Source organism: Mustela nivalis (assembly GCF_964662115.1).
Source record: "Mustela nivalis genome assembly, chromosome: 5".
NCBI lineage: Eukaryota > Metazoa > Chordata > Mammalia > Carnivora > Mustelidae > Mustela > Mustela nivalis.
Window position 1 is genome coordinate 48,660,521 of NC_139024.1, and position 72,089 is coordinate 48,732,609.

The 72,089-nt window shown below is 38.4% G+C and overlaps 1 protein-coding gene and 1 pseudogene across 3 annotated transcripts; one reads left to right on the top strand and one right to left on the bottom strand.

The window, feature by feature from the left end:
- Positions 1-2,573: 2,573 nt before the first annotated feature.
- On the top strand, positions 2,574-33,326 carry ELOVL4 (ELOVL fatty acid elongase 4). 2 transcript variants are annotated; one of them, XM_082730270.1, is made up of 7 exons: positions 2,999-3,088; positions 18,609-18,708; positions 24,618-24,805; positions 25,946-26,026; positions 26,992-27,163; positions 29,513-29,640; positions 32,098-33,326. In XM_082730270.1, the coding sequence occupies exons 2-7, from the start codon at positions 18,648-18,650 to the stop codon at positions 32,371-32,373; spliced, it is 906 nt and encodes a 301-aa protein (XP_082586396.1). In that variant the 5' UTR covers positions 2,999-3,088; positions 18,609-18,647; the 3' UTR covers positions 32,374-33,326. The 2 variants fall into 2 exon arrangements, with proteins under 2 accessions (XP_082586395.1, XP_082586396.1); XM_082730269.1 differs by lacking the exon at positions 18,609-18,708 and having other exon boundaries at positions 2,574-3,088.
- Positions 33,327-70,179: 36,853 nt separating this feature from the next.
- Positions 70,180-70,732, bottom strand: LOC309864077 (large ribosomal subunit protein eL6 pseudogene; annotated as a pseudogene). The gene has a single exon. The product of its transcript is annotated as a large ribosomal subunit protein eL6 pseudogene (transcript).
- Positions 70,733-72,089: the final 1,357 nt, after the last annotated feature.

Sequence of the window (72,089 nt, forward strand, 5' to 3'; positions counted from 1 at the left end):
AGCACAGGTTGCTGATATTATTGACAACATGGAAAGGCAGAAATACTAGAGAAACAATGGTTAGCTTGATTTATGTTAATTCTGTATGGGCTGTAAGAAATGTTAAAATACTTTGCTATTTTAGATAAAATCAATTTTTACTATAATCATATCCTCTCTCAGTTTTTGTAGATAACTTTATCTTACTTGTATTTAACCCATAACAAAAACTCTAGTCCTAAAAATTTTGCAGATACTATGAATGCTTATATTTGGTTTTGTTCTGTCATGATGCCACCAAGATCTTGGTTAAATGGCTGCCACTCTAGGTGAGTAAATGTGCAGGTCTCTTTCCCTCTGCACAGATTGGGTAGACTTTGGTTTGGTCAGCCTTTAGTATTTGTAAACCACTTGTGAATTGAGTATGTACTGGACTGTTAGTCTCTATGCTGGGTAATAGAGCTCCTGAGTGAGTAAGTTCTAGGGTTCTTGTTCTTGGTGTATATTTAATAGCTCATAAATGCAAATAAACCTACTACTCTTCCAGGTAGTGCAGAGGAAATGTTAAGTGCCACCCCTAACTTAGATTTGTCATTACTTGCCTAGGAGTTTCTTATATGTGACAGGCGCCCCCTAGTGAATAAAGGGACTTAAGTTGGCCTCTACTACAAAGAGGCTAGAAAAATGTCTGAAGATGTTTTAACAAGTTTACACTGTATTAAACAAGTAAAAGAGACAGTGAAGCAACCCATAATAGACTCTTAACTACAGAGAATAGAGGGGGTACTTGTGATGAGCACTGGATGTTATATGTAAGCGATGAATCACTAAATTCTACACCTGAAACCAATTCTACCATACATGCTAACTAATCAGAATTTAAATAAAAAATCTTGGGAAAAAAAGATGCTAATGTTTTGTGCGTGTGAATGCAGGTGAGGGTGGGGATCTGTTCTCCATAAAAAGCATCCAGGATTTCACAATATAAAAGTAGTAATCAATTTTCTAGAAGCAGGCCAAACTAAACTGAACTATGCTAGGTCATCAAAGTACATGAGTAGAGCCCTGATCTTTATCTACTCTCCAGGTATTATGACTTGACTGGATTTTTAAAAAATGTATGTATATATAGAGAGATATTTACATATCTATATATCTATACCTATATATATCTATTAGAATCAGTATGATACACAAAACTTGGGGCTGAGACTTGAGAAACCATAATTCAATCCAAAAACTTTAATCTGGTAAATATATTTGATAAATTACATTTTATTTGGTTAATTTTAGCAACAGAGCATTAAAGAAGATTGTGGTTGCTTGAGACAATAAATCAATTACATTTAATTACCTTTTCTCTTCCTAAAGCTCTTCTCACTTATAACAGTTTTCAAGTTCTGAAATAAGCATGTTATAAATTTGACATCATCATAAATATCATTATTTATAGCACTGGGTCAAGTCCTCAACGAAGAACCGAAAATAATTCTTATTCTCTAGGATGTTCCCAATATAAAATAAAGTCAAAGGATATACAACCAAATCAACTGGAAAACAACTAAATGTGATAAAAAACTGTATTCACATTATTTTAACAGTGTCAAAGAGCAGACGCAATCACACACCTGACTCCGTGGCCTCTAAATGGAGCATCCTAAACCAACAATTGGACAAAAGGTTAAACAGAGAGTAGGTCAAGTATTTAAGCAAGAAGTAGGTGAGAAGTTTACCAAACTATTTTCCTAGGTCTTGTTTGATGTCAAAAACTATCAAATTAAGAACTGTATGTAGTGTATATTTGCTCTTTTTCAGGAGGTTCACTTTTCAGGGGTAGGTTATTGTGTTGACTCCCACCTTACCATCTAAACATTTTTTTAAATAAAAAAATATTTTTTCCACTTTCACCTAGATTGTCCTTTGTCTCCTAAGCAATGATCCTTTTACATTCATCTCAGATCCTTCAGGTCCAAGAGGACTTCTGTAATCCTAAATCCCCTCTCGGTGCTACTACCTCTCTGAAACTGTAGCGACATTATTTAATACAACTATATTGCTTTGATTATTCCATGTATATTAAAAGAGTTGACAAAACACAAGCAATCATTCAGTCCAACTATTTGTAAACTGGTTAATGAGTAGACCCCACAGTCCATCATTCTACACCACGGCTGCTTGGAAGACAAATATCATTTGGCTAACTTAGAGGGATAACTTGTGCATTTCTCTTGTTATGACAGGCATGTGCTGGTGGGGGTGAAAAAAAAAAAAAGGAACTCAAAGAAGATAGAAGTGAATGACAGGTAAGGACCAAAGCACCTCGCCTACCTCATCCTTGCCCACAAAACGCCCATTCTTCCCCGTCCTGTTTCCTAAGATGTATCAGGGGCAGATGCGAGGTCACCCGTGGGAAGGCGGCATACCCCTCCGCAGGGGCGGCGTGCCCTCCTCTTGCGGGCGGAGAAGGAGAGGGCTGGGGAGACGCGGTCGTAGGTAACCAAGAGGGGCCCAAGTGCCTTGCTCCGGCGCGACCCGGGAAAGGGTGAGAGACGCGAGGTGTGGGACGGCGCGCGCCTGCGCGGACCTGCCTCTCGCGGTCCCACGACAGCCGCATCCCTGCGCAAGAGACCTAGCGCGCGGGCGGGAGGAGGGGCACTAGCCCCTCCGCCTCGCGCGCGGCCACGTGACTCGGGCCGAGGAGATTGGAGCGGCGGCCGCGCGAGGCGACAGACTGGTGCAGCGCCTGGCGCTCACGGCGGGATCTCCTCCTCCTCCGCTTTCTCCTAGGAGCCTGGACGGTGCCTTCTACTCCGCCCGGCTAGTCGACGCGGCCGCCGCATCCCTGTCGCCGCGGCGCCCCGAGGAGGAGGAGGAGACGCAACCGGGCCGCCGCCGTTAGAGGGGTCCCCGGCTGCCGCTCACTCGGCCGGCCGTCGCCTCCGAGGTCAGCCCTCCCACGGTGTCTCCGCTTTCTCCTCCCGCTGCCGCCGGCGCCCGCTTACCGCCGACATGGGGCTCCTGGACTCGGAGCCGGGCAGTGTCCTCAACGTGGTGTCCACGGCGCTAAACGACACCGTGGAGTTCTACCGCTGGACCTGGTCCATCGCAGGTAAAGCGGCTGCCTTCCCTGTCTTCGTCCGGCCCTGCGGGGAGACCCCCGTCCCGGGCCCTGCAGTCCCCCGCTCCCTGCGGCTGTTGGGATGCTGCGGATCAGAGGAGATGCCGGGGCGCGGGGCCCGGGATCGGGCACTGGTTAATCTGATCCGAACGTTAAGGCCTCCCCCTCCCCCCGCGACGTTTGCACGGTTTTCCTCTGAGCTTGCATCTCTTCAGCTTCTCGGATGCTGGAGCTGACATATCAGATGGAGTCTGTGCTGCTGAGAGCTCGTCGCAGGAACCACTCCGCCCTATTCCCACATCTCCCAGTCTCTTCTGACAGTTTTAACTTAGGCCCAGGATTGATTTTTAACATTTAGTAATAGTCCATTTAGCGAGATGGCCGGGGGGCGGGGGAGGGGGGCGTTGGGGGAAGGAGGAGGGCTTTAGTGGTAGCTGTGTTTTTGCTTCTTGGGCCTCCTGGTTGCTTTGACACAACCTGCTAACCGGCTGGTATTTTGTCTAGCTCATCCATCTATAGTGTAATTTGGAGTAAAAAGTAAAAAGCCATGGCTTCTTGAACCTTGAAGAATGTCAGTTTCTGAGGCTTTTTCAACAGCTAATATGTTTGAAGTGATTGTAATGGCTTTGCGCAGTGCAGTGCAGTTAGGGGGAGGGGGAGGCTAAAATAGAGGGTAAGAAATAAGTCTTTAGGAAGGGGGTCTCTATAGCAGCACCTAGAGGTTGTCCAGCAGCTTACATATATATAGTTTTCTTATATTAGCAAACTTTTCCCTTTAGCGGCTGGAGTTTGATAGGGATCCTCAGTTGGTTGATTCTTCTAGTGGAAGTAGTTGTGCTATTATGTTATTTTTACACTTTACCATTTATTTTCTTAATTTGCTTCAATTGCTTTTAGTTTTAAAGCATCTAAAGGCTTTTGAAATAAAAAATTAGCCCAACAGGATTTTAGAAATGATCCTTATGATTTAAAATTACCTAGTCCTTTTGCAGTATTGCACTACCTCCCAGTAGCCGAAGAGACTAATGTTACATGTTGTGACTCTGCCTCCCTTCCCTAGAAATGAAAATATATTCTTGTAGTTTTTGTTAGTGTAAATGGAGCAGTGGTTACAGCATGATTACAATACGTGGGATTTGTATTGTGGAGAAAATGTGTGCTGGAATTATTTCTGTATGTGACAAAATTTGTTCTTTGACATTGATGTGGCTTTAACTTCTTTAGTAGGAATCTCAAGTTTGGCACTGAGAAATAAGATATGCCATAATTAGATATGGCAATTGAAAGTGGTTAAAAGGCAGTTTTTAATGGAATCTTTCCTCAGTCTTTCTTCTGTGTGCTGTTACACTGAAGTTACGCTGCACCTACAAAAACTGGGTAGGATATACCCTTCCCTTCATCTCTGTGATTTTGGTTATTTAGGCATTGCATCAGGGTTTCCCATTACACAACTGTGCGGAGCTGAACATCAGCTTTGGCAGATAATTGCACTTCGCATACTTCAGAGTTCAGACATTGTCAAAGTTCTCCAATCTCCATACAGTCAGAGCCACACCCAAAAGTTCCTGTCTATCATTCCCTTCCTATCTCAGAGCTTTTCTACCTCTTGTGTCTCAGAAAGACAAACTTAGCACAAAGGTAGAACACACCTGTGTTGGTTAATTCCTTCCTAATGGTGCTGATGTAAAAAATATCACAAATGAAATAGGAAATTTTATGTAGTTGCTTCATGTGAAAACTTGCCATTACCCTGGGAAGGGCATATAAAATAACTATAGGCTAAGCCTGAGAAATGAGAGTAGCCGCTGGAACACAAGAGACCTCTCACTAGTTAGACACAGGGAAGGAGGTATTCACCCATACTCTGGCTATCCACTTACGAAACCTGAGACTGCTTCCATGCTTTCTGTAATGAGCTACCTAGTGTAGGCAGATGGTATTTCTTTAACCAACTTAGAGGCTTAATGGGATATAGTTTGTTCTGCCTTGCTACTGTGAAAAAGTGAAAAGAGGAATATTTTTTAGATTCAGGCAGAAGGGACCTGTACCCTGTGGTTTCCCATTTCCTTTCATCCCTATTCCATGCTTTCCATGTTCCCTTTCTTTGACTTATTCACAATGCTCTGATTCCACAAGCATCTCCTCTTGCTGTAATTTCACAAAAATCTGAGTGAATGAATTTCGAAGCCTTATTACATGAGGCTGAATAAAAAGTTGATGAGTCAGATGTTTGGAAAGAGGGGGAAATAAAGATGGGTGGAGAGAAAGATGGTCTTGAGAAATCTTAGTGTGGCGAAAGGATACAAATTATTCAGAGAACAAGATATGAACTAGGCTCTGTGCCCTTGAGTGCTTTCATGCCTAGACTGTAGTTCCATGCTTCTGCCTTTGTTTTATTTGTTCCTTAACTATGTCTCTTCACTGAAGTTTCTACCTAAGTGTAAAGGAGTATATATCTACTTTGGACTGTCATGATAAGAATAGTTATACATTTTGTAGAATATATATTTTATATATATATATATATATGTATTTTGTAGAATATATACATAGATTTTGTAGAGTATATATAGAGTATATTCCAGAGATTTATGCCCTAGGGCAAACAGTTTCTGGGAAAATACCATTTTGTGCTACCATAATCAAATGGTGCTAATAAAACACAAAACAATGTTCAAAGCAAAGTATAAAAAAGTGGGCTTTTCAAAGGTGCATATCTAGCAAATATACAATATGACCCATAGAGTATTAACACAGAAAATGTTACTTTTACTGTAATTGTTAATACTTTATACAGTGATACTAAAACTCTGAAAAAGCTGTACTTTTAGAAGAACAAGAAAAATAATTTTCTACTTCCGTATATTATATTTTTAGATATTTTGAACAAGTAAGTTAATCTCAGTTTATATTAATAGGAAAGTATAGACTGATGTAGAACTTTATACCTGCTAGTGGCATGGGAGTAGGAACTCTGATCTCAATTGTATTATATTCTTCTATTCCTTTACTTTATGAGTACATTAAAATTATTAGGACTGGGATTGTAATCTCTCTTTCTATATATATGTATATATTCAAAATTATATGTAAATTTTTAAAACTGGTGAATCTTAATATTCTCCAATTTATAAATACCCGTTATCTACATTATCCATTGTATTTATTTTAATAAATGCTTATTAGTAGCCTTTTGTGTAACTGAAATTAGGAAAGAAGCATCCTGCAAAGTTAATAGCCAGCCTGCCTACAATAAGGCCAGATATCTCCTGAGCTGCCATATTTCTTTTTGACCACATGTTTTTAAACAGCCATTGTTTAATTGACAATGTATTGACCACAAAGACATGGTCATCCTTTTAAAATTGAACTTGTTAGATTTTTTTCTCAAGTCACACGATAATGTCATTAGTGAGTGATTTAATATTGTTAACCTAATGAAGTATTTACACACATATGTGTGTGTGTATGTATGTGTGTATGTGTGTATGGGGTGGTGCTTGGCATTACTCTCTGTTCACAGATATAGTAGCTCATATTTTGATGCAAAATTTGTGTCTACTTGGGATTTGAACTTAGAGCATAGAAGGCCAACTAAGCTGGCCTTAAATTCACTTTGGAGGGGCAGAAGGGGTTGAGTAGTATAGGAAGGAGGAGGACTGCTGTAGGATGATGATGAAATTTGGAAGCAAGGCTTATGTAATAATTTATTCTTTCCTCATCACTTACTATGTGTGGAATAGCTGTGGGCTCTGGGGAGAGAATGAGCACACTTGGTCACTGCCACCCATGCACTTATGAAGTCATGGCTGTTCCACCTTGCTTGGTATCATGGTCTGAAGGCATGATCTGTGATCTGTCAGAATCAGGCCTCGCTGGCACATAGAGAAGACATAAGAGTCCTTCTTTACTATTCTTATCCTCACTTTTACCTGCACCACAGTCTTGAGTTGTAAGATTCTATTAGAATATTTTAACTGTCACCATGTGGAGTTGATGTGTATATTGTCAGAGGGTATTTGGATAGATGGACTAAGGAGAAGGGCATCAAAGAAAAAAAATTCATGGAAACTGGGAATGTTTTTAACAGTCAGTGAGTCACCCTGGCTTGGTGAAACTGGGGGCTTGTGGGAAGGGACATTTAACTCAGCTCAAATAAGCTGGGGTAAAAGGTCTGTCCCAGGGAGTTCTAGGTTCCCGAGGAACATGTGTCTTACAGTATATTTATATTAGTATTATTATTTGTCACAGTCAATGTATAGTCTTTAATCTGTTATTGTGTAAATTATGTTTTGTTTGTTTGTTTAGCCTAGCCTGGAAACCTAGTTACCATTTTTAATGTTTCTTTGAGAAAAGAAATTGTAAATTCTAGGCAGCTAATTTAAGAGAAATATGTGGAACATCAGCTCCTAACCTGGGATCTCCCTTTACCCATGTTTTCAATGAGGTCCTAGAGTTATCCTTCTCTCTCATTACCTCCCTGAAACCTCTAGGAGGTCCATACCATTTTAGGACTTTTTGTTTGTTTGTTTGGTTCTTATTTTTGATGGCAGACTCTTAGACTTTAATATCTGATACTCTTGTCTGTTCCTCAGCGGCCTCATCATAGAACTTCCAATCACAGATGAAATTACAGAAGGGTAAAACAATGCAAAATCTAAAACTGGTGCCAGGACACAGTTTTATACAGTTAGATTTTTTGGCTTAGGAAGACAGGGTTTTAAGAATTACATATGTGATTATATCGGACCATGCCTTTCTGAGCCACAAAGACATGGTCATCCTTTTAAAATTGAACTTGTTAGATTTTTTTCTCAAGTCACACGATAATGTCATTAGTAAGTGATTTAATATTATTAACCTAAGTATTATTTTAGGATTAACTGAGTCATTTTTTATTTCAAATTAGACATATAAGAACATAGAGAAGTGTTGTGTGTTAGAACCTGTCTTTTCTCACTGTAGATGGTTCTTTCTTTTTTTTTTTTTTTCTTTTTTGTGATCAGGACATTTCTCCTTTTAAAAATCAAGATGCTATTGTTTTATTTTCCCTTGGAATGAGAATGAATGCAAATACATTTTAAAACTCATTAGGGTTTTGAATTTTAAAAAAGACAAGGGAGGAAACACATGGCCTTTCAAACCAAGTTTACAAATTCCTTCTTAACGGGGTCAGCCAGCGTATCCTTGCCCATTGACCTGCAGCTCTAGGTAACTTGGATCCCTCCCCACTGAGTAAAACATGCACATGTCTATCTTTGTTTTTCTTGTCACACTGTTCCCTTTGCCTTCACTGCCCTTTCTCCTCTCCATCTTTCCAGGAACCCTCCTTCACAAATCCTTTCTTGGCCATGGTGCTCTAGAGCAGTTCATTTCTTCATTGGATCTTTTTCCCTTCAGCAACTACAAGTGCACTTCCTTGTGCAATTTTTTCTGTAACTCTATCGTCTTGAACTATTTTAACTTTTTTTTATTATTTGCCCTTTAGCTTTGTATTTTTTTCCCCAATACTAGGGAGTTCTCTTGTATTTGTTGATTTAATATGTATCAAGAGATAACACCCATAATCTAGCAAAATTTCAAATAGTGATATATTCTGGTTGCTAAACACTAACAAGGTTTGGTGTCACACTAAGTTGTGAGGAGGTTTTTTTTTTTTTTTCTTTTAAAGATCTTTGCCATAAGTTAGCAATAAATTCAGCTGATGTTGACATATTTAATGAAGGAATCAAACTATTAAATCATTTATTAGCACAAAATAGTTACTTTCAAGAGATATAAAATTAGATGTAATTCTGTCTTCCTTGTCTATGCAGAAATATTGTGATGGGTGTGGAAGTGAGGAGGGCGGCATGAAATAAAGAATGGGAAGAAAACTGGACTGGAATTTAGATGTCCTAGGCTTTAGTCTTAGGCTTTAGTCTCACTAATTAGCTCTGAGAGTTTGGACAGGTCCTTTTGTTTTTCCAAACTCAATTTTTTTCATCTATAAATTGAGAGAGTTGAATTAGGTAATCTCTAAGGTCTCAGCTGGCTCTTAAATTCTGGGTATATGTGAAATTTAAAAAAATTTACGTAGGTCAAGCATTTTCAAATAAATATATTGATTAGTGATTTTAAAACCTCACTCTGGGGGCGCCTGGGTGGCTCAGTGGGTTAAGCCTCTGCCTTCGGCTCAGGGCTCAGGTCATGATCTCAGGATCCTGGGATCAAGCCCCGCATCAGGCTCTCTGCTCAGAGAGCCTGCTTCCTCCTCTCTCCTCCTGCTTTCTCCTCTCTCTCTGCTTGCCTCTCTGCCTACTTGTGATCTCTCTTTCTCTGTCAATAAATAAAATATTTAAAAAAAAAAACCTCACTCTGTGCAATAATTCCAATCTTTTCCAACAAACCTGTTATTAATTTGCTAAGATAGAACAAATAACAGATTCATACTTACTCCTTTTTACTTTCTTATCTGCTCTATAAAAAATAGGTAAAGGAATAGAAAAACAAGGGATACAGATATTTAAGTATCTACTTTGACATAGCACTGTTTGTTGCCATAATACTGTATCTATTTAATTATCTAGATATTTCTTGAAAAACCAAGCATTATCTATTTTGTAAAAAATAATAGCAATAACTTTAAATAATTAGGTTAATATATATTATTTATGTAACATATATAATTATACATTATATTGATTATGTAACATACCACTTCTAAGGATGGCTTGTTATGTGGTTTGGGGCAAGTTGTTCTTGATCCTTTGGGTTTCATATCGCTACCTGTCCCCTGAGGTAGTTGAAACTATATCATCTCTTATGGCCACTTTATTGAGTCCTCATAACGTCTCCTATAGTGTCTCCTTAATCTTACTTTATATTTTTTTCTACAAGAAATGCAAAATTTTGTCATATGTTATTACAAAAGATTTTCAGTTATAGGCACTTGAGCATTTCTTATATTTGGAAGTGTGGCTTAAAATTCTTGTAAAATTGCTGCAAATATATAGGTTGTAGCATATGGGGAGACAAAAGAAATTAAATAATTTTGGTATAAGTATGTTCCTTAACCAAATGTTAATTTTAAAAATCCTGTTTTTGTCATATGTTTTTCTTTATGGAATATTGTTATTCTTAAATAGCTCTCAATATATTTTGTGACTGCATTTTACTTATAAGTCTTGGAATTTGAAAGGCAAATGCATTAGTGCACTGAAGGAATCATCTACTCCCTGTTAGATGTACTCAGAAAGGCATATGTGATTTTTGAACTGGAGTATTCAAAGGAGTAAACTTTGTTTTCATTTTTATTTATCAAGTGAAAATGTAAGCACAGATAGATATTGTTAAAGAGTTTCATGTAGTTTTGCACACCAGTGTTCATAGAAGCATTCACAGTAGCCAAGAGGTGGAAAATATCCATTGGTGAATGACTGGATAAGCAAAATGTAGCATATACAGATGATGGAATGTTATTTAGCCTTAATATGGAAGGAAATTCTGACACATGTCACAATATGGGTGAACCTTGATGATACCACTTATATAAGGTCTCTAAAGTAGTGTAATTCACAGAAACAGAAAGCAGAGTATTGATTGCCAGGGTTTGTAGGAAGGAGGAGATGGGGAGTTGTTCAGTGGGTATAGAGTTTCAGTTTTACCAGATGAGAAAGTTCTGGAAATTGGTTGTACAACAATGTGATAAACTTAATGTCATTGAACTGTACACTTAAAAATGGTTAAGTACATTTTACATTATGTCTTTTTTACCATAATTTTTAAAAACACTTCATATAAAATTAATATAGTACCTCTAGACATGATCTTTCTTCAGTGTTCAGTTGTAAAATCGTTGATTCTATGAAAATGAGTAAAGGAAAAGCCATTCAGAGTAGAATTGGGAGACACCTGGCTGGCTCAGTCAGAAAAGCATGCAACTCTTGATCTTGGGATTGTGGGTTTGAGCTCCATGTTGGGTGCAGAGATTACTAAAAATAAAGCAACAAATAACACTTTTAAAAATGGAGTTGGGAAGTTCTGAAGGGGGAACTCTCAGGCATGTACCACTTGTCACGGCCTACTTTACATACTCTAACCCACAGGAAGAGGCTTACTTTAACTCCGCAGCAAGAGGAAGATTTTCCTCTTGCCCAGTAACAACCCAGCCCATGAGAGGTTGCCACAATCCTGAACTCTCACCTTCTTCCAATGGATCATTCTAACCAACCCCTCCCAACTTGTTTTTCCCTCTATTAAAAGGATGCTCTCCTCCTTTGTTCTCAGGGCTTGCCGATGTTTCACCGTGGTTGGCATGTCCAAAATTGTAATTTCTCTGCTGTCCTCACATAAACTCATTTTGCTGATAAACTGGCTAGTTTATTTTTGTTGACAATCTTTTATTGTTTTTTCAGCTTACAGTAAAATGGCTTTATAAAGAGAATGTATAACTGTTGCCTAAAAAAAAAGTACCCAATGGCTAAAAAGTAGCAAATAACATTTGTTATTTTTTTGCTGGACAATTTTACCAAGAACTTCACAACCCTGGAAGATAGGCCTGGAAGGCATTGTTATTTTCATATTTTTAGAAGTCTGAGAACCACAGAGATTAAGTCACTTGTGGATGAACACTGTAGTGGAAATGGGCTTAACAAGTTGTTTTGTCTCTTAGCCCGGTGCTCTTGTCTTCCCATCACACTAGCCAAGCAGGAAAGCAATAGTCAATCCTCTGACCTATATATTTTCTCTTGCTTTACCTTGTCTTGTGGTGCTATCTTATCTATATAGTATCACTACTTAGAATACTAAATCTGAACAATTACCACCAGAGGTAAACTAAAGAAAAACATCTGAAATACTCAAAGGTACTGTAAGGGCTGTTGTATTCAATTAAACTAAAAAGTGAAACTTATTTATTTATTTGAATCATATATATGGATATACATATATAAAGTATAAAAAATGGTATTTAGCCTGAGATGAAGTTGACTTCTATATTATGGATTGGTTAGGACAAGGAAAGCATATCCAAAGAGAGTTATGGAGATATTTGCTAAATTTCACAGGGTAAGAACCTGAAACTATTGGTAATTAGTGAAAAGGAATAAATTCAGGTAAAATAATATTTTACCTGTTGAATATTCAGCCTATAGAACTGTAAGCAAGAGAAGACTATGGCTACAGTTCCCATATATATATACATATACACACACTCCAATGGTAGCTTCAGTCTTTTTCATTATTTATTTATTTATTGCTAAAAGGAAACACCATTTCAGTTTTCTTTTCTTTCTTTCTTTTCTTTTTTTTTTTTTTTTTAAGATTTTATTTATTTATTTGACAGACAGACAAGTAGGCAGAGAGAGGCAGGCAGAGAGAGAAGAGGAAGCAGTCTCCCAGCTGAGCAGAGAGCCCGATGTGGGCTGGATCCCAAGACTCTGGGACCATGACCATAGCCGAAGGCAGAGGCTTTAACCCACTGAGCCACCCAGGCATCTCCCATTTCAGTTTTCTTAAATCTGTAAGGTCATTAGTGGCACTAAGGGGAATGTTTAGATTTTGAACTCCCAAATTAGCAAAGGGAGGAAGTTTTATGACTGCTTTTTCTGAGAAGTCAAACAAAATATGAAAGTGGGGTGAGAAGGAAACCACTTATCTGCATTTTTATCTTGGCTTCCAGGATGTGAGGCATCATTTTTTTATATTAAACACACATATGTATATATGATATATTCATAAAATCCCATTCATAGGGAAAAGGAACACAGTTCCAAAAGGCAGGGGAATCTGGGGCAATAATAGGTCTGAGGAAAAAATATACAATTGATTCTTGAATAATGCAGGAGTTAAGGGATGCTGATCCCCTGCATCATCAAAAATCCATGTGAAAACAAACTGAGGGTTGCTGGGGGGAGGGGTTTGGGAGAAGGGGGTGGGGTTATGGACATTGGGGAGGGTATGTGCTTTGGTGAATGCTGTGAAGTGTGTAAACCTGGCAATTCACAGACCTGTACCCCTGGGGATAAAAAAATTAAAAATTTAAAAAAAAAATCCATGAGAAACCTTTGACTCCCTCAGAATTTAACTACTAATAGCCTACTGTTGACCAGAAACTTTACCATAACAGTTGATTAACATGCATTCTTATAGTATTATATGCTGTATTCTTAATGATAAAATAAGCTAGAGAAAAGAAATGTTATTAAGAAAAACATAAAATACATTTATAGTATTGTATTTATTGAAAACAATTCAAGGTATTTAAGTGGCTCCCTGCGGTTTAAACCCATGTTGTTCAAGGGGCCAAAATATGTATATATAGAACCCTTATATATATATATATTTTTTTTAACAGTGGATTTAGATATCTTCTGCACATGGGGAAACTCACTGCTATTTATTGAGCTTCTAGTATGGGACCCTTATGGACTATGACATGCTGTAGTGTGCATTTTATACACTTTATTTAATGTTCATAGCATGTTCATAGCATCCTTAAAGCAGGAAATAACACACTTATTCTGGAAACTAAGCAGGCTGAGGTAGAGGATATTCACAAAGGAAGATGACTGGAGCCTTATGGGTAGAGCAGACCTGGGAGAGTCTTACAAGCTATGCTGAAGAGGTTAGAATCTGTCTGGTAGCTAACAGGGAGATGCTTAATTGCTTAAAAATAGGGGATCACATTTAGCTTTTGAAAGATAATAGCAGAAGCAATGGGAGATGGACTACAATGGAAGAGGAGACATCACAGGGTGGATCAGTGGTTCTTCTGGATCTGTGCTTTAGTTCTAGCGTATATCTCAGGTTGTTACATGTCCATTGTACCCAGTTGTATGAAGACCCTTACTCCTCTACTTCTGCCTTCTTTCCCTCACTGATACCTAGGATCTTACTGGGGTGGAGAATTATGCATCACATTTTAGACTAGAACCTAGAAGAAGCTACTTACTATCTCTAGTTCATTGTTAGGCATGTGTTTTTCTTTTGTTTATGGCAGGTTAAATAGATGTAGATATTGTTAAAAAAAAATAAGTGACTGATTCATTCAGGTAGACTCTAGGAACAAATAAATAAAACAAATGAGTAGACTAGAGTGGTTCTTCTTAGATTTTAATGTGTAAATCTCCTGGGAATCTTACTAAAACACAGATTCTGGCTTAGGTCTGGAGTGAGGCCTGAGATTCTGCATTTCTAGTAGACATACTTTGCTGGGCTACCACACTTTGAATAGGAAGGGAATAGAGGATTCTTAATTTCTTTGATAATCTACTACTATGTACAAATATGGAAAAAGAAGAATTAAAAATGTTCTTAAGCTATACATTTAAAAAAATATATTTAAGAAAACTGAAAAATGGGATACATTTCTATAGAGCATTTAGTTTTTGTTTTTTGTTTTTTTACCCCCAGAGGAACTTTGTGTATCTTTTAGAACCATATTGATCAATAACTCTTGCTAATTTTACCTAAATCAAAAGGACAGTTGAGAAATGTCTCCAGTATGTATTCTCACAGTGGTAGTTGCCAAAATATTTATTTTCTAGATCCTTTGTTGCCTTCATTTGGTCTGCTAGTCCTCAGCCATTTGCTGGGTACATCCAGTATTGCAAGCGTTTGTGGCTATAGAAATAACAATAAGACCCCTGTGTAGCCTGTGTGGGACACACTCAAACAGACTAAAAGGGCAGCTGCATAATCATAGTGTGCTTTCACGGTTAAAAGGAAATACATATTCAGTACTTTCAAATGCAAAAAATAGTTTATGTTGGAGGGGCTTCTTACGGAGGGCTATCAATTTGAACCTCAAAGCAACACTGTGGTTGGAATAATCTTATTATTACCCCCATTTTACATAGCAGAATTTGTGGTTCCAAGAGTTTCAGGTCCAAGTTGTGGGACTAGCACATGATGGATAGACCTGGAATCCTGTTGTTCTTCACTTGATCTTAGCCAAAAGGCTGAGAAGCGATGGAATCCAGTTGTTCTTAATTTAAGTCCTATCCCTTGCCCCTCTACGACACTCCCTCTGTTCTGTGTGTCTTAAGTCATCACTGACTAGATTTACTTCCTACTCTTGTGCTTACTCTTGTTAATTCTAAGAATTTGGATGTCCTAAAAATTAAAAATTTTACTGATTTTTCTTTTGGGAAATGATAACTAGCTTAGACTACTTAGAGGATAAAGTTCATTCTGACTGGCAGATACCCTGAATTTTAAAAAAGCTTTAAGAAAATCAGCCTTTCCAAAACAAAAAGGAGCCCTATTACAGATTTTTTTTTTTTATTTGAGATAGACAAAGAGAGCATAAGTTGGGGGAGGGGCAGAGGAAGAGGGAGAGAGAAACCTCAAGCAGACTCCCTGCTGACCACAGAGCCCTATCCACAGGGCTCCATCCCAGGACCCCAAGATCATGACCTGAACCAAAATCAGTAGTTGGACCCTCAACTGATGGAGCCACCAAGGCACCCCAATCTATTAGAGATTTTTAAGGAAGTTCTTTTAATATACATAGGGATAATTTGTTGTACGAATTAATTACAGTTGTTTGCATATAAGTATGTGTTTCTAAAAGACTTGAATTACTTCAAAACTACTGGAGTACAAATATTATTAAAATTTGGTTTACATTTTCTTAAAAAAGAGCTTTTTAAAAACAGCTTCTCTAATTCAAAATTCAGATTTAGACTTGTTATGTATTGTTCTCCTGCATAAATTATAGGATTTGCTGTCTTCTCAGTATATAAGTTATAAAATGTTCTGTTTTCTCAGTTTAAACTCTTATAATTATGGATGGTACTTTCTCTTTAATTTGGTTAAACTCTTCTCTTGGAAAAGAGGATTTAGTGGTTTGATTATTATCAATGATAATACCAGTGCCAACATTTACTGAGCTCTTATTCTGTGTCAGGCACCATACATTTAGCAATATCTTATTCCTTCCAACAACCCTGTTATCATCCATAAAGCCAAAGAGAGTTAATGTAATTCACTCAGTGTATTTACCTAGTAAAAGAAAGCTAGGGTTCTAATGTTGGTAGACTGACTTGAGAGTCAATATTTGGAACCTAGCTAACTTCTCTAGATCAGGAAGAAATGGCCTAGAAGACATAAGGACTTGACTTTTAATGGAAGGGGCTCAGATTATTCCTGACCTGTGTGAAAGGTCACACCTGTGTGAAAATGGGGTATGGATAAGGGATGGGTTACAGCAGAAGGAACAACTCTGCGGCATTCATGTGTGCTAGAACTTTTACATTTAATCATCACACATCAACCTTGTGAAGTAGCTGTTATTTCTTCACCGAAAAGAAAAGAGCAGGTGAGTCTCCATTTATAATCATCAATTGCCTACCCCATCATTTTGAAAACATCGTACTCTCTTGCTCTCCATGTTATTTTCTCTTTTCCTTTTTCTCTACTTGCTTCACTGCCATTTCTCCCACTCTTCCCTTAAGTGTTGCCCAGGGTACAATCCTTGTTCATTTTTCTGTCATTCCATTTGCTCTTTCCCTTGTGACCTCATACCTGATGTGATTTTCATTGCCAATGACTCCTCCATGTGTCTGCAGTGCTGGTAGAGCCTACTGGATATTTCTACCCAGCAGGTGTCCATAAGTACTTCAGACACAGGATGTTTAAAAATTCACCCAATCATCTCCTTCCAGATCTGTTCCTCTTTATGCTCTGTCCTGGATCCTGTCTTCTCTATCTCCACTACCAACCATGCCAGAATCTAGGAGTAATCCTGGAACTCTTACATCCATATCAGTCACCACGTCTAGATTTTACTTTCATATCTGCCTGTCTTGATCATCACCAGTGCAGCCCTCTAAATTCAGGTTTCCAGAACTTCTGCATTATAGTGGTGCCCAACCTGGCTGCCCACCAGAATCACCAGAGGAACTTTGAGATCACAGTCCTGGGTCCTATCCACAGAGATTTTGATTTAGTAGATCTGGGGTGGGGCCCAACAATCTTCACTTTTAACAAGCAGACGGTTCTTATGTGGGTGGCCCAGCAACATAGAGGTGTTTGAGAACCACTGATCCAACTGGTTTCCCCACCTTGTGATATCTCATATTCCCCTTTAGTCCATCTCCCATGGCTTCTGCTATTATCTTTCAAAAGCTAAATGTGATCCCCTATTTTTAAGCAATTAAGCATCTCCCTGTTAGCTACCAGACAGATTCTAACCTCTTCAGCATAGCTTGTAAGACTCTCCCAGGTCTGCTCTACCCATAAGGCTCCAGTCATCTTCCTTTGTAAATATCCTCTACCTCAGGCCTGCTTAGTTTCCAGAATAAGTGTGTTATTTCCTGCTTTGGGGCTATTTATATATATGGCTCTCTCTTCAAGAAACAATTCAAATGTCTGTTTTTGAAGTACATCTTGTCCCTTCTCACCTGCCCTTCCATTATTCTTAAGACTGATCCCTTGTTGTTGTTGTTGTTATTTTTTTTTTTTTAAGATTTTACTTATTTATTTAACAGGCAGAGATCACAAGTAGGCAGAGAGGCAGGCAGAGAGAGAGGGGGAAGCAGACTCCCTGCTGAGCAGAGAGCCCAATGCAGGGCTTGATCCCAGGACCCTGAGATCATGACCTGAGCTGAAGGCAGAGGCTTTAACTCACTGAGCCACCCAGACGCCCCTGATCCCTTGTTCTTAAGACATACACTTACCATCCTGCAAAGCAGTAGATTTTCTGTGTCTCTCTCCTTTTATGTCTGTCAAAACCTATGAGTTTTGAGAGGTCAAGAACCAAACAACCTGCCCCAAATCACCTAGCTTAGAAGGGGTGGAGAGTTTGACCTGAAAGTCTGTTCTATCCATCCATCATGCTGTGTGATTTTAAGATGCAGATCAGGTTAAAAATAAAAACCTGTTGGTGGAGGATATTTGAAGGAAGCCCCACGTCAGATATACCATTTTTCCTCCCACTTGTATAAAGGTATAATTTACACATAATAAAACTAAATCTTTTTTAGTTAACAAGTTTGTGAGTTTTGACAAACACCACTGTATGTTGTAACCATGTAACCATTACATGACCATTACATACAGTTGTGTAAGCATTATATGACCTTTATCATATGGGATAAAATAGTTTGATTTGTGACCTAACTAATGTTCACAAGTAAATCAATCCTATTTGGCATGAACTTTATGAAATAATCAAAATGTTCTAAATGGAATACCCCTTAAGAATCCAGAAGGCTTAAGGTAATGTGTCTTAGTAATTCTTATTATTAAAATATAGTTTTTTGCTCCTGAACTTGTTTTCTATAAAACTTAGCTTGAGGTTTGTTTAAATTTAATTTATAACTAAGATAAGGAATTCATTGCCAAAGAAGACAGCTCTTTCTACATACAGAAAGGCCCACTGCTTATAAATTTTTCTGAATTTAGGTATAATTCAGCTTCCTAGAACAACTTCTCATTGTTTCTAATTCTATACTCTAAATAGAGAATAAATCTGAGCTCTCTTTAGATCTTTTAGCAATTGATGAGGCCTCTTTCTTTTCTCCAGGCTAGAGATCGTTAGTTTTTTCCCAACTTTCTTTGTGGCATGGCCTCCAAAGCATTCATGATCCTAGACCAGCTCTGTCAGATGCAGCACCTAAGGAAGTGTGAGTATCTCTTATCCTTCTTTCTCCTAAGGGAAGTTTTGTAGGTCTCTCTTTTTGTCTTTCCCTTGAAGAAACATGATTGGTAGTCATAGTTCTATCTTAAAATATCATTTATACCAATGATTGAGAAAGAAACTGATGGAAATTATTTCCCTTAAAATTAAAGACTGAGTGGTACTGGAATAGCTGGTGGGATGCATGAGGCTCTTGACTTCTCTGAATCTCATTGTTAAGATAAAGAGATCATATCTAAATCTAAAATTCTGCAGCCCCAGGTTAGGTAAAGGTTTACATGTAATGGCTTAAAATTGTTAATAAGCTCAAAATAATGGCAAAATCACTAACACATGAAGGCATAAGCATGTTAATAAACATATTAATAGTTATAAAATATAGGACAATTTGACAAATCAACTAGAGTCAATTTATATTTGTGCCACATATTGTTCCCTTCTCCATCCAGCCAAAGCTTTACAAATAGAGAATTCCTAAGAATGTTATATAAAACCTATTTGAATCTTGGTATTTCTTGATGCCAGAGTTTGACTTCAGTGGTGGTAGGAAGAATAGCGTTTCAATTGAATTGTTTTCTCTCTCTTTTTTCCCCGTAATAAATGGAATCTTATTCATAAATGCATAGAGGGCGCTTGGGTGACTCAGTCGATTAAACATCTGCCTTTGGCTCAGGTCATGATCCCAGGGTCCTGGGATCTAATCCCACATCGTCAGGCCCCCTGCTCAGCGGGGAATCTCTTTCTCCCTCTGCCCCTCCCCACCACTTGTGTGTACTCTCTCTTGCTCTCTCAAATATAAATAAATTTAAAAATCTTTAAAAAATAACTGTGTAGAGTTCTGATAGTGACAGTACTGGAAATATGTCTTTTTTTTTTTAAGGTTTATTTATTTATTTGACAGACAGAGATCACAAGTAGCCAGAGAGGCAGGCAGAGAGAGAGAGAGGGAAGGAAGCAGGCCCCCTGCCGAGCCCCATGCGGGGCTCCATCCCAGAACCCTGGGATCATGACCTGAGCTGAAGGTGGAGGCTTTAACCCACTGAGCCACCCAGGTGCCCCTGTAAATATGTCTTCTTTTTACTCTAATGTGCGTAATCTAAATTTGGATTCAGTTTAACTGAAATGAATAGAAAATTTACCATTGAAATATGTTATTTGAAATAAACAGACAAAACTCATAGAAAAAGAGATCAGATTTGTCTTTACTAGATGTGAAAGGGAGAGGATAGTGTTGGAGGAAGGTGGTCAAAAGGTACAAACGTCCCATTATGAACTAAAGAAGCACTAGGAATGTACTGTACAACATGATGACTAGAGCACTGCTGGATGGCACACAGGAAGGTTGTTGAGAGTAAGTCCCAAGAGTTCTCATTACAAGGAAAACATTTTTTTCTGTATTTTTTTTCTTCTTTCTTTTCTTTCTCTTGTAACTATATGAGAAGATAGATGTTAGCTGAGCCTATTGTGGTCATCATTCACAATATGTGTAAATCAGACCATCGTGCTGCATGCCTTACCTTCACACAGTAAAGTTTGTCAATTATGTCTCAATAAAACTGGGGAAAGGGAATCTAAGAAAATTCATCTTGCAGAAAGGCAACATATAAAAATATCTTACTGAATCATTTGAGTTCATCAAAGGCTGGATAATTCATTATTTTAAGGTTACATAAAATACATAAAGCTTCAGTACTCATGATATTCCTTTACTGTTCTAATTCCTCAGTTCCACATCTTTTTATCTCTTCTTCTTTTTTTTTTGGTTCAAGACTTGTGGTGTATCTGTTATTAATGGTAAATTTTCATATCATTGTATGGCACTACAGTGACTCACTCAAGTCCTTTTAAGTGGAAAAGGGAGCAAGTAAAAAGAAGCATGGATATTTGAATTTTGTCAGAAGTACTAAAGAAAAAATTGTGCAAATTTAGAAGGACACACATAACAGCAAAGACATGGAGAAATACCATTTTCTGTGAATATTCTCGTGGGATGGGACTGTGATGCTGTGTCCAGGTAGCTGGCAGTCACTGCAGTGTCCATAGTGTTCACTGGAGGTGGAATTTTTAAGAGCCTTCTGACCCTGGTGATCTGGAAGGACTAATCTGAGAAAGGGATGGTGTGAACCAGGCCTTTTATAGGCTGGAGATAAGGTTTTGTTAAGTAGTTGCTGACTGAATGCATGACTTGGACTGTTGGGGATGGTGTAAAAATAATGAATACTGTTATGCTGAAAAAAAAAATGGGAGCTTTGCTTTTTTTCCCTGGAGAAAGCAATGAAGTAAACACACTGTGCCTGTACCCCTAAATACTGGACTGAGGTGTTGGTGACAGCAGGTTCAAGTTGTATGCCAGCATAAAGGAGGATCTGGGAAGAGCTGTAGGAAAAGGTTGCTGCACGAAGAAACCTGGAATATCAATAAATGTACTGTTGGATTTTATTTGAAGGGATAGAGAAGAAAGGACTAATATGAAAAAAATTACCCAAATCATCACTTATTCATCAAATACGTTGTTTAAGCACCCTGCTAAGCCTTACAGTACATGACCAAGAGACCCTGCCCCTGCTTTCAGGGAGGTTACGTGTTCAAGTATATAATGTGTGATGAGTGCTGTAGTGGAACAGAAATGTGCAGGAACTTGTGAACACAATGGGCCCCTTGCCCAGTGAAAATTACCCATTTTTTGGATCCAGTTTTCCTCATCTTCAATTCCATTCTTCCTCCTAATTATGATGTTTAAAAGTAAGGATTTTCAGAAGTTAAAAAAAATCCTAAAGGACTATCTAGTTTCTTGCTACTTAGAGGGTGGCCCATGGAATATTGACATAGCATCAGTTGGAGCTTCCTGAAACCTGAACCTGCATTTTGACTATACCCCTCTCCCCTGTGATTCTTTTTCTCATGCAAGTTGGAGAAACACTAACTTGTTCCCCTTCTCTTGAGCAGGTTTTACAGGTAAAGGGATCTAAGACAGATTGTACCCTTCAAGCCCTATGTGCAATAGCAGAGCTGATAGTAAAACTCAGGCCATCTGTTTACTGATGGAGTCTAGAATGCCTTTTCTAATATCTCTGTTATTTCTTATCTACTTCCCTCTATTTATTCTTCTGTTGGCCTCTGTTAGTGTTTCACATTGTCAGATCTTCAGCTTCTTACTCATGTCTCTTCATCTCACTGTCTTTCTTAGTTCTCTCTCTAAACTTCTCCATTGAAGGAGAAAATGGCATGGATTAACCACACTATACATCAAAAATAATGAGCATTTTTATTTATTCTTGATTTTGGGAAAATTTTTGGACCTGTTTCTCTCAATTTTTTTCTACTTGTTGTTCAGAACTTACTTTGAAGTCAGCAGGAATCCTGTGTGTGATTAAGAGTGATAGAATTGGGGCACCTGGGTGGGTAGCTCAGTGGGTTGGGCAGTCAACTCTTAATTTTGGCTCAGGTCATGATCACAAGGTCCTGGGATCGAGCCCCTCGTTGGGCTCTGTGCTCAGTGGGGCATCTGCTTGAGGATTCTCTCTCTGCCTCTTCCCCCCACTCATGCACGTGCTCTCTCCTTTCTCTCTAAAATAAATAGATTTTTAAAAAAGATTTTATTTTTTTATTTGACAAAGAGAGACAAAGTAAGAGAGGGAACACAAGCAGGGGGAGTGGGAGAGGAAGAAGCAGGCTTCCTGCCAAGCAGGGAGCCTGATGCCAGGCTCAATCCCAGTACTCTGGGATCATGACCCGAGCCAAAGGCAGAGGCTTAATGACTAAGCCACCCAGGTGCCCCTAAATAAATCTTTCCTTTTAAAAAAAGTGTGATCTAATCCTTGATATTAGAAATTAGAATCTCCTTACCGTTAAATTTATATTCCTTTCTTTGTTACATGGGATTATCTTATAACAGATTCCTTTGCTCTTTGTATTCAAAGAGCATGGAAAAAACAGTGTCTACCCTCTAGTTTCTGGATAGGAATAGGAAGCCACAGCTACTCCTTCTCTAGTTACTAAAGTAAGTAGAGCAGGCCTTTAAGATTTAGGAGTTTGTCTTAAGTATTTCTCCTATAGAAAATAAATATGTAAGTAGATAAATACTCCCATGTTTTAAGGGATGCTTTGTCATAGAAAGGTACATAACAGGATAATATGATAATGAAGAAAAGCAAACAATCAGTAGTAAGACCATAGTGATACAATGCTTTCAATAGAAGTCAGCCACTCATCTTTTAAGCAATACCCTCTCATAAGAGGATTATTCTCTCTTGTCTTGCGTTTTCATTTATTTTATTTTATTTTTTTTAAGATTTTATTTATTTATTTGATAGACAGAGATCACAAGTAGGCCTAGAGGCAGGCAGAGAGAGAGGAGGAAAGCAGGCTCCCTGCTGAGCAGAGAGCCCGATGTGGGGCTTGATCCCAGGGCCCTGGGACCGTGACTCGAGCTGAAGGCAGAGGCTTTAACCACTGAGCCACCCAGGCGCCCCTTCATTTATTTTTAATTCTGGAATATGTTTTGATTTGAGTAACAGAACCATAATTTCCATAAATATAGATAGTAAGCCTCCCCTGTAAACTCTGAAATAAAATTAGTTTTTGTTTTTCTTGTTTTCATGTGTTCTTCTTTCACGTCACTAGCGCATCTTTCTAACAACTCTTATTTCATAGAAACCATAGTTATGTCACTTCTTGTTTCCTTCCACATTGTTCCATTTGTTTCCTTCCCTTTATTTTATTTTCTATCAGTAGTATATAGAAACAGACTAATTTTAAGTAAGATATTTTGAAACCTGGTTATCTAATCCAGAGCTACTTTGCATATATAGTTTTAGTAAAACTGACAGTTTAGATGGTGAGACAATGTAATGAGCAATTTTGTTTAATTCATTTAGGCTAGCTAGGTCTTAGGAACTAACTAAAAGGCAGGATCTTTTGTTGTTGCTGTTTTAAAAATACATTCTTTTCCTCAGCATAGAACATAGAAATGTTTTTGTATTACTAAGAGTAAACTAGATACTAGATTTACAACCTACAAAATGCTGTTTAGGTTTTAGAAATATAAATTTTAGTATCTTTTTATAATGTATTAGAAAACAAATTTTTGTTAGCCATATATTTCATTACCACTCTTTTCTTAGAAATGTTATTTGTGGCAGAACTCTAATTATAAAATTTATTCAGGGTTGCATATTTGAATACTAGGGACAGTTGATTCATTTTAAATGAAATATGTACACATATGTGATGTAAATGCTGATAACTTTAAAGAAAAGCACATAAGTTGGTTATATTCAGAGCAAAATAGGCTCATGCTGTCAAAGGAAAAGGCAAATGTCTTGAATAGGGTGATTTCCTTGTAAAGAAATCATAGAATTGTAACCCCCCTAACTTTTTCCCCCAAATACAACTCTACTCTTGTCCTCAGTATCCAAAAAATATTCCAGGGAATAGCTTCCATTGCTCTATCTCTTCAGTTTACTATTCTTTTCCTGCTTTTGGCAAGGAGGACACAGCTTCCAAATTGTACTGATAAATTTCACGTGTTTAATATGAAAGACAAGTTTCTCCTTAAAATATTTATTTTCTGTCTATCAAGTCTTTGATCAACTTTTCATGCCCAGCTTGTCCTATATTTCTAGCAGGTTTTATTTCTGGGCTTTGTTTTCTAGGTCTCTATAAAACTTAATATGTGCTATATGTAATAAAATATTATTTTCAAAAGCTACTCATAAGAATTTGGTCTCACTTCTTTAGTTTTAATGCCATGTATTTTTGTTGTGACTCAAGGAAAACTGACCTGCATTTGGTCAAATTAGGAAAAAAGCTAAGTTGAAATATTCTAATTCCTAACAAGTTCATTCCAAACAAATTTATTGTTTAATGAATTTAATGTTATTTTGTTTTCTCTAGATAAACGTGTGGAGAATTGGCCTCTGATGCAGTCTCCGTTGCCTACACTTTGTATAAGTACTCTTTATCTCCTGTTCGTGTGGCTGGGTCCAAAATGGATGAAGGACCGAGAACCTTTCCAGATGCGTTTAGTGCTCATTATCTATAATTTTGGAATGGTTTTGCTTAACTTTTTTATCTTCAGAGAGGTAGGTTTATTAAAATCACCTTATTATTCCTCAGGGTTATTGAAAAGAAATTAGAATATGTAAAGCCATCATTGTATATTGTATCCCAAGATAACTGTTGGCTACTCTGAAAGTAAATTTCACTTTATTGAAATTTTTTATGTTTGATAACAAAAATATGAAGCATATGGAAAGTATAGGACAATTGTTTAAAATGGAATGTTGAAGCAGACACACTAGATTCCAAAATAACCATTATTAACTGACAGTAGAAGTTACTTAACTTTTCTGAGACTTATTTTCCCCATCTGTAAACTGGGGATAAATACCTTCCTTCTAGATCAGAGATAAGTGATTTTTTTCATAGTGTTTGGCACTTATTAAGTAGCTGGTAAATAATTGTAGCTCTTTTTCATAATTCTTATTCAACAGTTTCAGCTTTGGTAACTGATCAAAATTTGCAGAGGTAAAATACTGATTTTGAGTTAAATCCTACTACATAATGTCATTGTATTTTAACAAAAATGATTTCACTGTTATACACTGTTGCTGCTAATCATCTTTTTTTTTTCTGGACTCCAGCAAATTCTCTATGACATTCTGAAAACAAATCCTAAAGATTAGATTGACATAGACATTTTTTAAGTTGGAAGAGTGGAAGGAATTTGTTTCCCAAGAGATTCCTCATTAAAATTCTGTATGAACCCAGAGAACTGGACTGGTGATGCTGGGAAGATAAACACTGCCTCCTTTAAAGAAATCTGTAATTGACAACTTAGTCTATAGAAAAAACTTTAATTTATTTGGATACTTTGACCTTGTTTGTTAGATGCAAACCACTCTGGATCAAGAATAGAAATCAATGCAAGTGTTAGATCTGAGTCATGGTTAATCAAAATTTCTCTTAATATTATAAAGTAGATAAGAGTTGAAGTCTCAGTCCAAGAGTTACATGTGATTTTTAATTTAGATTTCAACTTTGAAATAAATTGACACAGAACAAATTTTAGACACTCCAACACATTACATGTTTAATGCATTTCAATTTTTTTAGACAAGATTGCTCTTTAAAATAATTTGAAAGTTTGCATATTATATTTAGTGTTTTAAATTCCATATCTACTATCTGTTTATTTTAAATATTATTCCCCTTTTTTCCAGTTATTCATGGGATCATATAATGCAGGATACAGCTATATTTGCCAGAGTGTGGATTATTCTGATAATGTTAATGAAGTTAGGGTAAGTACATTCAAGATACCATTAATTAATAGAAATGGGTTTAATTTTATAATCCCTAGTCTGAAAAACATGCTTCTGTAAAATGGTGTAAAAGTGTATAGGATTGTGTTGAGTCAGGAAAGCTATGCTTTTCTTTAAAAGTACGTAATTAAAAATGTTTTCATAGCTATAGTGTCCTATATGATTGTGTGAGAGTAAGTATGTGTTGGATTACTAGAATGCAGTACTTTAAAAAGTTCCATGTTTAGTGTAAAGATGATATTTTTGATTTTTGTGTTTTGGGTCAAGAATAGAAACTCATAAAGAGAGTCTAATTCACTTGTTAAGAGTCTGAGGATAAACAAATGTTCTATAAACTATGTAATGTGTAGTAAGTTAAGCATAGCACTATACATACAGCAGGTATAAACTCAGTTCTTATTATGTTTTCAGAAAAATAAACCAGGTAATATAATGTTGTATTTTACTTTCTATTCACCCTTGACATACAAAGATTTATAAATAGATTTCAGTTACATACTGTCTTCTTTGTTGTTTGTACATAGAACATACATCATAAAAGTACTTAACATAAAAAATGTTGAGTTTAGGTTACTTTTATAAGGGTTCTTGTAAAATGTTTTCAAACATTTATAGAGGTCACCTCTCACTGGATCCTTGGATCCTTAATCTCTCAGCATTGTAACATAATCTTTCTGTACCATCTGGTGTCTTAATTAGAGCCCAGGAAAAGAAAAGACTTATTCATGTAAGTAGGATTATATTTATGACCTAGGAAATATTTGTTATATGTTTTTCCCCCCATGGATAGATGCCTAGGTTTCACATTCACTTAGGCAAAAATGATTCTGTGCCTTCTACATTTTGTGCAATAAAGACTGCTTAGACTAACTTAACAGTAAATAGAAAACCATACGATAGTGTCACTCTGCTGTTTATAAAATGCTTTTCCTTTCTTTTTACAGATAGCTGCTGCTCTGTGGTGGTACTTTGTATCTAAAGGGGTTGAGTATTTGGACACGGTGTTTTTTATCCTGAGGAAGAAAAACAATCAAGTCTCTTTCCTTCATGTATACCATCACTGTACAATGTTTACATTGTGGTGGATTGGAATTAAGTGGGTCGCAGGGGGACAAGGTGAGCATTTTGGGACATATCTGCATACATTAAATTATGTATATATGTTGGGTGGAAAAGTAATGAGAAGGTGGAAATTTGACTTGGTCTTTAACTTGCTTTCATGATTAATTGTTTCTGCGTTAATTTCATTTTTTTCTTTTTTGTTTGTTTATTTGTTTGATGAGAAGTAATTTATTTAAAGCTATTTAGTAATCCAGTGGCAAATCTAGAAATGTGTCCTCTAGATACCAGACAATGTAGAATTTTCTTCTGAAGCAAAATAATCTCAAAAAAGATCATTAGGATCACTAAATAAGTATGGTCACAATTAATTCTGTATGATTATTGCATAGATGCAACAAGAATGTGCATTTAACACAGAATTTTCTATCGTTCTGCCTAAAATTTTATAAGAAATCTGACTAAATTTTTTAAAATTTTATTTTTTTTTCTAGCTTTTTTGAAAAAATGTATTTTTAAAATTTCCTTTTAGTGTACCAGAATTCATTGTTTATGCAACACACCCAGTGCTCCATGCAATACGTGCCCTCCATAATACCCACCACCAGGCTCACCCAGCCTTCCATCCTCCTCCCCTCCAAAACCCTCAGATTGTTTCTCAGAGTTCACAGTCTCTCATGGTTCATCTCCCCCTCCAATTGTCCCCAGCTCACTTCTCCTCTCCATCTCCAATGTCCTCCATGTTATTCCTAATGCTTCACAAATAAGCAAAACCATATAATAACTGACTCTTTTTGCTTGACTTATTTCACTCAGCATAATCTCTTCCAGTCCCGTCCATGTTGATACAAAAGCTGGGTATTCATCCTTTCTGATGGAGGCATAATACTCCATAGTGTATATGGACCACATCTTCCTTATCCATTCGTCCGTTGAAGGGCATCTTGGTTCTTTCCACAGTTTGGCGACTGTGGCTATTGCTGCTATGAATATTGGGGTTAATTTCATTTTAAAGAAATATAAAGAAGAAAAAGGAATTTGAAGAAAGTAAAGTTTTGGCTTTTTATCTGTGGATACTTAAATACCAAAGATTTTCCTCAGAGATAAGCATAAACTAAGCTTAAATGTAGCAATTAATATTTTGATGGGGAGCAGTTATAGTAGTTTTGAGTCAAAGGATACTGAGCTAGGGGCACCTGGGTGACTCAGTCTGTTAAGCATCTGACTCTTGGTCTTAGCTCAGGTGTTGATCTTAGGGTCATGAGTTCAAGTCCCGCATTGGATTCCAAACTGGGTGTGGAGTCTACTTAAAAAAAAAAAAGAAAGGGTGACAAACGATATTAAACTTTAACTTCTCAGTTTGAAGCCTCCCATCACCCGTCCAAGCCCAGAGCCCACTCTTGCTCTAAAATGGGCCTTAAATGAACCTCTTGGTTCTTACTCAAAGGAAACTGTAAATAGCTTTGTGAAAGATAAATCTGCAGCTTTTCAAGTGCCTGAATTGAAGATGATTTATGTCATTAAGCTGAAAACAGATTATTTCTCTATTGTGGACCCAGGATACAGGTCATTATAGTAGTACAGTTTACCTTCTACTCTTAGAAGTTTAAAACTGTTTAGAAATCTAAGAAATAAATAATATTTTGTTGTTGATATGTTTATGTTGATATATGTATGTTGATAAGTTGGTATGCCCTCTGAAGGCAATAATGAGGCTTTAAAAATCCATTTTTTTAATGGTCCTTTTCACTTTATTATTATTTTTGTAAGTAATCTCTTTATCCCATGTGGGGCTTGAATTTATGACCCACACCAAAATCAAGAGTCCCATGCTCTTCCAACTGAGCCAGCCCATTGCCCCATTAAATATCTATTTAAACAATTATATGTACTATGATTTTTTTCCCCAAGAATAATAGCATGAAAAACAATACAGACAATAGTTCTGGGCTATGGCATGCTTAAATCACTGGGGTACTCCATTTGGAAACTTGCCACTGTGAAAGTCCTTTGCATTTGAAGAACACTCGTTTTTAGTTACATGCTAAAAGCCTGAGTCTAAACTGTAAAAATACCTAACTTGATCTGAGGAGAAATCTTTTCCATTATTCCTACTTTACAATTTTTTTTAAAGAATTTATTTATTTATTTGACAGAGAGAAATCACAAGTAGGCAGAGAGGCAGGCAGAGAGAGGAGGGAAGCAGGACCCTGAGATCATGACCTGAGCTGAAGGCAGAGGCTTTAACCCACTGAGCCACCCAGGCGCCCTCTACTTTACAATTTTTATCCCTAATCTGTACTCAAGATTAAAAGTTAGAAAATAATGTGGATTCATTTATTTTATGTCCAGATGGTTTATTGACTACTAAATGTTTCTGTATCTTCTAACTCTGTTTTTCTGAAGCATTTTTTGGAGCACAGCTGAATTCCTTTATCCACGTGATTATGTACTCATACTATGGGCTAACTGCATTTGGCCCATGGATTCAGAAGTATCTTTGGTGGAAAAGATATTTGACCATGTTGCAGCTGGTGAGTTAAATGCTTCTAAACTTTCTTCTGGTGAAACACTGCATATATTTGAATTTGCTTATTTTAAAGGGCTAAGTTATCCTTGACAATTTTCTGTTACAAAGTTGACTTTCTCTGTGTTCCCGCTGTGGAAGTTGAGGCTTCTTGGCTCTGAGCTTCTTGTTCATAAACCTAGTTGTCACTGCCATTAATTTTTTTTTTAATGTTCTTAAAAGACTAAACACAACTCTTGTCTAAGAGAAATGTTGTTTAAAAATATCTATGAAATGGATGAGTCAAGATCTAAGTACACCATAAATTACATAGACTCATATATGATGAAAAAAATAATATAAGTTCTCTCTCAGCTGATTTTTTAAGACTTAAAATGTTATTATTACCTATCTTCATCCTGCTTTTGCTTGAATGTTGTTTTCTATTCTATTTTAGTCCCTGTTAACAGATCCCGTACATTCAGGATATAAAAGTTGAAGAGAAGCCAGACAACCGAGGAAGGGGTGGGGTAAAGGAAAGGAACAGAGACAAGAGAATTCCTCTTAATTCTCTAACACATAGTCCTTAGAGAACAGAGTTAGATATTTTTAAATGCTAACCTTTAGAGCAGATAATTTTCAGCATATACCCCTAGTGGGACTTCTTGTAGCATCTGGGTACCTCAGTGAAATATTCAAGCAAGATACTGGCCCAGTCATCAAACTGGAAATCCCAAACCAACCTGGTAGCTATTCTTCAAGCCTTGGAATTTATTATAATTTGCTATAATCATAGCATGTGCACAATTTATCAGTGGAATCACATTTGGAAATATTATTCATCTCTGCTTTAAGTTGCTAAACAGCTGGCTGGCCAAACAGGAAACACAACTTTTGGGGAATGCTGGGTGGGAAAGATTCATTTGTAACTAAAATGCTACAGGAAGCTTCCTCCAGTTTTTGTGTAAGCTGTTTATATAGTTTGTGTAATTCACTTCTCTCAGTAATTAGAAAATGGGCACAAGAAAATGAAGAGATGACAGAAATCATCTGAACTCTTTGTATCTACTTTGTTGGAGTCCTCACTTGAGTCTCCTTGAGTGAGGCCATTCTTTTTCACATCTATATACACAATCCTTTTGGTGATTTAGGTTCTAAGAACCATTGTGAAAGCAGAAGTTCTTAAAATCTGGATTTTGCCATGGAGAATTTAAAGTTTTTTAGTCTGATCTAAATTTCGGGCTTACATAGAATAAATTATTTTAATCATATTTAATATATTAGTTAATATGGGTAATGCTATATTTAAAAGAGAAAACACAGTTGCCCATTCCAGATAGGATGTTAGTTTCATGAAGAGTAGAATATTTCCAAGCCAGAAGTTCTCACAATGGTTAATCATGTAACTTATTCTTGTAAAAAGTTACCCTTGTTTAACACTGTGGAATTCATAATTCCTGTACTGAGAACCACTCATTTATTGATATATTAAAATTTCAACTGATTTGCCTTATCTGAACTACAAAGCATCTTAATTTTGGTTTTTCTTCTTTTAAAAACTTCTAAAGTGGACAGTGAGTCTTTCTGCACTTATTCTCAAATATCTACTAAATTTTACCAAAAATCTTAATTTGTAGATAGCATTAATTCATTTAGAGAGGGAGAAAGAGTGAGTACCTGGGGCCAGGGGTGTGGGTGGGAGGGAGGAGAAGGAGAGAATCTCAGGCGGACTCTGTGCTAAGCATGGAAATGGGGCTCAGTCCCATGAGCCATGAGATCATGGTCTGAGCTGAAATCAAGAGTTGGATGCTTAACGGACTGAGTCTCCCAGGTGCCCCAAAGATAGTGTTAACTCAAATACAGTTTTACCTGTGTGCTATTTTGTAAGAAATAAATAATGAATCTTTTTGATAGGTTCATTTTTAAAAGCATATGTACCATTCTGCTGATAGTTTTGTGGAAAGAAATCAGTCTAAAATATGGGAGGAAAGCAAATAACAAAAAGAGTATATGGTACTATTTATTCTCTTAGGTGATTGATATTCCTTCTTACTCATAACATGATTTAACATGATTTAACATTATCCAACAAATACTCTATGAATCCAGATCCTGTGCCAAGGACTCCTCAGGGAACAGCACAGAATCATACCCTCTGAAGTTATATACTCTTGGAATGATGGACAGTCAAGAAGTTCAGAAGTCCAGATGGTTTTATTCTCAGGAAAAAAGCCCATACCAAACAAAAGCCCACATTAATGGGATTGAGAGGGCCAGGTCGATCGAGTTGCTTCGTCCTGTCCTCGCAGGCAGGAAGACTTTGCTGAGGAAATGACATCTGAGCTGCCACCTGATGGATGAGAGGGGACTGGAGTCTGTTGAACTTTGCACAGTGTGGCAAGATTTAGGCCTATCTTAGCTAGATAGAAGATTCTGATTTGTTAAAAGTTACTCACTATTCCTACATTGTTGTTTTGTTTTTCAGGTTCAGTTCCATGTGACCATCGGCCACACAGCGCTATCTCTTTACACGGATTGTCCCTTCCCCAAATGGATGCACTGGGCCCTCATTGCTTACGCGATCAGCTTCATATTTCTCTTTCTTAACTTCTATGTTCGGACATACAAAGAGCCTAAGAAAGCAAAAACTGGAAAAACAGCTGTGAATGGTATTTCAGCAAACGGTGTGAGCAAATCAGAGAAACAACTAGTGATAGAAAATGGAAAAAAGCTCAAAAACGGAAAAGCAAAAGGAGAGTAAATTGAACTGGGCCTTAACTGTTGTTGACAGTGAGGAAGCTCCCATTTCATACGAAATTTCAGGGAAAACAAGCAAATGAGGGTTTGGGGTGGGGAGAAAAAGGCAAATGTGCTCTCTGTCTTAGGAATCTTTAGATAGAGTAAAGTGTTAAATGCAATGCCCGGATGTTTTATTTATGAAGTTTTATTTTAAACATTTTTTTTTTTATTAGCCTTGATGTTGTCCAGACCAAAGCAATCATTATGTGACTTTGGAGGCTCTCCCTCTGTTCACATCCATTTGTCTAATGCATGAGATTTTTTCATGGGTCTTATATACAGTCATTCTTTAGTCTGATGATCACAGAAACACAGTATGAATTTTTTGGCTAAATTACTATTACCTACTGATTACAATCATTTACCTTACATTTTCTGGTCCAAAGCTGAAACTGTAGATACTTAAAATTTGCACATTTGAATTCATTTGCTGACTGGAATGGTCGAATCTCTCCACCTCTAGTCTGAATATACCCTTCTGGTTGTAATTAAATTTTAAAAAATCTGATGATCTCTGTAGATTCCTAGAGGCTTGATGATGATGGTGTTGGTGAAAATAAGAAAGAATTACAGTAAAATCCTGTTTAGCGACCCAAAGGTCACCATGACTTGTGGCACAAATCACTGTAGGAAACAATTTTTATGATGAAAAGGCAGCCTTTCAATACTCCTATTACTATCATAAATATATTATGAAAATTAAGATTGTCTGATTGGAACATGAAACAACTCATGTCTTTATTAGTAACATCATAAAAGAGTTACATTTATGTGCTGTTAGAAGAGAGTATGTTGATTTTTATCAGGCTTTCCTTGTTTTGATTTGTGGCTGTTACCGATTTTTCATATGTGGAAATATACCTACCTCTTCTGTTGGAAAGAACATTGAAAATTAAATAAATTTTAATTAAAAAATCAAGGAGTCCTTTAATGTAAATTTTAATATTAACTTTCAAATCCACTAGTATTTTTTTTGCTTTTTTTTTTTTTACAAATAGCATACACCCAACTTTTCTGTGAAACTATCCTCCTCTTTCAGTGTGTTTAATTTTGAAGTGTTATTTTCCTTATGACAAAGTTCAAGATCTTATTTATTAACTAGACATGAAGTGTAAACCCATTTTGGTGCAATATTCTTGACTCCTTGGTGCTAAAGATCATTAAATTTAGTGTGTGATTGTTACAAGGTGTTAATTGTTAAGATGCAAAGTGAATAAAAGTGAGAGTAGTCAGAACCAGAAAATGAAGTTTACTATTTACAAATGAAGTGTTTCATGTAATATAAATGAACAACTGGAAATATACTAGCAAAGAGAACTTGTACATTGTCTTATTGCATAGGTTAAATTGTTAAGAGATGTTGACCAGGGATCATTACAGAAAGAGAACATGTGATGACAAAAAAAAAAAAAAAAAAAAAGCATGACTATTTCTAAGTATCTCAACATGTCAAAACTGCATGTGCAGGATGTATGCTGTTTGTGCAGACAAACTATTTTAGGATATTTTGTTAACTATAAAATATTTATTGTGCATTAAAATTACACACTTTTTCCCCTGAAGGCATGCAGTCATGAGAAATACAGAATATTTGCAACACTTATAATGGTTTGACCTGAAAGGATTCAACCCCTTTGTCTTTGCTGCTCAGTGTGTAATGACTAGAGATCTGTAAATCTTTGTGAACATTCTGTACTGGTTCCCCAGACCTATTCATTCCCTGCTACCTGATTTCAGCACAATAAATATACAACTGCTGTGGGAAAAATGATTTTTTTTTGTTAATCAGTTTATTACATAAATCATTTGCTAGATGTTTATTTGATTCAGTTGTTAATATTCAAATATCTTTTCTGCTGCTAATTTCTACTGTAGAAAAGAAGTATAACTAGAAGTTTCCTGGAGAAAACCTTTTTTTTTTATGGTGGCGTATTTTTACTTTAAAAATTAGTTGCCTTTGGAAGAGCTTTTGGATCCAGACATAAAACATATAATTTTCTTCTAAACTACTCTTACATTTGTCATTTCAAATGTAAGCTTTAACACTTTTTAATGCTATGGGGTTTTCTTGTTCCAAAAATAAGGTGGAGGAGGTCTTATGTTCTTACATTAGCTCATTCAGCTCTTACTACAGTTTTTTAGGTTCTTTATCTAAGATGACTCTAAGTTGTGATATGCAACGTGTTCTGGTAGCTTTCATAATTTCTCAGGCATCACTCTGAGTTGCATGCCTCATACCTAAAAATCAGTGGAAGAGGACTGCATCCTTCCTTTTGGTAAAACTTTGTCACTAACTAAAGAAATGTTTTCTTACACAGAAAATGGAATTTACTAAATATTTTCAATGGCTAGAAATACCTTAGACATGTACAGTGCATTTTCCAGTAGAATCATCAACGACTGTATCTTCTTTTTTCTCTTTTCTGTGTTACCCTTGACTTTGTTTTGCTGATGGATACTGAATGATGACTTGTTTCAGTTTTAGCATTATTAATTCAGTCATTCTTTTTTTTCTCTCTTTCTGCATACTTCTGGGTATTCAAAAATATTTTCATATGGACTTTTATATTCACATTTTAGAACATAGAATCTAGTGTTTTGTAGTTTATTAGGAATATTTTAATTTACAGATGTGTTTCAGATATGCAGCTCAGTTATCCTATAAATAATGAGAACATAGAGGTGGAAGTGATTTCTGCTGCCCTGTCCATCTGATAATATGACAATCCAGGCATTACATTCATACTGATGATTGGGACCTTTGTGAGAATGTGACATCATGCTGAGCTGTCCTCTCTCAGCTCATGTCTTGTTGTAGCCTAAAGCTCAGCCAGCTGAATGCTTAACACCATCCTTCTCGAGAAAAAGATGGCCACAGATTGTGTAGGAGCTCAAGTGGAGTGCTAGGTACAGACCTGGGTGAGGTGAACTTGGTATCCTGCTAGATGGTAGATAAGGCTGCAGGGCTGAGGCGCTAAGCTACACACACAGGAACATAACACCTGCTTCCTGATCTGGTCACCTGCCCCCTCAGCATGCAAGCGATTTTGACAAGTCACCTTGGAAATCAAGTCCTTAATAGTATATTTTAGAATCCATGCTTAACCTTAGGTATTTTAGGCAGATGCCATCTGAACCAGAAAAGCAGTTATGAAGAGGCAGAGAATCATAAACAGATTTCATTGTTTCAAAACACAACTAAATCATACAAGTATTAGAAGTTGGTTTTCCTAGTTCTCTCCCGAATTTCCTAATTTCCTTCTTAAACTACAGAGGGATGACACAGCTGTAAATTGGAAGGCATACATTTTTTTCAAGTTTTAAAAATAGGAGGATGTAACATGATTCTACATATCTGAAGGGGATTCAGGGGTATAAGTTAAGAATTAAATTGACATATAGAGCCACTCAGATAAAGACTGAGATTCTAGAATATTTCGTTAAAAGAGTGTGTGAGTTATGAAGAAGGTGGTCAATAGCTGTCTTTATATAATGATTAATTAATGGGAATTTTAGGTTTGGAAGGGATGATCTGAGATAAATACATCTTAGTGTTCACTTAATGCACTGAGCCACCCTGAGGTCCCTAAACTTTTTTCTATCTGTTAAGAAAAAAAAGACCTAGAACTTAGGTCTCCTTTTCTCTTTGTCTTCTTCATTTTACCAGATGAAGGCATGTTTACATGTCCACATGTGAACAGATTTCCTTCATACTTTCACTCCTTGGAGATCCATCCTGTCTTAAATAGAAATTATACAGAATGTTTTCTCTTTTTCTCACTCTCATAGATGAGGTTCTCCCAGGGCTTGTGTCCTTAAAGTAGTATCTCCTTTGAGAATAAATACATGCTGAAACACACCACTTGATATCTATCTAATTATAATAATCTAATTATAATAATCTAATGCAGCTACCAGAAGGTCACATTGTAATTGAACATCTACACAGAGAATATGTCCGAATTAAAGCCATTCAAAAACTAAATTATCTTGGAAGGTTTAAATAATATAGCCATTTCTAAAAAGGGTGTGGAAATTATTGGGTATTTCCCAATTTAACTATAAGACTGAGTTGTAAAGAGAATTTGTCAGTCCACATGCATAGTCCATATATTCTGTCTCTCTCCAGGAATCCCTGGATACCTTCTCTGCTATTTGAAAGAAGCTAGTTAGGTTGCTCTTTTTCTCAGTTTTAAAGTTTTTCTTTGAATTTGCCTTTGGGAGAGAGGAAAGCGCCCAGTTGAAATTCCTTCCTTGTCATCCCTGATGCATCATATTTAAACTGAGTTTCTCCTCCCTGTGAGGAAGCTATCCTAAGAACCAGTCTTTCAGGAATACTGATTACCTAGCTATTTGGTAATGAGAGGGTGGTAGATTATGTGTCTCACACAAGAGGTAGCATTATGTTAGTGACACTCACACCTCACCTTTGAAAGTGGCTTGTGTTCTAATTTAGTTATTCTGGGAATCAAATACAATGTTTACATTTTTATAAGTATGTTATATAGTTGGGGTTTATTGGCTGTACAAATACAGTTGGATTTTAAATAAAAATTTTTTTCAGTTGGATTTTAAATGTTTTTAGTTCAGCCCTCATAGTGAAAATTTAATAAAGATGTTACATGATCACAAAAGAACAAATAGCTACTCTTAAAAGCTGTATTTATTCGCGAACATATAAGTGTTTTCATTACGCTTGAATTATTACTGTCGGCCCATGTAAATGTGGCGTCTGGTCTTTTTTCCAGAAAGTAAAAGATTATGGGAGGCTGTGAGGCAAAAAGAAAAGACAGAAGAATTTGGGGAACACATTTCTAATTTATAATGAGAGTAGAGATTTGGAGTTTACATACTAGCGTCTACCCTACATACTAACTACTTCAGAAAGCCAGCACCAGGTTAGTTTGCTAGATGTTAATTGGTTTTATGAATCCATCCCTATCCCCTCAATATGTCTCCCTTCTTCCCTCCCCCAGTGTTACAGAGTCTAAAGAAATAAAAATTACATTTCTCAGATTCCCTCACAGATATAGGTTATGTCAACAAGAGGCACTCATGAAATTTTTGGAAGGCATAAAGGAGGTGGATGCCATCCTTCTGTAGTAATGCAATTATATAAATGGGCTCCTTACAGACATAGGTGTTGGCAGCAGCTGAATTACGTGATCCACTGTCTTGACACCACTTTTATAAATCAGGCGGTGGTAATGTGATAGTGATCATGGCAGATGTGGTCATACTAATTTGAAGTCAAAGACTAGGGGTGGCCTTCTGACTCACTCCTCCACGTCACCAATAATGTAATCCTTTGAATTAAAGTACTCTCTGCTTGAAATACCTGAGGGGTATCTGTTTCACACAGTGACCCTTATCTAATTAAGTAGTCAGTGCCAGAATTTGATCAGGAAAGAGATTGTTGAAGATACTATGAAATTGGTTATTGACCTATTTGAGTTTACAGACAGTGATAACTTAATGACCACTGGGAAATGGGATACTGTTTTCCACATAGCAAATACCTGATTTTCACCTTATAGAATGAAATCATTATTGCAGGGATGCCTGGGTGGCTCAGGTCATAATCCCAGCGTCCTGGGATTGGGTCCTGCACCAGGCTCCTTGCTCAGTGGGGAGCCTGCTTCTCCCCCTGCCTGCAGTTCCCCCTGCTTGTAGTCTGTCTCTCTCTCTCTCTGGAAGTAAATATATAAAATCTTAAAAAAAAAATCATCATTGTAAGCAAGGCCTTTGGCCAAACAAGTGACTGCTGCATTGTAGTATTGTGATGGAAATGAGGAATATAGAGATTTGAGTGAGACAGTTGATTCTGATTGCCCTGCAGCGCTTACAGAAAAAAAAAATTAGCTTGTGTCTTAAATTCTTGGCTGCCCTACAAGGCCTTGTTGTATCTTGTAGGTACAATTCTGAAACATCTTAAGACAAGATCCAAAGGGTGATGATCCAAAGTGAGCTTGCAGAATTAGAACTTAAGTTCACAGCCTCAATAGTTTCCTATGCGAAAGTTGAGGCACTAATTGGGAAGGGTTGGGGGGGTGGGTACCTGAAGAATTGGAATGGGGACACTTAGAGAGACTGAATCTCTAAATCCCATTAAATACCCCTGGCCAAGAAAAGCAGCCCATCCTCCCTTGTCAGATAACCTCAGTTCTTTATTGCTTGAGATCCTGTAATGGCTTCAACCAAAGTATACCAAGGTATACCAAAGGGATACTGATCTTCCTTATGCCTGCCTTCTACTCTTTCAGTGCCACCAGATCTGTAAAGATAATTAGAACATAGCATGCCTCAGGGAGACAAGTACAAAATCTACCTTGGGAGGAGATGGTTTAGACTGATAGGATTTGGCTAGTTTTCATCTGCAGAAATGCATAGGAATAGATTCAAAGAGTGCTAAACAAAGAAGAAAGAAACATACCTTTCGATTGGACTGAAATTATTAATATAGGTACATTTACCAGAAATTCTTAATTTGAGGATATAGCTGAACAGAAGTAGCTGTAATGGCTTGGCAGTTTTTAACAGAAATTTGAAATCCTTGGTGGCCTATATTAAAATGAAATATATGCTAGAGATTCATTGGAATAATGTGAAGCTTAGGGAGTAAGGATTGTTGGAGACGGTTTATTCTGTGCAACACACTTGACCACTCCCTCCCTATGAGAATTACATAGGCAAATGTACGTTGGTAATAGGTGCTTGAAAAATTCTCTAGTGGCTATTTCCTGTAGGCTGGAGACAATAAGGAGGAAAACGCTTCCCCCACAATCTTAGGTTAGTGACTGAGACTTGTGAATTCAACTGACAAAAGACAATAGGAGGAAAAATTTATCACTTTTGTTGATACTAATATTTTTAACTTTATGTGTATGGGGGCTTCATGGAAGAAAAGTGAAAAACTCAAAGAAGTTGTTAGCCTTATGGACTTATAGACCATTGTAACAAAAGGCAATCCATTGTGGAAAGGGAGTCAGATAAATTGTGGGAAAGTGACGAGGGAACGTGGTGGGAACTAATGGTAGATAAGGGTTATTTCATTAAGCTTCTGTTTGGGCAGACTCGCCTCAGTGCCATCATTGTTTCCAGAGGTAAGGCTTATTGTCTTTTTCTTGATACAGGAGAGGGGGACAGCTTCACAAATTTATGGCCTACTGTTAAGCAGATTGAGGGAGGGCAAAGAGCTCTTCTTGTGTCTGCTTTTTCTCAATTGCCTTCAGCTCAAAATAATCTTTTTGTCAAAGCAGCATATTTTAGGGTGACATATTCTGATCACCTTCAGGATGATGAGGGAGGGTGCTGTCTCTAAAATGGGCTCTTTGGCTTCAGTAGCGATGATAGTATTACAGAAGACTAAAGACCAACTGGCAGTACTTAGATGCCAGAGACAAAAGGGATATGGTTACAGTAATGGGCAGCTGAGTCAGAGTGGTGGTTAGAATGGCTTAGTATATGAGTAGCTCTGACGGGGGCTAATTTATTAGGATGTTCCTAGGACTGAAATAGATGGTCATTAATCATACACCCAATAACTCTTCTGCTTGACTTGAACAGAAATTGGAGAGTCTTGGAGAATAACAGTGGATTATCATTAAGTTAACCACGTAATTCCAAGTTCAGTAGCTGTTCCTGATGTATTCAATTAACTGAAACAAATCAAGATGATTTTGACACCTGATACTCAGTGACCAATCTTTTTTTTTTTTTTTTTTTTTTTTTTTTATTTATTTATTTGACAGAGAGAGATCACAAGTAGATGGAGAGGCAGGCAGAGAGAGTGACCAATCTTTTAAATGCTTTCTTCTCCTTTCCAATTAAGAGATTACAGAAGTTTCTTTCACCTGTATTCCTTCATGGTTTTGTCTCAGGACAGTATCAATTCAGTATTCTTTAATAATCTAGGAACCTCTTTTGTCTCATCATGGGGTAAGACACTGCTCTGGTCCATCATGCTGACTGCATCTGGTGAGTAGGAGGTAGCAAGTATCATAGCTTCCCTGGTAAGGAACATGTATGTCAGAGGGTGGGAAGGGAAAATATGAATTCAGGGGCCATGACATCAAAGTTTTTGGTAGTCTTGTGATCTATAGGAGATTGAGACTTTTCTTCCTCAGTGAAAGATGATTGCTATACCCATCACTGTTAAAGAGGTGAATTTCTTAGACTAGTAAATCTCATTGGACTTTTGAAACAACATATATACATTTCAGGGTACTGCTGTGACTCACTTGTCAAGTAACCCCATAGGGCTGCCACTTCTGCATCGGGCCACAGTATGAGAAGGCTTCATTACTGCTGTGGACTGCCATGCAAGTTGTCCTTTATTTGAGCCTTATGATCCAGTAGATCAAATGGTGCTTGAAGTGTCTGGCAGAAAGCAATCCTTTAGGGAAAAGAAAGTCTTGATTTAGAATTACACTGTAGAGCAAAGCTGTGACCTATTCTGCAGATAACGATTCTTTTAAGAAACAGATCCTGGGTTGATTCTGGACCATGGTAGAAATTTGTGTTTCTGACCACAGAATATCATATGATCATGTAAGCTGAGCTGCATGTCGTGGACTGGGTGTTATCTGATCCACTATGTAATAAACTAGGGCATACACAGCAGCACTCTTTCATCAAGTGGAAGGTTATGAAGGCACAGGTAAGTGGCAGGATCAGTGCCTAAGTACCATTGCATCACTCCTGATACTTTGTCACTTCTCAACCCACATGTTTGACCTCTTGAAAGTTGCTATGAAATGTTGGCTGGTTGTGTGTGCACACCTCCTCTGATTCATTTTGCCCTTGTTTTGTGTCCTAAGATAGTGACCCATATGGACACTGCATCACCTTGTCTTCCTTGCCATCTCGTTTCCAGTTGGGTGAAATCTATAGAAGACCAATAGGTAGATGGATAGAGTAGGTAGGACATTTCTTCTATGCTGTCTCCCTACTTCCGTGTTTTATCTCTGACTCTAGGTATTTCCCTCCACAAACATAGTCCCTGCTGTAGTTTTAATTCTCATTGAGCTCCAGGATCACATTTCTTCTCTTGTTTCTACAGTTCTAGAAATGATAATAACATCACTCTTGATGGCATTTGGGTACCTCACCATCCTTTGATCCTTTGACCTTGCCTATACCTGCAGAAGCAATTCTTCATTGAAAGCTCATTTAAACCACAGAAGATAAATTTTAATTTATGCTGGAATCCTGATTGAGAAACTGGAAAAGAAAATAATTGATCCCGGTTTACTAACTATTCCACATAGTATACAAGTACAAGCTGGACATAGACTGTGGTAGCATTTCGGCTCTAGTTAGGAGTGACCCTGAAAGATATGTGGAAGGAAAATGCTCCCAATGAAAGGACTTTGAGCAGTATATCTTGTTGCCCACTTTTCCAGAAGGAAGAATTACCAGAGTTATAAATATACATTGGCTTTTGGATAGTTGACAATGGTCTGGCCAGAGGTTCAAGGGCTTAGAAGAGATAAAATTGAGGATTGGTAGTAAGAAGTTCTGAGAAGCTCTGAATGTAACATTATTTGTTTCTCATGTAAATGCTTACCAAAGGCACCCAGAACCAGAAGAGGTTCTCAACAAACAGAGGGACAGAGAGACTGACTCTATGGATATCAGTTAGCCTATTTTCCGAGCCACCCCATGTTTGCTCAGTGGGTTCATGAACAAAATAAGCCAGGTGGAATGTAATGGGCTGAATGGTGGCCCCAAAGATTTCAAGGCCTATTCCTAAAACCTAAAAAGTTTACCCTGTTTAGATAAAAAAAAGGGGGGTCTTTATAGATGTGATTAAGTCAGGAACTTGAGGTGAGACAATAACCCTAGATTATCTAGGTGGGCCCTAAATGCATTGTAATTGTTCCTCTAATAGAGAGATGACACAAGTTGGAGGGGTAATGTGAAGATGGAGGCAGAGTTTAGAGTGATACAGGTCAAGAAGTGGAAGAGATAAGGAACAGATGCTCCTCTGACACCTTGATTTCAGACTTCTGTCCTCTAAAACTGTGAGAAAATAAATTTCTAAGCTAACAGTAGTGTGGGAACTTGTTAAGTGGCCACAGGAAACTAATAGATATAGGGAGGGAAGTTATATTGGGGCTCAAACAGTGTGGACTTCCCAGCAAGGCTGATGTATCTAGGACTACTGAGTGCCCAACCTGCCAACAGCAGAGACCAGCACAGTCCTTGTGGTATGGGACCATGGCTGGACTAGCCATCTACTTGGTGGCTCCACTATGGAGAGGGCATCCATTAATTCTGACTAGAATAACACTTATTCTAAAGTGTATTTTCCAGGAAACACCATCCAGCTGCAGACTTACTGAGTGTTTTATTCAACACAATGGTATGCCACAATACATTGCTTCTCATCTGGAAAATTATTATATAATAGAAGAACTGGTGAAATGGGCTTGCACCTCTGGGGTTTCAATTATACTTCCATTTATTCTTCAGGATAGGCAACTACTCAAACACACACACCCAAATGAAAGGATAATAAATACAATACATTGATAATTTAAAAAATTCTATTTCGCATGCACTCCACAAGCCAGAAGAAATCATCAGGGCAGGGCAGTAGAGGTAGAAGGCTCTGACTCCATGCAATTGTTCAGGGACCCCAAGTCTCCTTCCTTCAACTAGCCTTCTGCATTCAGTCACAGAAATGCGATTAGACAGAGATTGTTCAGAAGATTTTTATGGGAGGAGTGGCCTGTAATTGGAACTAGTTTGGAGGTGACAGTCATCAAATACAACTCATACTCCATTGGTAAGAACTCATTCAATTACAGCACTTAAGAGCAAGGGACACCAAGAAGTGTAATCTAAATATGTTTCTAGGAGGAGCTGTGTTTGTGAGCTTCTAGCCATTATCTGCAACATCCCATATACTCATACTCTGTTCCCTGAAGCATGTGACCTTTAAAACAGTAAAAGATTCTCTTGAAGACTATAACAGCTATAGATGAAGACAATAGTTCGAGAAGCTTCGGTGCTTTCCTACTCAATGCAGTAAATGCTCTGAGCCAGTCTCAAATGTATGGCACTATTCCTCCCTTAGCCAGAATATTTGGGTTTGGGAACCAAGGCATAGGTTTGTAAGTGGATCTTTTCATGATTACACCTTCATGCAACACTGAGAATTTTTTTTACCTTTGCAACTTTGTGCTGTATTGGTTTAGATAGCTGAGTTTCCATATAAGGAGCATCTGTACTGAGGGATATAGTTATTATTTCAGTGAACTTGAAGTTGAAACTGCTACCTGAAATTTAGGGATTCTTATAGCATTGAGCAAGCAGGCAAAAAAGGGAACATAGCACCGGCTGGGTTAATTGCTGTTGCAAAAGGGAGAAAAGAGGATTATATCTGTAATCAACTCTCTTTGTTGGATCCAAGTATTCACGTGGCCAGTGGCAAAATTTAATGGATTCCTTTAGCAATCCCAAGGGACATGGCTATCAAGTGCTCCAAACTTTCAGCAATAAAGGTTCAGGTTATCTTACCATGAGAAGAGCCTGTACAACTTAAGTTATGGCCCAGACAAAAAACAACTGGAAGGAGCAGTGGAAAAATTAAGTTAACCATACTATTTATGGTTTTATGACCAGTTCTTGCAGGAATAAGGTCTGAGATCATGTTGCATATTTTTTTCTTGCTTGATGTATGTATTTGTATATCCTAACCAAAAATTTCCTGCTCTCTTTCACTTCTCCTTGAAATAAGGCATATTAATGGTGGTAAAATGTATAATTTTTTCTTTATTATAAAGGATATCAAGGTGGGATTATAATGGACCAAGAAGAGAAATGAATATTACATTGTTGAGTACAATGAACAGACTTTAGATCTTCTCTTTTGGGAGACAGTGAGAACATTTTTGTTTATATGCAGGCTACTTGTATTTTGCAAGATTGAGAACATGTTGGTTTTGCTCTGGTGTTTGGGAGTTAAACATGGGCAGAAGATTATGGATGCTGGGTGGACTGTGCCCACTATTGCCGGGTGATACATGGCATCCATTTCTACCCCTTCATCCTCCCCTTCCCCTCATCACGTATGGCAAGGGCTGGAGTGCTAAAAGCCACGTTTCCAGACTTCTCTGAAGTTAGAGTCCTGGAACTGGTTTATATTATGCCAATGAAATGCCCTTTAATGACTGTGATTTTTGGAGGGACAAGGCAGTCCAAACCTTAACATCGACAGCAGCTGGATCCCGTGTCCATTCATTCATCATCAGCTTCGTTACTGTGGAGCCGCTGTGATGTCATCATTGGTGGGAGCAATGGCAGAAGCAGTTTCCTGACCCTGAATCCCAGTCACAGGAGTGGGTCCTTGGATTACGAAATAGAGTGGTGGCTTCTTAACTTCTCTCCTTCCAGACTTCCACCATTTTGTGAGCACCTGCTTTCCTCTATTAAAGCACTTTCTGCTTGAAAACACGAGTTTCTGTTTCCTGCACAGAACCCTAAATAGTACAAATGAGTACTGAGAAATTTCACAAGTACTTGAATTTTAAGTACAGTATGATACGAACCACTCAAAGGAGGCAGCAGCAATACAATTTCATACGGCTCTAGCATCTAAAATGGTCATTCTTATCTTTGACATGATCTTTTCCCTTGCTGCGTCCAGGCGTGCTGGAAAATAAGTACTGAAAGTACCAGTTAGCTCAGTTGGTTAGAGCGTGGTGCTAATAATTAGGTCTCTTATGTTTTGTCTTCAAGATTATTCTAAAAGTTGAGAAATCAATAAAATCCATTTGCATTATTTAGAGTATGTAAATCCAGTGGTCTTTAAAACCAAGCACTATGTCCTGATCACACTTCCTTTTCTATATAGCTTTGTGTTATTCTTAGACTTTCAGATTGCCTTTCTGTTTTCTTGAATTTCCTCTTTGTTTTCCAGTGTCTCAAGGGTACTACAAAATCTACAGAAGCTCTTTTGTCCCTAGCTATCTCACACCTTTTTATTTGCAGAATATGTCCTCCCTTGGCCTTTTATACAGCTGTCATTCTAGTAATTCCCTTCATGGCTCCCAGGGGTTAAAACTGCTGCTTCTTACGTCAATGTCTTCCCTTCCCTGGTTCAATCTCTCATTTTTCTGGACCATGTCCTTTCCTAAGACAAGTTATGTGGGTGGTATATTTTCTGAGTGCTTATATCTCTCAAATTGTCTATTCATGTGCTTAATAATTCAGCCAAGTGCAGAATTCTAAGTTGAATATCAGTATTTTTTCCTCGGGAATTTGGGAAGAAAACACTCATTGTCTTCATGTGACTAATGTTGTTTAGGAAAAATCAAATGCCAGTTTGAATTTTCTTCCTTTGTTAGTGACATGTTTTCCCTTGTCTGAAAGCATTTCTTTACACTTTGGTTTCTGATATTCCACAGTAATTTGTCTTGGTGTGGTTATTTATTTTTTTTATGTATTCTGTTACACACCTAGAAGTCTCTTTTAATTTGACAAATACGTTTCTTTTCAGTAAATGAATATTCTCTACCATTTCTCCAATTTCTTCCCCTTTCATATTTTTTCTGGTCTTTCTGAAAAACTATTATTTGGACTTTAGAGCACCTGAACTGATCCTCTGAAACCCTTATGTTTTAACTAATGTATATTTTTTTGCCTTTTATTTCTTCTTCATTCCTTAATTGCATATTCCCTTCTTTCTATTGTTTCATCAATCTAAGAACATTTAAAATTTCTAAGAACATTTATATTCTCTGATTATTTATTTTCCCCACGGCATGTATTTTTGTTTTATAGGTGCAACACATTCTGGAATCTTTCTAACATTCTTAAAGCATTTTTCAAAATTATTCTTGTTCCCTGAGTTACTCATTTCCTCTCGGGTCAAATTTTCAGTGTATCTCTCTTGGTCTTACTATGTCAGAGCTGTATAATCTGTGCTGTCGTTCATATCTGAGCATGACCCCAGACCAAGGCTCATGTGGAGTTGTGTGCTCATGGCAGGGTGTGTTGTCTGGTAAGCTCTACTTCACTGTGAGTGGGCAAGGACAGGGCTGTCACCCCAGGGGGCAGGTCTTATTGCCAAAATGAGGGTGACTGTAATTTAAAGTGCCAATACTTATCTAGCTGCCTCAGTTCTCACCATAATTTTTTTTTTTTTTTGTCCAAGACAAGAACTTTGCTTTTTTCAGGGAGGGCATAAGAAGTAAGGGTTGGTGTGGTAGTGCTATAAATTTTTTGGATGAAAGTGCTAGAAAGGAATGGGTGCTTTCATTGTGCCGTACACAGGCTGTCTCTTCAACTCAAATTCTCATGCCCAATGTCTATCGGGGTGGCATTTTCCAGGCCTTATGAGGGAATGTTGGGTCCCTTCTTCATGATAGCCAACCCTGCACGTGACTCAGGAACAGCTTCCTCTATCTTACCTCGTGCATCAATAATTTAACTACATGCTTTCCATCTTCCAGAAAATTATCAAAATCTCTCTCCTGTGATGGCCCCTTCATATTCTCCCTGTTGTAGGCTTAGACATTTTATTACTCTTTTAATATTTTTATTTATTTTTTAAAAATATTTTATTTATTTGACAGAGATCACAAGTAGGCAGAGAAGCAGGCAGAGAGAGAGAGAGAGGAGATAGCAGGCTCCCCGCCGAGCAGAGAGCCCGATGTGGGACTCTATCCTAGGATCCTGAGATCACGACCCGAGCTAAAGGCAGAGGGTCAACCCACTGAGCCACCCAGGTATCCTACTATCTTTTAAATAGAGCCTCAATATGGATTAATGGTAGGTAATAATTATAAAACAGGTACACAGGTTAAAAAAATAGAATAAATAGGTGAGCTCACTCTGTTGTCTTGAGTCAGAGGGCTTTTTAATGTTTCTGAAGAAGAAAACATTCTTGAAGACATTCTAAGAGCAAATGGGGACTTCAAATCCAAGGTTTGTTACTGATGTAACCTTGAACGAGTTCTTTAATTTTGGGGGGTCTGTTTGTTCATCTGTAAAGCAGAGATAACAATATCTAACTCAGATAGTTAATATATAAGAACTAAATATAAAAATGTATGTAAAGTATTTAGTACAGTACATTGCTCATAGAAATTGCTTCATGTGAATTCCTCACATTTTTCTTGGCATCTCCTTGAAAGTTCATTCATTCTCAGATCTGGAAGAATTGTTTTATTTCTTAACTTACTTTGTGGCAGTAATGGGGAGAATTTAACCATTTTCAAGACTGTTATTCTTTCCACAGTTATAAAAGGAAAAAGACTACTACCCTAGGCTTTCTTTAATTGGAAGTAATCCGCAATCTGTTTTTATATTTACCTCCAAAAAAGATTATTTCTCCCCTCAAAGAGACAAACTAGTCATTATTTATTTAAGATAATTTATGATTTTCTTCTTGTTTTCTATTTATAGCTTAAAACCTACTTCTCAAATGGCTTTGCTGTATTTAGAAAATTGCAGAGCCTTTCTTATGAATTGATTGTATTAAACCTTTTTAAGATAACATTAGACACTGTGTGTATTAACTGCTTAGTAAAGGATTCAGTGCATTGTTATTTGCATAGCATAGCTAGTTATTATGATTTATTATAAACCAGTTACAGTGATGCTCTGAATTTGGGGCCCCCTAGGAAAATGTTTATAATGAGATGCAAATAATAAAATCTCTAGTGCAGAGGGAGACCTTCCAATTAAAGAGTTATTGGGGTTTTAATTGTACCTCAGCTGTCCTGACATTGTTGATAGTGAATTAGTATACTATAATTTGAATTCAGGCAAAGAAAATCATTAAAGGAAATAGCATGATTTATTAATCAAATACAGAAGTATTTTGAAGTTTATTTAGTAGTGTAATAAACTTAAATTTCTATATTAGCTCTTATTGTTTTATATTGGGAATTAATTTGCGCTTGTTATAAGACAGTGCTGCAATAGCTATGGTTAGAATAACAGGAGAGATAATCAGATTACGGTCTCATGGTTGGGCACTGTGACAATAATAGAAATTAATGACTTTAAATCCAGAGGGGCCTGCCATGGATCCCTGGATTACGAACCATTACTAATACCATGCCCGTCCCTGTATACATCTATAAGTCTCCTACAGTTTGAGTGCAAGTATAATTATGAATAAGGCTCCTATAAAATCCATAGGTAGGGTTTGTGTGGAGGTAAGTTTCCAAGTCCTTGGTAAATACCCAGAAGAAAACTGCTTGATCGTGTGGTAGAAATAGATTCTCTTTTGTAAGTAATCACCAAACCGTCTTCCAAAGAGGCTGTTCTATTTCATACTCCCATAGCCAAGAATGAGAGCTCCTCGCAGCATTTGGTGTTGTCAGACGCCAGGCAAATAGGTGTGTAGTGGTATTTCCCTGTTGTTTTAGTTTGCAATTTCCTAATGACAGATGATGTGGATTATTTTTTGATATCCTTATTTTCTATCTGTACGTTTTCTTGGGGGAGGTGACTGTTCAGGTCTTTTGCCCATTTAAAAAAACCGGGTTGTTTATTTTCTTCTTGTGGAGTTTTGCTTTGTATATTTTGGACAACAGTTTTTTATCCGATGTGTCTTTTGCAATTTTTTTCTCTCAGTCTGTGACTTGTCTTCCTTCAGTCTTGATAAGTTCTATTTTTTTGGATTCAGTAAGGTATCATTTTTAAAGGGACAGGGCCTGGAACAAGTATATTCCAAAATTGTGTCATTCTTGCTTAGTAGAGATAAGTTGTGATTTTATAAATATATTGTCAGAATAACCGTAAACTATTACTAAGCAATACCACTTGCTTCTCTGAGTAAACAGTTACAGACATTTAAAGTTTTATGTTCCTCATTTACTCATTTAGTTTTATGTAGATATTATTGATTGAATCATCATTTTTTTGTGTGTGTGCCATCAGTGTGTTATAGACTGGATAGGGAAAGGGGACAGAGGAATTCTTTTTTCCAATGAGAAATTGAGTCTACCTCATATTTCATTTCTGTATTAAAAATTCATGTTGGGGGCGCCTGGGTGGCTCAGTGGGTTAAGCCTCTGCCTTCGGCTCAGGTCATGATCTCAGGGTCCTGGGATCGAGCCCCACATCAGGCTCTCTGCTCGGCAGGGAGCCTGCTTCCTCCTCTCTCTCTGCCTGCCTCTCTGCCTACTTTTGATCTCTCTCTCTGTCAAATAAATAAATAAAATGTTAAAAAAAATTCATGTTGGTTTTTCTACTTCTCTATCATAACTGAGTGGCCCTTTTTTTTTTTTCTCCCAAAGATTGTATTTATTTGTTGGACAGACAGAGATCACAAGTAGGCAGAGAGGCAGGCAGAGAGAGAGGAAGGGAAGCAGGCTCCCTGCTGAGCAGAAATCCCGATGCAGGGCTCAATCCCAGGACCCTGGGATCATGACCTGAGCCAAAGGCAGCGGCTCAACCAACTAAGCCACCCAGGCACCCCATGAGTGGCTCTGGTTTTGATGAGGATTCATGAGATGTTTGAAAAGCATTTAGCTTAGGGCTTGGCACATATGAAATGCTCAAAAAATAGTCAATTTTATCATACGGTTTCCGTAATATTGTTATCATAGTAATCCTTATGATTAGTGTCATATAATTATAAACCCAATTAATAACTATTTTGACTTATAACTTATTTCATTTTGATTTATATTTATCAATATAACTATACTTGGGACAAACATAAATAAATATCAACATAAATCACCTTGGGCAGCAGTGCTCATCTGCTGTAATGTTCACAGCCCCATATGACCAGCTCAGTTCAGGAAAGGGATTGCCTTCAACATACCCTAGATTGGGAGCCTATTTAAGGCAGTAGCCTCAAGGATGACTAATAAGCATATCATATACAACTGGAGGAAAGTTTGATCTTTCTATTCATGGAAGAAGTCCCTAATGGGACATCTTACCATTGCAGGTGTACAATGTTAACTATTTTATAATAAGGAGAAAGGGGCAATAGTAACATGGGGAAGAGTATAAAAAGCAAAGCAGATATGCATGTCATTTAATATTTTTCTCATAGATTTGTTAAATATTTAGTATAAAGCAATATATTGTTTTAGCTTTTTGAAGTTTATTTATATATAACATTTTAATCTGGAAGTGTCACATATATGTGTGAGATATATATATATATGTATATATATATATATATATATATATATATATATTATGGTATTAAGTGCTTCTTAAGATAACTAGGTGTGGCTATGGAATTCTATTACCACCTGATATTAACCATCTTTCAAAGACTTAATTTTTAACATCTTCAGAGATTATTAAAATTACAACTTAAGGGATGCCTGGGTGGCTCAGTCAGTTAAGTGTCTGCCTTTGGCTCAGGTCGTGATCCCAGGGTCCTGGGATCAAGTCCCACATTGGGCTCCCTGCTCAGTGGGGAGACTGCATTCCTTCTGCCTGCTCTGCCTGCTGCTCTCCGTTTATGCTCTCTAACAAATAAATAAATACAATCTTTTAAACAAATTACAACTTAAAAAGGTTGTAAAGGTTGTTTAAAGGTTAAAATTGCAACAATTTATGCAAATTTTACCCTTTCATATTCAGATTTAAGTCAGAGATTTCCAAATTATAACCATAATTTATATAAGCATTTGGGGCAGAGACAACAATGTAATTCTGGAAACATTTCCTTGTCAAGAAGTAGTGTGGTTATGTCAGAACCTGTAATATATATATATAAAGAGAACTTCGACTATCATTTCTATGGTAATTTCACTTTATACACTAACATTATTGTTGCATATATTCATTTCACAAATACTTAACAAATTCATTCTTTTTTTAAACAAATTTTATGTACCAATTATTGTACTAGGCGGAGGCAGATAATAATATACATCCCACGCTTATGAAGAAGCCACTGTGGAAAAGATGGGCAAAGAAACAATTATATTATAAAACGTGCTAAGATAGAGGTCTGGACAAAGATGAGAGTTTTAACCACTTCAGGAAAGCTTGTTTCCAATTTGTGAAGAGCTTTTGGGAATAATATTTTCATACCTTAGACACGAAGAGATTTGCATTTAACATTTAGCGTAGCCATTGAAGTCTCATATGTGACAGATAGAATGGAAGCTGTTGACGCAACATTAATGAAACACGCTACTTTTCTATAAATTAATTGAAGAATTCATTGACTGAAACTTGTTAATGGAAACATGAATCTGGGAAGACATTTAATTTTTAAGAATCACTTTATTTTGGCTATGTTAAAAAAAAATACAGTACAAATGAGAAAAATTTGACCAAGCTCTTTAGCCAGACAGAATCTCAGAATCCTCTTTCCTGATCTGTACTGTCACCTTAAATAATTAGATTAGAGGTCATTACTACATGGGAAAGAGGTGAATAAAATCAGCTCAAAGAAGCAGGTAATTTGTCAGCTTGTTTCATACCTACTGGAAATAAGATTATGGTTTAATATAAGAACATGGTACAATTTAAAAAAGAACCTCTAGGGTATTAAGGAAGGCATGTATTGCATGGAGCACTGGGTGTGGTGCATAAACAATAAATTTTGGAACACTGAAAAAAATAAAATTAAATTAAAAAAAATAAAAAAGAACCTCTAAAACCAGTACAGTGGATTTTTACTATTAGTTACAAATTTCTAGAGTTAATGTTGCAGAAATAAGATTGTTAATATGGTGCTGGAAATGCACTCTATTTTAATCCATTCCTTTAATATGTAGTTGTGGAAAATGGCCAAGTGCTAACATATTGCTAGAAGAGTATACGTAATAAGTGCTTGTGAACGTTAAGAAAAAATTTAAACGTGTTAAAATAAGAGTTAGTCGAGACCAAGTTGATCCAGGTCATTTTGTAATTATTAATTTATGCAATAGTAACTAACCAGGTGTTTATTATCCATAAAGGATGATGACAGAGTTTGCCTTGCTAAGCAAGTTTGGATTCATTGTTACTAGTTTAAGTTGGTACTATGGGAATGTTCTCTGGGCATGCTGATATTACACAATCCACCAAACATCTGTATCAGTAGTTTCCCAGTTATTGTTGAGTTGTGTTTCAAAAATGTATTAATTATTCATTTGTTTGGCACTCCAGCTAAAAGGGTCATATGTAGTTATCAAACCTCAGGCTTACCCACAAGGACTACTGAATTCAGAGTTAATCTGGAATAAAAAGTTGTACTTGAAACTTAACCATCAAGTAACTCAACAGTATTTATCTAGGAAACAGCTTTCAGAGCTCTAACTTGAGGTGCCCATTCCATTGCTGATGTCCCCACCACTCTGGAAGCAAGAATCCATGGAGCCACACAGCATTTCTGACAGCTCTATCCCACCCAGTTATAAGCCTCTTATCAGATGGTGAGTTCTCTGAGGGCTGAGCAATATCTTATTTGTCTTTGAATAGATGTGTCAGGCCTTAGGGTTTGGCAAAAGCAGGTGTGTCAAAGTACCTGCTGTGATTAGTCTTAACAGTGGCTAAAGTCATTAATATGGAATTGACCTCAGGACTAAACTGATAACTTGGACTACATCCATGAACAAAAAGAAGATGGGTATCCCATTTTTAGAAGCTTTGGAAATAAAGTCAACATTCCCTGAAACATAATCAATAGTAAGCATCACCATTAATACTTCTATTGATTGAATACTTGCTATGGCCCTTTCAACACGGCTTCTCGAGTCTGTCTACCCCAGAAATTTCAAATTATTCCCATAACTTAACATTTTATTTTATAAATATCCTCAATTAAATACAAATTTCTTTCAGATCAATAAAAATTTATTGTGCATCTCCTTGGTATAAGATGTTGTCCTAGGGAATAGGTATGTTTAGCCAGTGAGACTCAAAACTACTGATTTAGCTAGGAGTATTGACTTCAAATAATTTTTATCCCCTTTTTTCTACTGGTTCCAAATTTAAGATGTTGATATTTTGTTTGTGATGCATCTTTTCCATTGATTTTGATTTATAAAAATTATAATATTATATGGATTATTGATTTTTTTATATTCTCTTAAACTTTATGCCTAAAGCAAAGGCCTCATTTGCTTTATTCCAGTCTTGTCCCTGCCTGTTCCAATTCCTGCAACAATCCTTGTCCAACCCATTTATACTGATCAGTTTTGGAATGTATCCCTTGAGTTACTTTTAAGTTTTCTGAATTTCAGATGAGGGAAGATATTTCAGAAACAAAAAACCGAATAAATTGGAGTTTGTGTTTTCAGCTATTGGAAATGAGAGTAGAAGGATGCAGCCTGTACGTTGTTACATGCTGACATGCCATGAGACGTAGCTCCGTGGGATAGGGGACGGGGTACTAACAGCAGGGCTCCTGTCCTGGACTCACCCTTTAGAGTCCATGAGCCACTGAGCATGTCGCAGATCCTCTGCTGGTCTGTTTCCTTGCCTCCCGAAATGAAGGTAATACAAACTGCTTTGCCTATTCCCCAGAATGGCTATACAGATCTAAGGAGATCAGCTGTGTAAAAGGCTTTTTAAATTGTAAAAGTAAGAAGGAGCTTTGCAAACTCTAAAGTATGTATTGAGGAGGTCAGCTGGGGACAGTGTAGAGAAGAACCAGAATCACAGAATTTTGGCCAGAATCCATGCCAGCCCTCTCATCCTGCCGGTGAAGAAAGTGAGGGCTAGGGGAGCTTGTGCCTCTCAGCCACCTCAGACGGATAAACAACGCAGAGGTGGAGCTAGACACGGGCCTCCTGAGAGGACACCACGTCCCGGACTCTTTCTCTTAATTATGATCTCAAAGCATCAGACTCAGGATAGAAGCAGCACAGGTCCTTCTAGAAAAGGAGCGGCAGATTCATGTCCTTGGAGGAAATTAAGTGGTGCATAAGGAGAGAGGGATGAGATGGGAAATGGAGAGGACCAGTTTCTGAGGTGTGGAACATTTTTGACTGGGACGAGCAAAACTGGCATTTCCAGGCTCCTATCGCGAGGTGTGGCCACCCAGGCAAACCACAGTGAGTTATAGTTACCAGGTTTTTCAGTTCTGGTTGGTTTTGCCTCTGGTGCACAGACACAAGCTTAACAAAGAGGCAAGGATGAAAACAGGAAAACCATGATGTAAGAGTTAGTCATTTATGTTTGCAAATAAACTGTCTTTGAAAAGACATTTCCATCAAAATGCTATGGCTCTTATATAATAGCAATCTACCATTGAACCTAAAGAAAAGCATCTGGAAAAAAATTTTTTTGGTAATAAAATTTCTCCTCATGAAATTCAAAATTTTGCTAAGCTCCACCCAATTCTTCATTGCTACACCTGACTCATCAACCTAATCCTTAGCTTTTACCTTGTACAACATGTGCTCTCACGACATAGAGGGTGAGACAGTTTTTATTGTCCTTAGTCTCAAATGGGAAAAAAAATTATGAAAGGTAAGAGCAAGAGAATCTAAATTTGGTTTAATTATCATGACACAGAGCACACAAATAACTGGCTCAAAAATTTAAGGTAAATGGCATCCTGACTCTATTGTGAGCAATGATCTTGAGGGGAACAAAATGATCTGCATCTTCTCCAAGTCATTTCTAAAATCTTATTGTTCCTTGAAAGTATTTACAACATGCTGAAAAGTGCTCAAACTGTTTTTTTGGTTAGTGTAAACACTTCATGTTTCTGTTGGACTCCGCCCAAAAGGCAAATCCTGGTGACCTGTTTGAAATAATTATGCTAAGCCTCCAGCAAAATTACTACATCCCATGAGCAACGCCAAGTTTCCTAAAGCCTGGCTACTCCTTGTGAAAAGATTAGGAATCCTACGTGGATTGTTTTGTCACAGATTAGCAGCAACTACTCTTCATTCCCGGGAAGGGTGGGTCTGTCCCCTTTGAAGGGAAGTGTTAGTTAGGATCTATCCCCCTGTGCCGAGTGGTTCACAGTCTCTCCAAACTTTAAAAGAGATGTGTGCTTCTTCTTCAGTCTTATGATGGGTATTTTTTAAGGTGATAATATTGCAGGAAATGCACATGAGACAACTGTAGTATCTGCGTTCTAGGCAAGTGAATTCACATGGTTGCGATGGTGCAATACAGCATATGGATAGAGGACCCCCAGTGTAACAGATGGCCGCCTACTTTTCCTGAGAACTGGGACTCTGATGCAAGAAAATTGCCGCTCCTTGGAAGAAATACTTAAGCCACAGTACAATGCTGCTGATGATAGTCATCTTTAGACGCCAGAGTGAGAAGAAGGAAAGGTGCAACTGAGAGAATCTCCCAAGATTCTTTTTGTTGCCTGCTTATCCAGCCCAATGCTGGGCTTAAATTTGGTTTAAAACAATTGTTTAGCTTCTCTATTCTTATGGAGTAGGAAGTATAAAGTGTTATCTCTTAGGAAAAATATGTAATCACCCCTCCTCCTCGGCCTCCCCACCTCTCCCTTCACCGTTCCTTACACTTAACACTCAAACCCCACACAACCTGTTGCTTATCTGAAGAGAACGTTGGCTCAGTAAGGGAAACCCAGCCTGGGTAGGTACTCGACAAAGCAGGATTCCAAAGCGAGGTTCTAAAGTTTAGAGCAGTGGTTCTCAAACGTCAGCATGTGTAAGATTGATCTGGAGAGATAGTTGAGTCCATGTTGGGCTCTACCTCCAGAGTCAGTCAGTAGGTCTGGGTGAGGTCTGTGAATTTGCATTTTTGACAAGTTTCCTGACCATGTTGATGCTTCCAGTCAGGATAACGCACTTTAAGTAGTAGGTGTTTGGAAAGTCACCCCCATGGCCAAGGAACTTTCCTAGAGCATATACGGATTTGGCCATTTTTCATTTTGTCGTTTTCCCTGGCCATCCTTCCATGATTTACCTCTCTAATCTTTTAGAGGGAATCAGGTCTGACTGAGAGGATCAAATATCCAGAAGGGGGTGCGATGTTGCTACTGAGGATGGAAATCAAAAGGAGGGAAAAGGTCAGTAGGCCAGATTGAGTTTGATCAGGTATTTTGTATAAAAGAATTAGAGGAAAGCTGATTTAATTATTATGGCTTTCTAATGTTTAATGTCATAAAATGTAGATCCCTCTTGCTATAAAAAAATATATTGGCTCCTCTTTGCTCATTTAGCATGTAATCTCACAAATTTCAGTACTCAGTGTTTTTCATTATATCCGTTGTTCCAAACAAGGTTCAATTATAGTGGCAATCTCTATTTCGATCCCAATTTATTTGAGTAACTTTAGATCTATATGAATGTTTTTCTATTATTATTAAATATTTTGTTAATTTCTGACTATAATCAGAGAATGTAGTATGAACAACTTGCACTGGTATTTTTTGTAAAATTGTAATGTTTCAAAATGATGTATTTTCTCTAGTGTATAAAATTGTGTATTTATTAACTATACTATTCAAAATTTATAGATCCTTATCACTTTCTACCTCCTAAGATCCTATTTAGTGTTTATAGTTGTTGAATCCTGTTTTATTTCCTACTGGTGTTGCTACCTCTTCCTTTCTTTTTCCCATCTTGGTTTTTCTTTACGCATCCTATAATGTTTAAGCATTGTATTTATTCTAAGAATGTCTTAAAGACATGACATTTACTTAGATTTGATATTCTGATCTAATCTGAAAGCCTTTCATTTATTTTTTATTTTTTTAAAGATTTTATGTATTTATTTGAGAGAGAGAGCAAGTAAGGAAGAGAGCATGAGCAGGGCAAGGGCAAGAGGTAAATTTAGGAGAATGTCAGTTGACACCGAAACAATATTGAATCATCTGATCCATGTTCTATACCTCTCCATACTCAATCATTAAATGTTTTTAAGTTCAAGCACCAAACTTTTCTGATTTCAGATTGGTTTTTTTTGAAGACTGTTCACCTTAATTTCATAGACACAATTTTATTTCAAATTCATGTACTAAAATTGTCCCCCACCCCCCACAATAAATCTACCTAGGAAAAAGGCATTTCAGGGCCTCTGGGTGGCTCCGTCAGTTAAGTGTCTGACTCTTGATTTCAGCTCAGATCATGATCTCAAGGTTGTGGGATCGAGCCCTATGACAGGTTCCACACTCAGCACAGTCTGCTTGTCCCTCTCCCTCTGCTTCTCCCACTGCTCATGTTCTCTCTGTCAATCTCTCATAAATAAATAAACATATAAATAAATAAATAAAATCTTTTAAAAAGGCATTTCAACTTTATTCAAAGGCATTCTCTTCTTTAATAAAGCTAGCAGTCTTTCTCTACTTTCTCATTCAGAGAAAAAGGCCAATTCCGATGGTTTTCTGTTGTTTATAGCCACATGCTCTAGGAGAGGAAGGGGGGAGGCTCTTCCTTGGTGTTGGATTCTTGTTTGTTGTGGACATCTGCTCCAGAAGGAGGCCTAACACATCAGATTTTTGGTTTTCTCACTGCCTGCCCTTATACCCTTCAGTCTGAAACAAAAATATCTGATTGGAATAACATGGTATCTTGTGCCCGTCTTGCACTAATCCAGTGTGTGTGGGGGAGAGTGGGTGGAGGTATAGACAAAACAAAGTTGATAGCGTTGACAGGGTTCAAGATGGGTGCTGGGTCCCTGGGAGTTCATTATACTTTTCTCTCTATCTTTGCATGTTCCAAATTTTCTGTACTCTATAGTTTAAAAAGAATTATCCTGTGTTAGAAACAACAAAAAGAGTTAGGTGTCGGCTTTCCTCCTATTAGTGAGCTTGTTTTATGTTCATGTTCTAACCATGTGTGCACGAAGAGGGAACTTCCTTCTGCATGGACTACATCACCACCTCCCAGACATCAGGATTTTGGATTTATTGTCCTGAGGCTCTTCCTAAAATGACTGAAAGTGAATTCTCATCTTGCTTGACCTCCCAGAGCATTTGATATCAGTGACTACCCACTTTGTCCTTTCTTTCCTATTAAATTACAAAAACACTGATTTCTCCCATCAGCCTCTCTGATTCCCTCTGTTTTTGCTGGTTGTAGTTCCTGTCTTAGACCTTGGTCTTCTTCTTTTTCCTTACACACCTTTCATTGTTGGTCTTCCTAATTCTGTTATTTCAACTGTCATTTTATTTATTCCCTTGCTATCTTGCCCTACTCTGGCCATCTGACATGGAATCTACTTGATTAGATTTGCAGAGTATTAAACTGTTCATTTGTTTTCAAAACAATTTAAAAGCTTCTACCATGTACCAGACACATAGTTGAACACAGACGATAAAGAGCTGAGGAAGACATTATTTTTGAAGAAGATGTATTTTTCTCAAAACAGTCACAATAATATGCTAAAGACTCCCCAGTTTATTTCTTAAGCTCTGATCACTTTTCTAAGACAAGATAGATGAAATCGCCAACTGGGTGGTTTGTTAGCTTCAAAACTAGCCCATCAAAAGAAGAGTGTCGGGGTGCCTGGGTGGCTCAGTGGGTTAAGCCTCTACCTTCGGCTCAGGTCATGATCTCAGGGTCCTGGGATTGAGCCCCGCATTGGGCTCTCTGCTCAGCGGGGAGCCTGCTTCCTCCTCTCTCTCTGCCTGCCTCTCTGCCTGCTTGTGATCTCTCTCTGTCAAATAAATAAATAAAATCTTAAAAAAAAAAAAAAAGAAGAGTGCCACTCTGTCCCTCTGCGATTCTGACTTTTTTCCCAACATTTCTGTTGATGACCTCAGCATGCCAGCACTGACTTATCTTCCTTCTTTTCTCCACCTTCCCGGGGTTCATTCCTACTCATCTCTAACACTAACCCTAAGTTTTTGTCAATGGCTATGTCCTAAACATACCTCAACCTCCTCCCAGCCATCTAGTATCAAAAGTCTTCTTACTCTTAAGAAATGCTTCCTGGCATTTATCCTGGTAAAAGTTAGGATGCACACTGTAACAAGATTAACTTTTATTTGGTACCTTCCATTTCTCCCTTACATGAACATTCATAATGATTCTACTATCTTTGGCTATCTGAGGAGGATGTGTTATCATTTCGTTTGATATGTGGACACATCAAGTAACTTGCTCAAGATGACACTACAGGTAAGTTAAGGCCAGAAAAATAATTGGCCTGCTCCCCGAGTATACATCTTTTTCATTGCTTGATGATCATGTGGTCAATTTGCTCCAGCTTCTTTTAGCTGCATTTCCCAAAGGATGTTTCTTGAGATGTTAATTGGTGCTATTAAAAAAAAAAATTCTCGGGGCGCCTGGGTGGCTCAGTGGGTTAAGCCTCTGCCTTCGGCTCAGGTCATGATCTCAGGGTCCTGGGATCGAGCCCCACATCAGGATCTCTGCACAGAGGGGAGTCTGCTTCCCCATCTCTCTCTCTCTCTCTGCCTGCCCCTCTGCCTGCTTGTGATCCCTCTCTGTCAAATACATGAATAAAATCTTTTAAACAAAATTTCTCTACAGATATGAATATGGCTTCTGAAGATGATAGAAAGTTTAAATATTTTGTTGCTGCTAGAATGTGGATTGTGAATATGCTTCTATGCACTGTGACTATGCAAGGCACAAAATATGTGATATTTCATTTTCCAAAGGTTTTTGGCTGGAGAACAATTGCTTCACACCTTCTCTCAGGACCTATTTTCTCCAGAATGAGTCTGAGGATATGTCATGCTGGAGAGAGGGAACTCTAGATCACAGCTCTAGTTCTTACTCTCTTAATTTCACTTGCCAGGAGAAATCTTCACTTGAGCATTCCCCTGGCTGACTCCTCAGCCACAGGCTGGTTATGGAATGAGTCACACATCATATTCAGCCTTTGCTGAAATTTTTTCTTAAGCTTAGCCCAGCTGATGGCTCAAGGAGACCCCTGCCTTCTGGCAGAAAACCAGCTGGGTTTGTGTACACATACCAGGGAAAATTATATTATTAAGTGATAAGAGCTTGCACTTTTTGAACACTTGCTCAATGTAAGGCACTGGTGCAAATACTTTTATAAGAACTGTCTCTTCGAATCCTCATACTCACCCTGGAGGACAAGGTAACAATGGGATCTCTGTTTTAGAAATGGGAATCCGAAGGCTCAGGGGTGCCCTCCTGTCCTTGAACATGCAGGTGGCCGTGACGAGCGTCCATCTCATACTCAGGTCTGATACAATCCATGCTCTCAACCCATACTCGTACATTCTGACTCATTACCAAAATATTCAAAGGTAGGTGAATCTGATTCAATGAACAGAAGAATCCAGCAGCAGAGACTAGTGTCTGGGTCCACTGGACGGTGTTTCTGGCTGATGCCCAGCTCCTCGCACAGGGTCTAGCATGTAGAAGAGGCTTAAAGACGCTTTGGTGAAGAGAGATTGAACTGATGGTGAAGAGCCTTTGAGGGAAGTCTAGAAACAATGGAGCAAACTTGAAGAAAAGCATCAATTAAAGAACACAGTCTCTTCACTGCAAGCACGGGAAGAAACATCCCATCAGTCCTTGGAATTTCCAGAATGATTTTGGGAGCTATTTGGTTTACCGAGCTGTAATTTCCCTGTTGGCTTATGGAGTTAAAGAACCAGTTGCCTTGACAGGCTTGTCATCAGTCGCTCTCTGTTGTCGTGCTCTTAGTACACACGAGCTGCAGATGCATGAATCAGGCGAACTTACACAATCTCGAGTGTCCTAAAGGAGAAGTGCCTGTTAGTCATGTGTTAACTACTTGCCTGCCTGACCAGTAGATTTCATCTTAGGCATCTGAGCAGGTGACAAATCAGTAATAGAGACAGAGCTTTTATAAAGAGAAAAATAGAAATAATATATAGAAATCATTTTTAGGTAACTTATTCAATTATAAGAGAGACAAATTATTAACGTTATGATACCATCTTCAAAGGGAAGTGCGTAGGTGTAATTAGATGAGTTTCTTACACCGAGATAAGATAATGGTAATGAAATGTATGGACTGTGGGTGATGACTAAAGAAGGAAATAGTAATTATCTAGGAGTATGAACAGTGCAAATAGCCATGGAGGGACAGAACTGAGGGGCCCAAGAATTAAGTTATCGGGAAAAGCCAGAAAGAGGGAACGAGGGAACATTTAGTTAAAAGACTTAAAACTATTCATTTTTGGTTTAATGGTAAGCTTAGCCGGGACTCTGCAATTCAACAAAGTGGGTTTCAAAAATTACTTCAAGTTGAGGTTTTAACAGCTTCCTCCTGTCCTTTCAAGGAAATTTGGACTTCTCATAACTGATGATAGTCAAAGAGCGTGCTGCAGACACCATTTGCGGCCACGTGCCCATCAGCCTAAGTGTGCACGGTGATACCATCTGTCATGAGAACATTTTGGAATCTGATTCATTTTGACTGTTTGACTTTATTTTACCCGCACTCTTTACGAACAAGATTTGAGGAGGTGTGATACACACTTAGGTTAGTGAAACCAAGCAACTCTTCATCCTAGTCACAGCTCCTAGCGTCGTAAGCACTTTAAAAAGTACGTGTTCAAGGAATAAACAGAGGATCAAAACACCTAAAAGAAAGTCTGGCTAAAACAGTCATGAATATATTTTATTTCCCAAATTGTTCTTTTTGTGATTAGCTGCTCCTTGGAAGGTCTGCACGTTCTACCCCACGTAACTTTTTATAATCTAATATCAAGTGGAATTACTAAGTTTAAGGAGCTTACATCTCTCCTGAGGTTGTACGACAAATTGTCACATGCCAGGGAAATGACATAGAAAACACTGTGAGAAACTTCCACCTAGCATAGCAGTCTTGCCCTCTAGAAGTACACCAGGTCAATCATGATGTGCCTCAACTTCTCTTTTCCTAAAATAATTATATATAAAAAAAAATTAAAATCTCCTAGAAAGTTCTCTTAAGAAAGTAGCCTCAGCGGTTGATTTACAGATTTAGAGGAGGAACGAACATTAGAACACATCAGATCCTCTGAGTTTCAAATCTACCATGCTTCCTATCAATGCAGATTCCTGGGCCCCTCTTTAGACCTACTAGATCAGAATACTCAGGAGGCGCAGCCTGCAAATTTAAAAACTAAGAATCATTTCCGAAACCACAGTACTGTCCTTTGTTATCTAAAGAACCTTAGGTCTAGAGGGATTAGCTGATGAGACCCAGGTGGCAGAGCAGAATTCCAGCAGAAGAATGACAGGGCCCTTGTCTGCCTCCCACTCACGGCTCCACCCTCCCTTCACGGTTTCCCTTGCTGCTTGCTTTTTGACTTTCAGCGTACATTCTCCAATTGTTTGATCCTTCTTCTTAGCATACAAATGGCTTCCTCACGTATATTCAAGTACCATTCCGGTAAGTTGCAGAGATCAGGCAGAAGTGGGTTTGTACCTTGGCATCCTCTACATGACCCTGGCCGAGTTACTTCCCTCCTTTAACCTGCCATTTCCACATCGGTAGAGGTGTGGACAGTAATGACAACCTCAATGTGTTAGTCTGTATTAAGGACTGAATGTTTGTGGCCCACCCCTCCCCCCAATATTTAAATCCTAACCCCCATAGGATGGAATTTGATGATAGGGCCTTTGGGCAGTAGTTAGGTTTATATTAGGTTATGAGAACAGACATCCCCCATGATGGGACTGGTGTCCTTATAAAGGGAGGAAGAGAATAGAGCTCTTTTTCTCTCCACGTGAGGGCATGAGAAGAAGGCAGCCATCTTCAAGTCAGAAAAAAACCGTGACCGAGAATCCAACCGCGCTGACACTCTCAGACTTCCAGTTTCTTTCACTGTGAGAAAAGAAGTCTCCTGTTTAAGCCACCAGTCTATGATGTTTTTGCTGCAGCAGCCCATGCTGACTACCATGCCATGAAGACCACATGAGGTAATAAGAGATAGTGCCTGCCACATATTAGATGCTCAGTAATTATTATGTTCTTCCTTATGAGTAATTTTTTAAAAGGGTGAGTACCAGATGTCTCAATTTCCTGTGCAAATACCTGCCACCCAGTCTGTGAGATGACAGATCAGGACTAAGATGGGTACTAGGGCATGGAGGTCCAGTGTATCTGTGAAACAAGGCTTCCAGAGACAATCTGGTTAAAAGATGCAACTTCTGGGAGATTTGTCTTGAAAATGCAAAGCAAAATGATTGCTTTTGCTTAAATTCTGTGTTCTTTGGGTGGCTTGAAGGAGACTGGTGCAGACTAAAGGCTTCCCTTACCCCGGCTCCTAATCACTCATTAGTTGGCTACTGATGGCAGCGGGGCTCCTAACACCAAAGTTCTGTCACTAAGTTCTCTACCTGCCATGCCTTCATTCCTCTAATGCTGCTCCATGACAGGTAAACTTTGGTGTGGAGACAGTTGTGATACAGTTTCTTTCATTCATTCATTCATCCATTCAGCAAGGAAGCAACATGGAACATCTCTGTGAAGGAACTGTCCTTCCAGGAACTCGAAGTGCAATCTAGGAGTCCCCTCTGGATTCTAGAACCCATGCTCGGGCTCCATTCCATGAGCCTAGACGTGACCCGTGTGTTTTACCTGCACTTTAAGTTGTGTCCTGTAAAGCCATCTCAGACTTATGGATCCCTCAGTGCTGGTCCTGACTCCAGCCATCAGTCTACTAGGCTAAGAGTGGAAGTGCAATTCTAAGACCCAAGTCCACAGTCGTTGTTGAGGATAAGCATCTCAGCCAAGACCTTCTCTCCTCATGAAGTAATCATTACGTGAGGATAAGAATAGATTTCTTCTTTATTTTCAATTCAACCGCCTGGTGTATCTCAACATCACTTCGTTTAAGCATATTTACTGGGTGCCAAGCACATACAGAAGAGAGCTGAATGTCTTGCTTATTAGCTCTTCCCAGACCTTGCTGTCTAAATGAATACAGACAAATCATCTGGGGTCAAGTGGGGAGAAGGGCTTAAATTTCTCTCCAGCGTGGAATGACAACAGCTATCAGCCAGTCATTAGTGATGGAGTGCAACCCCAGCTTAGACATGAACCACTGGCTTAGGTTGTTAGAGATTTTTAACTGAAACAAAAATGCCATTTCTGTTAATCTGAACTTTCCTGTGCAAAGACCTGGGGTGGGAGTGGGGAGTGGAATGAATCTAGGTTTAACCGGCTTTGAACTACTCAGGCTCCTTCCCCAATGTTTCGAGAACACCCCTGAGGGTGTGAGGTCCCTGTTTCCTCTCCCAGGCCCAGTGTCCTCTCCAGGAGGCCGCCCACGCTCCTCGGCGACTGTGATGTCGCTGGCGGCCGCTAGAGGGAGATGAGCGCCTGAGACAGCGGTGAACGTGAGGCGGGCCTGCGGTGACCTCGGCCGCCTTCCTCATCTGGCTTAGTAGCTGCTCTGGGTGGATTTAGAACGTCCTGGAAAACAAAGCGTGAAAGCAGTGAAATCAAAGGAAATGCTGGACTCCAGTTCAATTGAATTTAAATTTCAGATAAACAACAAATATCAGATCTTAAATGATCTTAATCAAGATGTAACTGGGTGCCCTGTACTCTTCTTCCTAAATCTTGGCAACTCTAATTAAAGAACAAAGGGAGGGGCACCTGGGTGGCTCAGTGGGTTGAGCCCCTGCCTTTGGTCTCTGGGTCCTGGGATTGAGCCCTGCATGGCAGGGGGGGGGGTGTCTCTGCTCAGCGGGAAGCCTGCTTCTCCTCTGCCTACTTATGATCTCTGTCTGTCAGATAAAGTTAAAAAAAAAAAAAAAAAAAACCAAAGGGATTCTGGGTAGAAGACAAAGTCTTTCTAAGGGGTGGGGGAAAAGAATTTTTCCTACCTGCCTGTTACTTGAATCTGGAACAAAATTTTGTGTCCTTCAGACTGGAAAAGATTGGTCTTTTCACAGATACTGAGGAGCAGTGATGTGGCCTGTGGCCTGTGGCCTGTGGCCTTGGCTAGGAGAGGCCTGAGGAGCGGCCCTCTATTCCAAACACCTCCTAAATGTGCCACTGAAGTCCTTTCTACATTCAGGAATTTCTCTTAAAGAGGTAAGTATTCCTTTGAGGGAAAGTCTTAGCTCAGGCTGAAATAACAAAATACCACAGAGTGGGAGGCTTAAACAGAAGTCACACACACACTCAGACTCACAGTTCAGGATGCTGGAAGTCCAAGAGCAGGTTGGCAGAATGGTTGGGTTCTTGGACCTTCTCCCTGATTTGCAGAAGGCCACCTTCTCGCTGTGGCCTCACATGGCAGAGGGAACAGGCTCTGTTATCTACATGTCCTTGTCAAGGAGCAAGTCACATAACTCGGGGTGTATTCTCATGATCTCATCTAAACCTGATTAGCCTTCCAAGGCCTCACCTCCAAATATCGTCATCACAGTGGGGTTGGGGCTTCATCGTACAGATTTTGGGAGGACACAAATATTTGGTTCAGTGCAGACAAGAAGAACAGAATCTCTGTCAATGAAAACTTACTGAAAGACTGCTTGGCTACTTGTTGGAAATTAGTACCAGACCAGAAAAAGAAATGAAACCAAAGCTTGGGTTGAGAGGCAGTAGGCAAGGAAGGGACCAAGGCATCAAGACAAACAGGATCCCGGAAGAGGGGGATTGAGTTGCAGTTGCTATGTTTCTAGTTAACAATTTTGTTCAGGGCTGGAGCCCTTTTTAGAGAACGCATTTGAAGTCTGAAGAGTTGGCTCATATCCAGTTAAAAAATGACTTCCTGGCACCTGGAACGTGTGACCGTGATTGCTATTCATGGCAATAATAGTATTCTCAGACTGAATAAACTCAATCAATCGCAAGGAGCATTTTAATTTCTCCTGATAGTTGGAACAGAGTTCTAATGTCCTTCGTGTCCAATAAAGCTGAAGGTAATCACAAGGGGCTGTGCTCACCATCAGGCCATACATTTCTCTAAGCTTTTTATCTTGCTTGTTTCTCCCATTCAGAGTAGACAAAGATACAAGGAATACTGAGAAGGTTCTTAGAACAAATATAAGACTCAGAAAAGGAAGCATTCTTCTTTTAGATCCGTTTTCTCCAAGGTCGATATCAAGCAGAGGGTTCCTAATGACTGGGAGAGGCTGCTTTTGTATCCGAGAGAACACTTAAATTACTGACCTTGAGGACACAGCAGTCTCCTGCGGGCCTGGTTTAAAAAAAAAAATTTTTTTTAAAGCCGATGACATTAATATCAAATTAAAGCAGCAGGGGGCACAATTTCTTCACAATGTGTTAGGCTTTGTTTTTTTTTTTTTTTTTTTTTTTTTTTGATTAGAAAGAAAAACAGGGAAACTGTTTCCTTGGACCCTTTTGAATCAGTGTTACCCATTATATCTGATCATCCAAATATCGAAATGTCATGCACATACTCGTTTCCCACAGAAAAAGCCAACCCAACCCATCCAAAAGGGGTTGAGAAATAAACTGACAGGCACAGCTAATTGTAACACTTCTGCATTAGTAATTCTCTATTTTTAAAAAATAAGCAATCATAAGGTAGGCGTGATCGGGACGTTAAATTCACGCACTATAGCTGAACCCGTTGCCTGTAGGTATTTAAAGTTTCTCCTAGAAACCCCTAGCCTGATGGTGACCCTTGTTTTCTCGGCAACTAGAAAACGAGTGGGAAGATTTCATCTACTGATTTCATCCAGAATTGCAGCAGTTACTTCCAGGGACTGTGTTTTGCAGATGTCTTGCACATCTTGAAACAGTTTGTACATTCCTAATACCTCAAAATCAGATCTGTGATGTTTCTGATTTGCTAGAAAGGAATACAATCAATGCACTTTTCTTGTAGTGTCCCCATATGTGTGACATGGAATGATCTGGCAATGCCAGATCCTGTCCGCTCCTGCGTTCCTCCTGGCTCTGACTCAGTGTTATCTTGGACTTCTTGCTTTATTTCTCTTGGTACTCTTTTATTATCTTTGAAAAGAGAAGCAGATCATAGCTATCACATAGGAATATTGGAAACATTCTGGAAATCTTTTCGCTAAATAGATACCTAGAGTTCTTCCACATTATTTTTATTAAATGCAATATTAATAATAGCCAGAACTTACTCTGTTTTAGGCTCCATTCCTTTGCATTTATCAGCTCATCAAAATCTTTTTTAGAGAGGTTAAGAAACTTGCCCCAATTCACTGATGTAGTAAGAAGTGAGGCAGAGGTACAGAGACGTATAATCTGGCTCTGGAAGTGAGGCAGAGGTACAGAGACATATAATCTGGCTCTAAAAATTATGTGCAAGATGTGAAATTTTAAAAATTTCACTTAATTTTTGGAGTAGGCAACGATTTACAGATTTTAAAATGAGGAATGGTATGCAGTGAGAAGTTCTGCTTCCACTCTCCCCACCGTTTCCCCATCTCTGCTCTCCCCTCGAAGTATAGATGCACTTTCAGTACCTTATGCAATTATAAACAAAAATAAACTGACCCTCCCCTTTATGACACCACAGGCTTTGTATTGTGTTCATTGTCCTGAGCTTTGCCTTTCTACTGAGCCATCTGTTCTGGCCACCTTCCCCCAGCACAATGGAGAAGGTTGCCCTCCTCTGTGTAAGTTCCTAACCTAGTCGGTAAGTGGTAAGTAAATAATTTGCGCGTCAGAGGCACCTGAGTGGCTTAGTTGATTAAGCAACTGCCTTAGGCTCGGGTCATGATCCTGGAGTCCTGGGATCAAGTCCTGCACTGGGCTCCCTAGTCAGCGGGGGGGCCTTCTTCTCCCTCTGACCCTCTCCCGTCTTCCTGCTCTCTCTCTCCCAAATAAATAATTAAAATCTTTAAAAATATAATAACAATATAATAATGATAATTCGTGTGTCACTGTGAGGATATCAATTAGAGATGTGAGAAAGGACAATAAGATTACAGATGGCTTGACTAACTTTGGGGACTCTGTGAGAGATTTCATAAAGAAATCCTATCTCATAAGAATCAGGGAAACAGGCGAGAAACTGCCTCGTGGCCACCTCCCACAACATAGGGCAATGGGTGGGAAACAGCTCTGTGACTGCTCCTTACCAAACTGTCCCTCCACTGAGTACCTGCGAGATGACAGAGCAGTCACCAAGACAAGGCAGACTGCAGCTGGGCCTTGCCTCAGTGGCCCCGAAGTGGAGACCTATAAGGGTGTCAGGAAGTCATACTGGAGCCGGTCTCCTACAAATTGCAGATAAAAGCCTTTCTAACTGAAAGAGTTCTCATTCCAGTGTGGCGTGGGGGAAAGGGCTTATGCTTGAAGGACACAGATTTTTTCAGAGGAATGATACATTCTGCTTATGGTTTTATCTTTAGCCGAAAGAGTTCCCAGTATCTCGTAAGAGTGACTACAAGGACATTTCCCTATATGCAAAGGTAGTGCTGTCCTTCATCGTCAGGACTTTGCAAGGACGGGTTGTAAGATTTTGTGTATGTGTGTGTGCGTGTGTGTATAAGTGTGCATATAAGGCAAACTTAACAACACACCTCACAGACCCCTGGCACACTGTATTAGCAGGCTTTCTGCAGCTGCCCTCTGTAAGTGATGTATATAATTACACATTTAAATTCATCCCCAACCACGCAAACTGGCTTGTCTCATTCTTATTTCTTAGCTATATAATGGAGATTTTGAAATGTGAAACTCCAACCTTAACAAGCGTTAAAAGAAATATTTTTATAGATATTGCATTTTCATGCCTGAAAGGAAAGCTCGAAAAACTGCAGAAGCAGAGCACGGTAAGGCTGCATATTCCTTTGTCAGCCCAAAACCACATAAGGTGGGAGATGCGGCTGCTACTTGTGGTTTGTGTATTCACGTCCTGTCTCCTTCATGTCCTGCCGAAGAATTTATGACATCTGTGTATGACTCATCCTAGCTTTCTACAGGGACAAAAGGAGATGCGCAGATCAATTCTGGAATGGAATACATGATGTTTGAGCTGTAGAGACACAAGATCCCATCCTCAGCCTCCATATTTTCCTGGTGAAGGAAGCTTACCGAAACAGCCTATCCTTAGTGGCTCAGGACAAAAGCTCACACGGAGTCCCTGGGCTCCCCGTTCCCGCTCAGGCCCCCTCTGTCCTGCTCTGCAAAGTGCCTCATGAGCATAGAGTAGAAATTCCATCTCGCATAACCCAGCTCCGCAACCAAGCCCTTTGTGACTTTGTAGCCCTTTTCTTCACTGTCCTCCAAAGGGGAACATATTCTTCAGGTCTGATTGGCAACCTTTTGAAGGGGATCCCGCTGAGGAAGTTATTCACTGGGAATTCTGGAATTTGCTGGGAAGACTTCACTAACTTTCTGAAGTTCCCAAAGAAGAGACCTACTCAAGAACTACAGGTTGGGGGAGGTGGGTAGGGTGAGAGCAGAGGCTAGAAGCAGGAGGATTCAGTGAAAACCCGCACATCCAGTGGGGAGGCCCCTCTTCAACCCTAGGCTGAACGTTTTTCTCCAGAACATGGAGAATCACTTACCCTCTCCTGCTAGGGAAGCAGAGGACTCTTCTCTGGAGAAATAGATGGGGCCAAAACAAATGCATAGACACCAATGTTTGAGAGTGACTTGACAAATTAGCCATCTCTGCGTATAAATGGCCACGAGGTTCACCAGGAAACAAGGATTTGTGCTGCTCACAGCTCCCCTCAGCTATGGGGGCTTTTTTTTTTTTTTTTTTTAATGCTTTCATTTTTTATTTGACAAGAGACACAGCAAGAGAGGGAACACAAGCAGGGGAAGTGGGAGAGGGAAAAGCAGGCTTCCCGCTGAGCAGGGAGCCCAATGTGGGGCTGGAGGCTGGATCTCAGGACCCAGGGATCATGACCTGAACGGAAGGCAGATGCTTAACCACTGAGCCACCCAGGCTTGCCCTCCCTGGAAAGCCCCCCAACCCCACCACATTTTTTTTTTTTTTTAATGGATCAGTTATTTAATTAAGTTCTTTGTAAGAAATTTAGAATACCAATTTGTGAGGGCAAACTCCATTTGTGAAAGAAAACACAGAGTGGAGGTAGCCTTGAAGCTGAGGAACAGCTTCGATTTTTGACAGAATCTGTGAGTCCACAGCTTTCTGATCAACCTTGTGCTATTCTGTAATATCGTATTTCTCTTTCTTGGTATCAAAGATCTCACCCTCCTTGTGTCTGGACTTACGCAGCTTCTTCTTCCTGAAGTAACCATTAGTGAGGTGTTTGGGGATTTTCACGCTGCTGATAACAATTTTAGCAGAAGTGCAATGATGAATTTCTGGTGTGTTCTACACAGGGGAACTCCGCTGGTGGCGAGAGGTCCAGTCACAAGAAGCAAGCCTCTGCTTAGTTGCTGCAGGAAAACCACCTCTGTGGCACCCAGTGAGGATGATCAGAATGGTCCTAGGAGTGATGCTAGCTCGCAGTTTTCACACATGCTGACTGGAAGGTTTTTTTGCTGTGGCTCAACAGCGTTCAAGGCACATCTTCAGTAAGGTAATACCTAGGCATTTCTCGAAGTTTAACCACACAGGTACCACCATTCCTGTCATCACAAACTGTCTCTACTTGTCATCATCACTTACCAATGAGTAAGAACAGCCAAGGATGGGTGATGTTGAGGGGGACCTGCTAACATGAAAAACAGAAAAAAAGTAAAAACTGAAAGGAATTCAAAGGATTCAAAAACTGTACAGAGAAGAAAAAAAATGACTAAACATCTTATAATTGAATTCCTCAGGAAGAGATAAGAGAATACATTATGGCCATGAAACAAGAGCTTGGGCGACTCATGTCAGATAAAATTCAGGAAAACTGAAATTGAAAAAGTTAATAAAATCGCTAAGGGATAAATTTAAGGGAAGAGATCAGGAAGTGAAATGAAATAAAAACAAAGCAAAGTAAATCCCTAATGAGTTCTAATAGAAAAAACAGAAAAGAAACTTAGAAATTGGAAGGTTAAACCAGGAGATAAATTTAAATAACAAGAATTTCTGAAAGAGAAAAGAGAAGATAGAAAGGAGGAAATACAGTGTAGGTGAGGCATGAAAAAAGTCCATGACCAAGACTTCACACAGACTATTCGAGCAACCAGTACAACCCAGTGGGCCTAGGCTCTGGCCAGGAGTCTCTTCTAAAATGCAGGCCCTATGTCTGGGTTGGACAGCATGTGAATGCTTTCCCAGGCTTCTCCGTCTTGGAGCTGGACCCTGCCTCTGTAGCTCAGTTGCTAAGGACCAACTTCAGTTCAGATGACTTGTCCTGCCCCTCCATTTTGCCAGAAGAGGACCTCCATCTGACCATGACTATTATCTCTGTTTGCAGATTGTTCTATGCTATCTGTTCGCTGGCCTTGGACAAATCTGCCAGCTTGGCTGGACTCCTTTCATTCCACAATTGAGAAAGTGGGCTGCCCCTTCCAAAGTATGTATGTTGGTTGAGTTGTTCCCTGGTCCTGCCTGCCTGAATCTACCTTACCCTGTTCCCTACTGGTCTTCGTGCCTCCTGACTTAGCCTATAGTTCTTATTTAAACAACGTTTCATTACCTCATAGTTAAAATACATGCTGAGTAGTATTTCTGGACCATATATTTGGGCCAGGAGAAAACTATAAGCCTTATGCTATAAGATCTTAATGAACTAATGCCTGAATTAACAAGATGAGAATCCTAGAGAATTTGTTGGCATAAAATAACTCTGTGAGTCTTGAATGAAACACATAAGTCAGATCACCCGAAAAAAGAAAGGAGTGAAATCACAGACAGAAACCCAGGAAAGGGCACGGAGGAAGCTCAGGGCACTACCCCATCAGCAAAACCTTTACCGAGAGCCTGCAGTGTGCAGGGTACCCTCCTTAACTCTGTGGACACAATAGATGGCAAAGCCAAGCCTCTCC

What these genes read in the sequence shown, in the direction of transcription:
- ELOVL4 (XM_082730269.1), top strand. Translation starts at nt 2,989, where the DNA reads ATGGGGCTCCTGGACTCGGAGCCGGGCAGTGTCCTCAACGTGGTGTCC. An exon ending in ACTTTTTTATCTTCAGAGAG is followed by an intron (nt 24,806 to 25,945) that starts GTAGGTTTATTA and finishes CCTTTTTTCCAG; the next exon opens with TTATTCATGGGATCATATAA. An exon ending in GTGGGTCGCAGGGGGACAAG is followed by an intron (nt 27,164 to 29,512) that starts GTGAGCATTTTG and finishes GTTTTTCTGAAG; the next exon opens with CATTTTTTGGAGCACAGCTG.